At 39.3% G+C, this 68,961-nt stretch overlaps 1 non-coding gene, 2 pseudogenes and 5 gene segments (V, D, J or C); 2 read left to right on the forward strand and 6 right to left on the reverse strand.

Moving 5' to 3' along the window:
- Positions 1 to 5,388: 5,388 nt before the first annotated feature.
- Positions 5,389 to 5,921, reverse strand: LOC122894543. The segment is given in 2 exon segments: positions 5,389 to 5,723; positions 5,846 to 5,921. Coding segments are annotated over 2 exon segments (381 nt in total).
- Positions 5,922 to 12,103: 6,182 nt separating this feature from the next.
- On the reverse strand, positions 12,104 to 12,938 carry LOC122894544 (annotated as a pseudogene).
- A 498-nt stretch (positions 12,939 to 13,436) lies between these two features.
- Positions 13,437 to 13,544, forward strand: LOC122894894. Its single transcript, XR_006381897.1, has one exon. It is a non-coding gene; the product is annotated as a U6 spliceosomal RNA (small nuclear RNA).
- Positions 13,545 to 16,099: 2,555 nt separating this feature from the next.
- LOC122894545 lies at positions 16,100 to 16,636 on the reverse strand. The segment is given in 2 exon segments: positions 16,100 to 16,434; positions 16,555 to 16,636. Coding segments are annotated over 2 exon segments (381 nt in total).
- A 21,453-nt stretch (positions 16,637 to 38,089) lies between these two features.
- LOC122894546 lies at positions 38,090 to 38,980 on the reverse strand. The segment is given in 2 exon segments: positions 38,090 to 38,427; positions 38,935 to 38,980. Coding segments are annotated over 2 exon segments (384 nt in total).
- A 3,113-nt stretch (positions 38,981 to 42,093) lies between these two features.
- LOC122894547 lies at positions 42,094 to 43,348 on the forward strand (annotated as a pseudogene).
- Positions 43,349 to 46,919: 3,571 nt separating this feature from the next.
- LOC122894548 lies at positions 46,920 to 49,438 on the reverse strand. The segment is given in 3 exon segments: positions 46,920 to 46,948; positions 48,955 to 49,245; positions 49,387 to 49,438. Coding segments are annotated over 3 exon segments (372 nt in total).
- Positions 49,439 to 59,854: 10,416 nt separating this feature from the next.
- Positions 59,855 to 60,392, reverse strand: LOC122894549. The segment is given in 2 exon segments: positions 59,855 to 60,189; positions 60,311 to 60,392. Coding segments are annotated over 2 exon segments (381 nt in total).
- Positions 60,393 to 68,961: the final 8,569 nt, after the last annotated feature.

Genomic DNA, 68,961 nt, shown 5'->3' on the forward strand with positions numbered 1-68,961 from the left:
TTCTAGAGACATGGCCTCCAGATGTCTGAAGTTGATATGCAATGGCAGAACTGAAAACCTGAGAGGGTCTTTACAAAAAACCCTGTCCTCTCTCTCCCCTATCTTTGCTATCTATAAGTGAACTGGCTCACATGATTTCTGTTCTCTCTAACTATTCAACCTTCCAACCATCACAAAGTCTTTGCTTCTCCTAAGGTCTAGAGTGCCCCCTAGAGGAACAAAGCTGGTGGCAAAGACAACCGAACAAGCCATTCAGCAGACACAAATCCCCAGCCCCTTTCATTCCAATCTTCCTGGTGAAGGAAATGCAGATGGCCAGAAAAGAAGATAACTGCTTAGTTTCAATGGGGATTACAGGAAAACCAAATCCAACTTTAAAATGCAATTGCATGGAAATTGAGATCAGAAAATAATTTCATAAATTTCACCTCATGCTATTTATTTTATTTCTTTACCTGAATTCAAAAGAAATCCAGAAGTATTCATTGAGCTTTTACAAAGGGGTAATTTCCTAGATGCTTAGAATATATAAAGTGTAATAGAATATTATTCAGCCATAAAAAATGAAATTATGCCATTTGCAATGACATGGATGGAGCTAGAGAATATAACTCTGAAGGAAATAAGTCAGTCAGAGAACGACAACTACCATACGATGTCACTCTAGTGGAATTAAAGAAACAAACCAAACAAGCAAGGGGAAAAAATGAGACAAAAATAAATCAATTAAACAACTCAATTAAACAGAACTAGCTGATGGTTACCAGATGGATAGGGTTGGGAGGTGGGTTCAATAGGTGAGGGGATGAAGGAGTGCCCTGTTCCTGATGAGCACGGGTGATCTGTGGAAGTTTTGCATCACTATATATACACCTGAAACTAATATAACATTGTATGTTAACTAACTGGAAATAAAATGAAAACAATACATATACAAATAAAATATACAAAAGAGGAACACATACTAGTTTATCATCTACAGGGGAAGCCGAAAATATATATAATTATAATAGAGTCAAAGAATAGGACACTAAGTGAAATGAAAACTAAAAACTATGTGACCCCCGAGAAATATGTATAGTTTAGGTCTATGGACATAATGTTATGAAAAAGGTGGTCATCTCTCCTTTCCCCTTTTTGGTGACAAGAAGGAAGGAGAACACAGATAAGCCTTTATGATGGCTTTTATGATTCTCATTACTTTTAACAATAGGAGAAATTTGTGAATATGTGAATTATTAAAAGTAATAAAACGTTACCTGTAGAGTAAAATCCTTTTTGACTACCACTCTCAATTCTGACCCACTCATCACTTATTATCTTGTATCTTTGTTCATCTTGACAATTTGGGGTTGATGCTTCCAGATGTTTTACTAGATTTGAATCAACAGAAAATACACAGCATTTTATTTAAATTTTATTATAATATAAATATTTATTTGGGGTATACCTTTCTTGTTTATAACCTCAATAGTAAATCTTGTAGGTCTTATTATATTAACCCATATACATCCTGTGTTCCATTACATTCCATATTGTAGATATACTTCCATCTATACATCTTTTCCTCTATTGATTAAAGGCTAATATGACTTATTTAACCTAGGAAATACTACACTACAATAAACCTTGTAAGCATTCCTCACATAAACACATGTTTTTCTAGGAACAGAGACTAGGAGGAAATGAAGAACAAGTCCTGAGTCTGGCAGGTGAAAATTACTCCAGGTGGAATAAAGTCAGGGACAAGGGGCTTGAAGAAGAATGAAGAGAATTCATGTTCTCATTATTGTGCTGGAAGATTTTCATTTTCTATGTTTTCCTTAATGTGCTATTAAAACTGAGTTTATCAGCTCATTCGATAAACTCTTTCTGAAATTCTGTCCTGATATAGAGATAATGTATAGTTTGCTTCAATCAGCCACTGAGGTTTTCTAAATATAGTAAATCAGCAAGAGAAAAAGAGCACCCAAGGAGAAGCCATGGTATATACAAGGAATATTACAGAATATTACAGAATAAAATTAAACATAGAAAAAATGTACACATTTGTACGTGTACACACACTTACAGTTTGAGGATATTGTTAATGAAACAGAAAGGTACTTTACTTTTCCCAAATCAGCAGGAAAATAAAAAAGAAAATTCTATCAGTGCAACAAAAAGGAAAGAGAAGAAAGAAGTGAAAGCATATGGAGCAAAACCAAAACATTAGAAATAAGTTCAAATATATCAGCAATCAAAACATAGATAAAAAGTAATTATTGAATTGAATCAAAACTTAAAACTATTGTTCTATATACGCAATGGAATATTACAAAACCATCAAAAAATTTGAAATCTTGCCATTTGCAACAACATGTTTGGAACTAGAGGGTATTATGCTAAATGAAATAAGTCAGTCAGAGAAAGACAATTATCTTATGATCTCACTGATATGAGGAATATAAGAAACAAGGCAGAGAATCATCAGGGAAGAGAGGAAAAAATAAAACAAGATGAAGTCAGAGAGGGAGACAAACCATAAGAGACTCATAATCATAGAAAACAAACTGAGGGTTGCTGGAGGGGATTGGGGTGGAGAGATGGGGTAACTGGGTGACGGGCATCAAAGAAACCACATGATGTAATGAGCACTGGGTGTTATATAAGACTGATGAATCACTGACCTGTACCTCTGAAACTAATAATACATTATATGTTAATTAATTGAATTTGAATAGTTTTAAAATAAAATAAAATAAAATGTTGGTACTAGCCACAAATTGAAGGTGGGAGAAAAAAAGCAAATACTTTAAATGTGTGATTTTCTAGTTCCTCTTTAATGATGACTATCTCAATGTCTTTGTCTCTACATTTACAATAAATTCCCTGGTGCAATGCATACTTTAAAGTTCAAAAAAAATTAATGTTATTTTCAAAAACACAAAATGCAGGTGTGGTCGAGGATGTGAAGAGGTTGGAACACTTGTCCACTGTTGGAGGCAACGCACAATGCTGTAACCATGGAAAACAGTATAGAAGTTCCTCAAAAAGTATAAAATAGAACTACCATACGATTCAGTCATCCCACTTCTCAGTATTTACCAAAAAGAATTGAAATCAACACACAAATGTTTATAGCACCTTTATTCATAATTGCCAAAACATGAAAGTAACCAAGACATCCTTCAGTAGAAAAAAGGGTAAGTAAACTATGGTACAGCCACACAAGGGAATCTTATTCAGTGCTGAAAAGAAGTGAGATATCATGCCATGGAAAGACATGGAGGAAATGTATGTGTGTATTTTCCTCTTTTTTTTTTAAGATTTTATTTGTTTATTTGACAGAGAGAGCAAGCACAAGCAGGGGGAGCAGCAAGCAGGCAGAGGGAAGTGAGAAGCAGGCTCCCTGCTGAGAAGAGATTTCCCCGCACCCCCCACCCCAACCCGACCTGGGACTTGATCTCAGGACTCTGGGATTATGAGCTGAGCCTAAGGCAGATGGTTAATCCCCTGAGCTACCCAGGGGCCATACATGCATACTTCAAAGTGAAAGAAGCTAATCTGGAAAAGCTGCATTCTGTTTGACACCCAAGATAGGACATTCTGAAAGAGGAAAACTATGCAGACAATAAAAAGACCAGTGGTTGCCAGGGATTAGAGGCAGGAGCAGAAGAACATCTTTAAGTAAAGAAAAGTTGAGCTGGTGAGCAAAAATCAAAAAGCTTTGTAATGCACAATATTTGGGGAAAATATTTTATGTCCTCTTCTCAATTCCTCAAAGACCAAAATCCCATTTTCTGCTGGGTTTAGAAGATGATCATTGTTTCTTCTAGGGTTGTGGATGCATAGCTGTTCTGTGACTTGGAAAATTGTTTCATTGGGTCCACATATTTTACTTCCCTCCACCTCAATACCTTCAATATATGCAAACACATGTACGCACCCACCCATGCACCAACGTGGGCAACAACATCTTCCTCAATTGCCCAAAATCATGTGGTGCTTCTTTTCCCTGACACTTTCCAGAGGGCACAGCACACACTGAGGTGCTTTCCCAGTAGGCCCAGGTTCCTTTTATCTAGCCTTTCCTGCAAGTGTGCCCCTCTCCATAAAGAGCCTATTTTTTAGAAGTGGTTGATGTTACTGACTGCTGATAGCTTCTTTCTTGTTTCTCTTTGTTTTTGTGACTTTCTGCCCTTTGGAGTATCTTCACTATCTTTTTAAAACAGTTTTAGAGAAATCAAGAGATAACGGGTATTATTAATCTACAATGGTTTTTTTTCTTAGAGATTTTAAGTACTCTCAACACACAACATGGGTCTCAAATTTATGACCCTGAGATCCAGAGTCTGAGCTCTACCCACAGAGCCAGTCAGGCACCCCTAGACTACAATGTTTATCTAAAAGTCTGAGAAAAATTTCTATTTCATACCCTCTTGAATTGTTTAAAGTACATTTTCACATGCTTTTATATTTATAGAGGTGTGAAGAAAAGTTTATATTTTGAACCAATTACATAAAAAATTAATTGAAACCAAGAATATATGACTAATATATAAGGAAATTATATTAATATTCTGATCATAGCTCATTCATAAAATCTACTGATAAGGGGATTATTAAATTTAGTAATTTAATTATTAAATTAAAGACCATAGGGTGCCTGGGTGATTCAATAGGTTGATTAAATGATTGGCTCTTGGTTTCTGCTCAGGTCATGATCAGTTCATGAGATCAAGTTCCATGTAGGCTCCATGCTTTTTGAGGAATCTGCTTGAGATTCTCTCTCCCTCCTTCCATGCCCCTCTGACTGACATCCCTGACCCCGTGATCATAACGACAGACCTGAGAGGTGAGGATTGCTGTTCTTCAGATTTCCAAGGGCCACCTGAAGACTGACATATGCCTCATGAAGTCAGGAATGAAGCACATGGGTGACTTGGGGAGGATTCTGGCCAACATGCACCCATTACATAGGTTTGGGGCTGAAGCTTTCCCATCACCTCTCCTGCCATACTCTGTCAGGAAGACACTGGACATCACCACCTTCTTGGTTACACTGTGTCTCTCTAAAACTATCATAAGACACAGGAACTCCCACCAGGGTGCAATGAACAACTTGTGGGGCTGGACGTTCACTCCAGGGATGAGCACAAGACCACTTCATTATTATGTGGTTTTACCTTAAATTAGTTACACCCTGACTGAGGAACTCTTGGCATCAAACTACTTTCAGTGTCACTAAGGAACACCTGGATTTGGGGAATGTTACTTCTGGCTCCTAAGCTCTAGTTGTCTGTATGATTTTGTATCAACTCGACACTGTGGGACTAACAACCACAGACTGTGCTAGAACCAGAATGGATCAGGCAGAGATGCTTAGCATCCAGGCCCCTGTTCTGCTCAGAGTTTGTGCTCAGCTCCCCCTACAGTCCCTGTCACTGTGTTACTCAGGGCACAGTAGTACACAGCTGAATCTGAGGCTTGCACTGAGCCTTTCTCCAAGTGGAAGGCTTTCGAATCGCTGTCGTAGGTGGCTTCAAATCCTTTGTTGCTTCCTTTCTCCTTGCCCCTCAAGGCTTTCAGGAGGAGCTGTAGACCTTCACCGGGATACTGGACATACCAGAAAAGAGTAAGGGACCCTAATGCTGAATAAGTGCAGTTCACAGTCAGGGAAGCCTCTTCTAAGAGGGTCACTTGGCCTTCTGTCTGAGTCACTGAGTCTCCACGGGTTTGTTCTGAGGAAAGAGAAAGGAGATCTACGTCACCTTGGGCACAAAACTCATGGATAAATAATAGTTCAAGGTTTTGCTAACATCATAGAAGAAAGAATCCAAATTTTAAGAGGAATGGTACTTACCAAGCATTAAGAGTACCACAGTCACGAAGCCTGGAGAACACTTCATCTCTGGAGCATCACCTAAATAATGTTCTTCATTCTTACCTTGGAGAAGGTTGGAGTGACAGAAATGATCAGTGGATGCCCACATTTCACACAGGAAATGATTGTGGTAGGAAGCTGCACCCCCTGGTGGACAGGGACTAAAATGCGTGCATGTTGGTCAGAATCCTCCCCAAGTCAGCCATCTGTTTCATCCCTGATGTCATGAGGCACATGTCAGGCTTCAGGTGGCCCTTAGAAGTCTGAACAACAGCAATCCTGACTTCTTAGGTCTGTTTTGTTCTTAAGACACTGCCTGATATGGAATTATTTAATACAGCATCCTGGGGCATTTCTGTGCCTGGGAGGGTAACAAACTTCTTAAAGCATCTTACTACAGTACTTCATATTCGCATGCATCCATGTGGACCAGCCCAAAAACCACTGACTGCCAGAAATGGGATTTGAGTTGAATATGGAATAAGTAAGAGGAAGTCAAGTCATTGGTGACTGATTCTGTGTTTTGGACACTTTACCCCAATATTTAGAACTGTGACTGTCATTTTTTTTTAGTATTCTCTAAATCAAACAAAAATAATGAACAAATGACCTTTAATTGAAATACTGTATTTACCTTTGTTAAGCTATTAGCAATTGCTAGAAATACTATTTTTTAAAAGATTTTATTTATTTGACAGAGATCACAAAGAGGCAGGCAGAGAGAGAGAGGGGAAGCAGGCTCTCTGCTGAGCAGAGATCCCGATGTGGGGCTCAATCCCAGGACCCTGGGATCAGGACCCGAGCCAAAGGTAGAGGCTTTAACACACTGAGCCACCGAGGGGCCCCTAGAAATACTATTTTTAAATAAAAGTTTTCAAAAGAAGTCACACTATTTGTTAGTCACCATTTTAATAGTCAAATATAACTGATTTTCAGAATAATTAAAAAGTGAAAATAGCAAATATGGGCAGAAGAAACATCATACATGGAGTCATCAAATCCATATAGAATCATCTGAAATAAAGTTTTCAATATTTTGTTGACTCTAACATCAGGTGACTAGTGTATATGAATTAAGCCAAAAACATTAGTGCTATACTCTTGGCAGGTTTAACCTCAAGGATGCTTTCTATTACCATCCATCTGTCACATTTTGTTGCCAAACGTCAATCAAATAATTTTCCCACAATGTAAGAAATCAGTATTATCAGGAAAGAGTTCTAGAAAGGGACACATCTTCTGTAAAGTCCTGTAAATATTTACCTCTAAACACATAGATGGAACCTTAGCCCAAGCTATATCCTGGAGGCCAGTCTCCAGAGATTCAGATCAGGGAGGTTCATGAGTCCAGAACCAACATGGAAACACTTTCCCAAATGCAGAGGGAAGTAAGAAATTCTGGCCTGGATACTGTTTGGGTTCATGTGTCCCTTCGCTTCCCCTCCACCTTCCAAATCACATTGTCAGTCCTGCCACAGAAGTATACTAGAAAGGAATTTGGGACAAACCCCAAATTTATATATTCAAATTTATATATTCAGATATGCAGGGGAAATCCCTAGGAGGTTAGAATGATAATGGTTGAAAATAAACATGGGACAACAGGATGGCTCAGCTGGTAGAGCTTCAAGCTCTTGGTTATGACTAGGCTCATGATCTCAGGATCAGAGTCCTGCATGGGCCTCTGCTTTCATTCGGAGTCTGCTTTCTCTATGTCTCTCTCCAGTCTCTATCACTCTCTTTAAAATAAATAAATAAAAAAAATCTTTTTTTTAAAAAAGGAAAATAAACAATATAGTACATGGATGCAGAAACCCATCATCTGTAACTTTAGTTTTTTAAACAGTTTACTTTTTTTATTTGTCAGAGAGAGAGAGCGAAAGGGTACAAACAGGGGAGCAGGAGGCAGAGGGAGGAGCAGACTCCCCGCTGAGCAAGGAACCTCATGCAGGACTCAGTCCCTGGACCCTGGGATCATGACATGAGCCAAAAGCAGACGCTTAACCGACTGAGCCACCCAGGCATCCCTATCCATAACTTTAGAAAAAACATTCAGGCCAATGAAAACCTACAGGAGAAATATTTTGCACTCTGTGTCACACGGAGGACTTGCTCCTCATTGAGGGAAGATACTGCATAGTAAATGTGGATACTTAGTGGCTTTTATTAATGCATATTTTACATTAAATAAGCTGCACCAATTAGACAATTCTATATAATTTGACATTTGTATTTGTGAAGCACTCACCACATTCGAGATAATGAACATATGCATCATCCCAAAAGTTTCCTCATGTCTCTTTGCAACCTCTACCTCAGTCCTCACCAACCCCACTTCCATTCCAGGGAACACTTCTGTCATGCTTTAGTCTGAATAATTTATAATTTTGAATTATGGAATTATATGTACTCTTTTATCTGGTACTTCACAATATAATTATTTAAAAATTCTTCCACAGTCATAACTATCAAGAGTTTTTTTCCTTCTGTTGCTGTGTAGTATCTCGTGCACCTATAAAACAGTTGGTCTATCCACCTGTTGCTGGCCATATGGAGTACTCCCAGTGGATTCTTACAAACAAAACTGCTATGAACATTTGCATATAAGATTTTTTTTATAGACCTATCCTTTCATTTCCCCTGGCTATAGCTGGGAGGAGAATGGATGGATCACATGGTAGATGTACATTTGACTTTCTTAAACCAATTTGTTCTAGTAGTTTCTTTCATTCTGTTTTGTAGATTCCCTTGCATTTTCTGCTCAAATGTGCTTTCTGGTAATAAAGAGAAGTTCACTTCTTCCCTTCCAGACTGTATGGCTTTTGTTTTTTCTACTTGCCTTGTTACATTGGCTTGAACCTCTACTTCAATATTAAATACAAGTGGCCGAGCCAAAACATTTGCCTTACTTCTGAAACTAAGGAGAAAGAGATTAAGCTTTCACCATCAAGTGTGACATTTGATGAAGATTTTTTGTTAAACCCTTTTTTAAGGTGAGGAAATTCCTTTCAATTTTGTGTAATTTGCTGGGAGTTTTAATCAGGAATGGATCTGAATTTTGTCAATTGCCTTTTCTGTACCTATTAAGATTATCCTCCTGGGGCATCTGGGTGGCTCAATTGGTCAAGCTACTGCCTTCGGCTCAGGTCATGATCCCGGAGTCCCGGGATCGAATCCTGCATCAGGTTCCCGGGTCCATGGGGATTCTGCTTCTCCCTCTGACATTCTCTGCTCTTATGCTCTCTCTCACTCAAGTAAATAAATAAAATCTCTAAAAAAAAAAAGATTATCCTCCTAAATTGCTTATCTGCTACTTGTCAATCTCTCTGGGTATATTACTGATAAATTGTCACAACAAAATACTAATAATACTACTACTAATAAATTTACTGCTAATAATAAATTTACAGTAATAAGTATACAAACATGAAACAAAGCTCAAAAGTATCAAGAAAGTTCATGGCAAAGCTAATAGATTACAAAACAGAGCTGGGATAGCAAAAGCATGTTACTTCCTTTTGACAGTATAGATTGTCAAATTTCAGAGAAAGATAGCGGGTAGCAAAAGACTTCTTCCTAAGCCTTTGAAATATTTTAAGAGAGTCTTTTACAGGTTCTTTAGTTATGCAAATGGAACTACTAAAAACAATTCAATAATTGCAAGTTTAGATCTTTTACCAAATGAGGAAAGAAATAATGGATACTCAGACAGCTATACAGGAGCTGACCAGTGGGTAGTGGCTTCACCATTCCATCCAGACCAATTATTCATATGTGAAAGAAGCAACGCACTTAGCTAGAGTGACAAACTCCTCTAGGATTTTGTGATTCACCAATATAGTAGAGCTCCATTCATCACTAGTGATCACTCTGTTTTTCTGTTCCTTGAAACTTTTTTGTGATAATGCAGTCTAGAGTATAGTTTTTTCAAATAACCAATATAAATGTGTCAAATCTTTAAAATAGAATTACCTTATGACCCAGCATTCCACTTCTGATATGTACTCAAAAATTGAAAGAATTTGGATATTTCCATAAATATTGAGATGCTTTTGAATTCCAGTTTCTACCAAAATTTGGAAGCAACCCAAAAGTCCATCAACACATAGAAAGCATGGTTAAATAAAATGGTACATTATATACACAGAAATATTGTTCAACCTTAAAAAGTAAAGAAACTCTGACACATGATGCAAGTGGATGCATCATGGGGACAGTACATCAAATGAAATTTTGAAAAATGACCAATACGACATAATTCTTCTTCTATGAGAGCTAAAGAGCTTCAGCTCAAGGAAGGAGAATGCAGAATAGTAGTTCTGAAGGAGTGGAGGAATGGAATAAAGGGGAGTTATTGTTTAATGAGTACAAATATTCAGTTTTTTAAGATGACAAGATTCTAGAAATGAAAGGTGCTGCTGATTGAATAACAATGTAAGTGTATTTCATAACCCTGAACTATACACTCAAAATATTCTGAAGTGGTAAAAACGAATGTGAAAATGGTCAGATTCTATGATTAAAGAAACTTGAGGAGATACTTAAGATTTCTACTCTGCAAATCTGCCTTCCAAACAAATATAAGAGGGTGTTTGATGCAAGACCAATTATCAACCATCTATTACCATTCAATTTTAATGCCTTAGGTCATTGGAGTTAGAACTGGAAGGAAGAAAATGGAGGCAATGAAGATTTTGGAATGTGGAACATTGATCAAAAAGGAGGGCTGGTAAATGTGCAAACTGATTCACCTGTTGGCAAGAAAATGTGCTTTTTTGTTTTTAATTATGGATGATTTTTAATAGCTTTTTCTTACATTATGTTAGTCACCATACAGTACATCATTAGTTTTTGATTTAGTGTTCCATGATCCATTGTGTGCGTATAACACCCAGTGCTCCATGTAATATGTGCTCTCCTTAATACTCATCACTGGGCTCACCCAACCCCCAATTCATCCCCTCTGAAACCCTCAGTTGTTTTCAAGAGTCCATAGTCTCTCATGGTTCGTCTTCCTCACTGATTCCCCATCCCCTTCATTTTTCCCTTTCTTCCCCTAATGTGCTCCATGCTATTCCTTATGTTCCGCAAATAAGTCAAACCAAATGATAATTGACTTTTTCCATCTGACTTATTTCATTTACCATAATCTCCTCCAGTTCCATCCATGTCAATGCAAATGGTAGGTTTTCATCCTTTCTGATGGCTGAGTAATAATCCATTGAGTATTTAAGGACCACATCTTCTTTATCCATTTGTCTGTTGAAGGTCATCTTGGCTCCCTCCACAGTTTTCCCTTTGTGGACATTGCTGCTATGAACATTGGGGTGTGTGGCCCTTCTTTTTACTACCTCTGTATCTTTTGGGGCAAACGCCTAGTAGTGCAACTGCTGGGTCGTAAGTTAGCTCTATTTTTAATTTCTTGAGGAACATCCACAATGTTTTCCAAAGTGGCCTCACCAACTTAAATTAAACAGAAGGGGGAGGGAGATTCTATGAGCACTGGAACCAGGAAGGTGAAATAACAAAAAATGCCTTTGAAGAAAGGATGAAGTGAAGGGCAGGAGCTGACAAAGCGGCAAATTCACACTCTGTTCCTTCACAGTGTCCCCCTAGAGCCCCTAATTATGAGCATTTGTGGATAAGACTGGTGGAAAGCAGGTAGACCTCCTGTATGCAAACTGAGTACAAGTATCCTAGTGGTGTTAATAAGACAAAATGAGAAAAACTACACTATAGAGCAGACTCCTTGGAAACTAAATGGGAGTACAATTGACTCACAGCAAACAAACCTAATTAAATTGTCACTAAATGGTATAAAACAGCATGATGTGCATATCTATACACATATGTATGTATGTGTATAGATATACACATATGAATGATGTGTATACATATATATATATATATATATATATATATATATATATATATATCTCCAAGAGACATTTCATGGTCTATCTTACTCTAACAATGTCTGTAACATAATATATGCTCAATAATATTTTGAGCAATAATATAAGCTCAATAAATATTTACTGAACAAACTGATTTGAAAACTCCAACAATTAACACACACTATTGCTGACTTTGAGCCAAACGTTTCTTAGCCAATTCTTTGGCTAAATCTTACTGCAAAATGACAAATTATTTATTGTGGTTACTCTAGTCTTCAATAAATAATTTCAGCACAAATTTTCAGGGATTAGGAACTCTTTTATGCATGATAACTCTTATCTAGAGTGGTATTTTCATAGAATGAGTTTCTCCTTCTAAGCCTGCACCTGTGCCACTTCCTGTCTGGGATGACAATTGCCCCCCTTGGGCCCTACTGTAGGGAGATACAGCAACATGAGCCCTGTGGTTTGGGTATACCTCCCCCATCACGACTCTCACAGTGGCCTCTCTCAGTGCACAGAAGTACACTGCAGAGTCCTCCAGGTGTGAAGCTGAGATGACAAGTTGGATGAAATTTCTTGTCTTCTGAAAATTCAGTGAGTAGAGACCTTTAGTGGCATTTTGCTGGTTAAGAATCCTGGCAAATAAGGAGAATCGTTGCCCCACTGCTGGGCTGCTTGTACCACAAAAGACTGGTCCTCTCCTGCACTAACATTGCTGGTTGGGCTTGAGTGACCTTCTGGGCAATACTGGATCCTGAAGGGAAAATAACAGAATCAGAGACTTCTGGAAAATGTGATGTGGCACAAAGAACTTCTGTTTTACACACTGTCATCCCTCCTTCCCCAGGTACGTACAAGATCCTGCCTGGGACGCCTGGGTGGCTCAGTTGGTTGGACAACTGCCTTCGGCTCAGGTCATGATCCCAGAGTCCCGGGATCGAGTCCCGCATCAGGCTCCCAGCTCCATGGGGAGTCTGCTTCTCCCTCTGACCTTCTCGCTCATGTTCTCTCTCACTGTCTCTCTCTCAAATAAATAAATAAAATCTTAAAAAAAAAAGATCCTGCCTACATCTCTGGATTTTAAGTCAGAGAGGAGACACATTCCCACAGGGACCATCCTTACCTAGCCACATGGAAGCCATGACCACCTGGAAAAGGTTGGAGAGCAACATGTTTGAGTTCTCCCACTTCTCCCACTAGAAGGAAAATGTCTTCTTCCTCTTCAACTTTGGGGCTCAGCACTGTGAGAAGAACCTGACTGGGTGAGGGAAGGATTGCTGGTTATGTGCTGCTGTGGCCCCAGATCAGGAAACAGGGGTTTTCTGGTATAGCAAGTTGTGTGGGTCCTGTCATAATTCTCTACGTTCTAGCTGAGAGACTCACTACCCCACATCCATTTGCATTAGGCAACTTCTTATTTAAATTCAGTTAGCCAACACATAGTACATTACTAGTTTCAGATGTAGTGTTCAACAATTCATCAGTTGCATTCAGCACCCAGCAGGCATTAAGCAACTTTAACTAAAAACATTGCAACTGAAAATAAACATAAGTAAAATTTATATTGAAATGAGGATTGTGGATCGATGGTTTAGCGAACTGTGATATGTTTATTCACTGCATCTGTGATAAAAGTGGGTGGATGGCACTTACTGAAAATATGACAGGTAGGGCTCGCTTTGGCAGCACATATACTAAAATTAGAATGATACAGAGAAAAATCAGCATGACCCGTGTGCAAGAATGACATGCAAATTCCTGAAGCATTCCATAATTTTAAGAAACTGCTTGTAATTAATTGTGTAAACAACATAAAGTGTAAGAATTATGAAAAAAGGGTGTAAGAGTCATGTATGTTCACACTCTGTGATTTACTTAAGGTAGAAATAAATCACACTATGATAAGAAGGCAAAGAGTTTAGACCAATCACTGTAGCTCTTTCAATGTACCTATTGTTGTGCCTGTGTTCCTCCTCACTACCTATGTCTGTTCAGATGCCTATGTTGGAGTCAAAAGCAGAAAAATCTGATCATTCTCTGCTGAAGGGTTCAGCTGTAGCCCTCAGACAATAGATCCACTCACCAAGGTCTCCTTCTCATTGTTTTTTTTCTCCACAGCTCAGCTCAGCTCTGTTCAGAAAGTCCAGAATAGACACCAAATTTTGGTCGTAAGTTATCAGTCCTTTGAATTTATGTTTTTCCCTTACCTCAGCTGAACCACAGTAAGCTTCCAAGCATCATATGCTCAGTTCTGAGACCCAAGGTGACCACTCCATCTACTTGTATTGTTCCTTCTGCCCCAATACCCACAACACACACATACACATGTGCTCACCAGTGACACACACATGTGTGTACCAACATGGGCAATGCTGTATTCCTCAATTATCTAAAAATACGTGGTGCTCCTTTTCCCCAACCCTTTCTGGAGGGCACAGCACACACTGAGGTGCTTCTACACCAGGCCTGGGTTTCTCCTTATTTGGTCTCTAATGCAAGTTCACCCCTATCCATATATAACTCATTTTCTAAATTATTGATGGCACTGTCTGCTGATAGGTTCTTTCCTATTTTGCTTTCTGTTTTCAGCTTTCTGCCCTAAAGGATAGCTTTGCTAAAGTTCTAAAAGAGTAATAGAGGGGCTTGGGTGGCTCATTCAGTTAAGCATCTAAGTTCAGTTCAGATCATGATCTCAGTGTCGTAGGATCCAATTCCCTGTTGGACTCACTGCTCAGTAGAAAGTGTGCTTCTCCCTCCCCCTTCTTCTCCCTTTGCTTGTGCTCATGCACTCTCTCCCTCAAATAAATAAATAGTTGATTCAAAAAAAGAGTATTAGAGAAATCAAGAGGTAAACATGTATTATTAATCGACCATTATTTTTTTTTAATTTCAATTTTAAGTAATCTCTACCCAAAATGGACTCGAACTTACAACCTGGAGAACCAGAATTCCAGCTCAAATCAGAGTCAGTCATGCACCCCTAGTCTACTGTGTTTCTCAGAAGTCTAATAAAACTCTTATTATATATCCTTTGAATACTTTAAAGTACATACTCACATGCATTTACATTTACACAGGTTTAAATACAAAATATTCATTTTATTTTTTTAAGATTTTATTTATTTATTTGACAGAGAGAGATCACAAGTAGACAGAGAGGCAGGCAGAGAGAGAGAGGGAAGCAGGCTCCCCGCTGAGCAGAGAGCCCGATGCGGGACTCGATCCCAGGACCCTGAGATCATGACCTGAGCAGAAGACAGCGGCTTAACCCACTGAGCCACCCAGGCTCCCACAAAATATTCATTTTAAACCAATGAAATAAAAAATTAACTAACCAAGAATATTTAACAAATATGTAAGGGAATATATTAATATTCTGATCATAGCTCATTTGTAAACTCTGCAAATAAGGAGATAGTAATTAAAGAAGATTGAAATAATACTGGCAAAGTCTTGCACTGCAAAATAGACATTGCTTTTTCTATTATTTTTTGTACATCTTCACTTTCTCCCATACATTTTCCCAACTCTGTGATTTGAGGCTCTCTCTGAGAGGTTGCAAAACAGAAGTTAGAGAATCAATAGGATTTCCCTCCCAGTGTCACCTTTCTATCTATATCGTTAGGAAACCTCAGTGCAAGAGCATTTTTTCTCACCATATTTCCTGGACACTGAAAGCTATTTCCCCTGAGTTCTTACTATCAGAAAGTCAACTGATCTATTTAATTGCCCAGGACATAAGCCACTTCCTCCATTCTGTTTCTGCCCCCAAGCCTTCAAGTCAAGTATCATCCTGAGTCTCTCACCGATTTACTAGAAGAAAAAAGAAGGGCAGATGTCCCTGGCCTCTCTTTTCCTTGGTCAGGTACATGTGTTCCTCCTCCTTTCTTTCCTTCCCTTCTTCTCTACTAAAACCTGGTTTGGGCTGATGGTCTCCATCACCTCCACTGACATACTCTGTCAGGAAGACATTAGGCATCATCACCTTCTCAGGCACACCGTTTGTCTCTAAAAGTGTCATAGACACAGAAACACCTACCAGGGTGCCATGAACCCTGGGGCTGGATGATCACTGCAAGGATGACCACAAGACCACTTCATTGATATGTGAATCTACCTTGAAATTACTTACACTCTGGCTGAGGAACTCTTGGGATCAAACTGTTTTCAATCTCACTAAGGAACACCTGGGGCTGGGGAATGTGTTCTGGCTCCTATGCTCCAGTCATTTGTATGATTTTGTATCAACCAGACACTGAAGGACAAACAACAGATTGTACTGGAACCAGAGTGCATCAGGCAAAGACACTCAGCTTCCAGGGCCCTGTTCTGCTCAGAGTTTCTGCTCAGCTCCCCCTGCAGTCCCCGTCACTGTGTCATTCATGACACAGTAGTACACAGCTGAATCTGAGGCTTGCACTGAGCGTTTCTCCAAGTGGAAGGATTTAGATTTGCCATCGTAGGTGGCTTCAAATCCTTTGTTGCTTCCTTTCTCCTTGTCCTTCAAGGCTTTCAGGAGGAGCTCTAGACCTTCTCCTGGATACTGGACATACCAGAAAAGGGCAGGGTACCGTGAAGCTGAATAAGTACAATTCATAGTCAGGAAAGCATTTTCTGAGAGGGTCACTTGGCCTTCAGTCTGAGTCACTGAGTCCCCACGGGTTTGTCCTGAGGAAAAGAAAAGAGACCTGTGTCACCTTCGGCATGAAGCTCTTGGATAAATTATAGTTCAATTTTTACTGATACAAAAGAAGAAAGAATGCAAATTTTAAGAAGGAATTTACTTACCAAGCATTAAGAGTACCACAGTCACATAGCCCGGAGAGCACTTCATCTCTGGAGTATCACCTAAATAATGTTCTCTATTCTTACCATGAAGAAAGTTTGTAGTGACAGAGAAATGATCAATGGAAGCCCACATTTCATACAGGAAATGTGATTGCGGTAGGAAGCTGCACCCCCTAGTGGACAGGGGCTGAAATGGGTGCTTGTTGGCCAGAATCCTTAAACACTGAAAAACAAGACCGGACTGGTCATGCAACTACTACGCCAGACTTCTTTACAAAATCCAGTCCATTGAGAAGCATCATCAAATTAAGTAGCTGAACTAATGAGTATCTCTTGGATATTTCAAATTACAAAAAATCATGTGCTTGATGTTAGTGAGTATGTTTTTAAGGTAGGTCATTTCTTCCAAATACTATGAAGACAATGAGGTTTCTTAAGTTTCTAACTTTTCTTAACCCTTTCATGTATCTCCAGCATTCTACTAGAAAGGAACAGAAACTACATTAATTATTTCATGTATTCATGAATTTTTTAAAAATTTTCATCAAAACAAAGTCTCAGCTTTAAAAAGACACTAGTAGAAGCTAAGAAAAAATGCTTGAGCAGGTCATCATAAATATGAATTCCAAGATGGTCCTTATGTAAGCACTTCTTTAAAAACATAAAAACAAAACCAGGGAAAAGTTCAATCAGTTCTATCTTGATTGCAGAAAATTTGGCACTAAATTTTGTAAAGAATCACTATGAATGATTGATTTGATGATCTATAAGAACAAGATGTAGCAAAGCCAGGACAGCTGCCTAGTGCAGCCAAATGATACCAACGAACATTTGCCACAATCCACCAGAGACAACACTTCACACTGGGAATATAATGGATGCAACATTAAACCAAATACTAGTGGGGAGACTTTTTTATGATGGCAGTCAATGGGGCTTTCCATTCCTTTCTGGGAGTCAATGAAATCTCAAAAAATCTGGAAAGGTGAGATACGCTTTGAAATACTGTCCTAAGGAAACATTTGAGTATCTCCAAAGGTATCTAACACAGTTGCATTCCCTGCATGAGCTATGAGTGTGGATGGGTAATAGTGTTTTATTTTCTACGTGAATTGAACCATTCTGAAATTCTGAACCATTTCCTGAAAGCCACAGCAATCACAAGATTCAAATATCTGGGGTGCCTGGGTAGCTCAGTCCGTTGAGCATCTGCCTTCACCTCAGGTCCTGATCCCAAGGTCCTGGGATTGAGTCCTGTATCCTGCTCAGTGAGAAGCCTCCTTCTCCTACTCCCTCTGGCTGACACTCACCTGTCTGTGCTGACTCTCTCTCTCTCTCTCTCTCTATCTGTGTCAAATAAATAAATAAGTTTTTTTAAGTGTCAAATATCAATTGGATTTTGTATTTAATGCATATACCATTTCAAATACTCTCTAGAGGGCAGAGCAAATTTCTTGGGGAAAGTTAGGTAAAGATAGGACTCACATAGAAACTTCTCTTCTATCACACCCAGATCCTGTAGAAAAGTGGAAACAACAAATGCAATGCTAAACTGAAATGAGTTGCTGTAGCAGTTACTGTTGAACTGCTGTGGTCTGGTACAGCCTTAGCCTTTTTTTTTTTTTTTTAAGATTTATTTATTTATTTATTTGACAGAGAGAAATCACAAGTAGACGGAGAAGCAGGCAGAGAGAGAGAGAGAGAGGGAAGCAGGCTCCCTGCTGAGCAGAGAGCCCGATGCGGGACTCGATTCCAGGACCCCGAGATCATGACCTGAGCCAAAGGCAGCGGCTTAACCCTCTGAGCCACCCAGGCGCCCCAGCCTTAGCTTTTGTGGCCCTGTATCTTCCCTTACGAAGTCCTAGGATGTCTCACTTTGAACTGGTCACTGTAGCCCACATAACTCAGATGTCCCAAACCACACGAATTCCAGCCTTCCCAAACTATTGAATTAGATAGTAAAGCCTTGACATTCTTCCTTTACTCACAGGTACAGGCTGCTCTGTGGACATTCATTTCATCACCATTACATGACCTAAGCCTTTGGTGCCCTGAACAAAATCCCAGAAAAAAACTGTCATTGAGAATTGTGAAATAACCTTATATGTACAACTTATTACTAATTCAGCAGATAAAGTAGAGGAAATGGATCCTTGGTTACATGTTTATCAAATAAAATGACATCCTATATTCTTCACTGACAAGAATTGAAAAAGTTACTCATATTAGAGATCTTAGACTGAGGTTCTCTGGAGAAATAGCAGAAGCAGACAGTTCACAACTGTACACATAATATCCTAGGAAAAAAACATGTATGTGCACGAAAGACAGTTCCTTCGAAGATGATTAGAAAAGAATTCTCACCACCAGGCTCTTTGTTTTGTTGACGGTTTCCTTTGCTGTGCAGAAGCTTTTTATCTTGATGAAGTCCCCCAAACCAATGATGCATTGCATGGTGACTAACATAACACAATTAAAAAAAAAAGGAACTGAATAAATGCTAAGGATAAAAAAAGAAGAGAAAAATTCTCTTAGATGTTTGGAACCACCGATTTTAATATTTTCCTTTGTATCCTTTAAAGGTTATTTTTATCCTTTTAGACATATTTTCTCACTTTAATGGTAAAATGTTAGATATTTCTGGTTATCCTGAATGTTTTCTCACTAATAAAATAAATTGCATGGGTATAGCTTTTATTTGAGACAATACGCACCCTGGTGTTATAATTCAGCTCTGCACGAACAATGCTAGTGCAAAAATGTTTAAGAATTATTAGATAAGGCCAACAGACACATGAAGAACAGCTCCATATCACTCAGCATTAGGAAAATACAAATCAAAACCACAATGAGATACCACCTCACACCAGTCAGAATGGCTAAAATTAACAAGTCAGGAAATGATGGATGCTGGCGAGGATGCGGAGAAAGGGGAACCCTCCTACACTGCTGGTGGGAATGCAAGCTGGTGCAACCACTCTGGAAGACAGTATGGAGGTTCCTCAAAAAGTTGAAAATAGAGCAATTGCACCAGCAATTGCACTGTTGGGTATTGACCCTAAAGATACAAATGTAACGATCCAAAGGGGCACATGCACCCAAATGTTTATAGCAGCTGTATCCACAATAGTGAAAGTGTGGAGGGAACCTAGATGTCCACCAACAGATGAATGGATAAAGAAGAGGTGGTATATGTATATATGTGTATATATATATACATATATATATATATATATATGTATACACACACACACACACACCAGAATACTATGCAGCCATCAAAAGAAATGAAATCTTGCCATTTGCAATGACATGGATGGAACTAGAGGGTATTGTGCTGAGCAAAAGAAGTCAGTCAGAGAAAAACAATTATCATATGATCTCCCTGATACAAGGAATTTGAAAGGCAAAGTGGAAGTGTTGGGGGGGTAGGGAAGAATAAAATGAAACAAGATGGAAATCAGGAGGGAGACAAACCATAAGAGACTCTTAATCTCACAAAAAAAAACTGAGGGTTGCTGGGGTGAGGAGGGTATGCAGAGGGTAGTTGGGTTCTGGACATTGTGGGGGGTATATGCTAAGGTGAGTGCTGTGAAGTGTGTAAGCCTGACGATTCACAGACCTGTACCCCTGGGGCAAATAATACATTAGAGGACAATTAATTAATTAATTAAAAAAGGAAAAGTAAAAAAAAATTATTGGATATGTAATTCATGTCAACTCTTCGAAAAGCCAAATAATAACCATACCCTAACACTACTGCTAGAGTGAATCTTTATCAATTAAATCACCCTTAAACTGTGAGAAAGTATCTATTGATAAAAATTTAGAATGGAGTTTGTACAACTCAACTTGTGTACAGAATTTGACTCAACTTGATTATGAGAGATGATCTAACCTTCAACACCAATTCTGCATTATCAATTGCCAAATACATTTTGTAGAACTATAAATCAAGTCTCTAAAGGAATTCAAACACTTGAAATGATGAGCATCTTCCTCTGACGATAACTTAAAATTTCAAAACTTCGGAGGTAGGAAACACTGAGACTGGTGACAGAGGTGAGGTCATGTGTGTGCCTGTGGCATATGCTTCCTCCCGCCAAAACACACAGTTCTCAAAAGCTCATGTGCCGCATGCTCCAATCAATATGACATTTTTAAAACACAAAAATAAGAATAGAAAGTATTTGTCAGGATTTGGGAGTATGGAGTTGTGTAATGGTAAAAGAATAGCACAAAGGACTTTTGGAGAGTAATTAAACTATTTTGATTCATGATCTTATGATGGTTATATACAGGTGAGGATCTTTACAATGTACTAATCTTTTTTTTTTTTTTTTAGTAAAAAACAACGAAGTTTATTTTTATAGTTTTCTCTGATTTAAAGTTCCCATCTCTGGGGTTAAGGAGTCTTTTTACTTCTTAGTATAAGAAAGATATTTTTCATACAGGAGATTTGTTTCCTGCTTTGAGGGGCTTGGAGGTGGGTATGAGTGTCCTTGTACAAGTTCTTCCTTTTTTTTTAATTTTTAATTTTTTTTCTTTTTTTAAAATTTATTTTCAGCATAACAGTATTTATTGTTTTTGCACCACACCCAGAGCTCCATGCAATCCATGCCCTCTCTAATACCCACCACCTGGTTCCCCCAACCTCTCACCCCCCCTTCAAACCCCTCAGATTGTTTTTCAGAGTCCATAGTCTCTCATGGTTCACCTCCCCTTCCAATTTCCCCCAACTCCCTTCTCCTCTCTAACTCCCCTTGTCCTCCATGCTATTTGTTATGTTCCACAAATAAGTGAAACCATATGATAATTGGCTCTCTATGCTTGATTTATTTCACTCAACATAATCTCTTCCAGTCCCATCCATGTTGCTACAAAAGTAGGGTATTCATCCTTTCTGATGGAGGCATAATACTCCATAGTGTATATGGACCACATCTTCCTTATCCATTTGTCCGTTGAAGAGCATCTTGGCTCTTTCCACAGTTTGGCGACCATGGCCATTGCTGCTATAAACATTGGGGTACAGATGGCCCTTCTTTTCACTACATCTGTATCTTTGGGGTAAATACCCAGGAGTGCAATTGCAGGGTGGTAGGGAAGCTCTATTTTTAATTTCTTGAGGAATCTCCACACTGTTTTCCAAAGTGCTGCACCAACTTTCATTCCCACCAACAGTGTAACAGGGTTCCCCTTTCTCCACATCCCCTCCAACACACATTGTTTCCTGTCTTGCTAATTTTGGCCATTCTAACTGGTGCAAGGTGATATCTCAATGTGGTTTTAATTTGAATCTCCCTGATGGCTAGTGATAATGAACATTTTTTCATGTGTCTGATAGCCATTTGTATGTCTTGATTGGAGAAGTGTCTGTTTTTAAATTTTTAAATTTTTTTAATAAACATATAATGTATTATTAGCCCCAGGGGTGCAGGTCTGTGAATTGCCAGGTTTACACACTTCACAGCACTCATCATAGTGCATACCCTCCCCATAACCCCACCACCCTCTCCCTACCACCCACCCCTGGCAACCCTCAGTTTGTTTTGTGACATTTAAGAGTCTCTTATGGTTTGTCTCCCTCCCAATCCCATCATGTCTCATTTATTCTTTTCCTACTCCCCAAACCCCCCAGGTTGCATCTCCACTTCCTCATATCAGGGAGATCATATGATAGTTGTCTTTCTCTGATTGACTTATTTTACTAAGCATAATATCCTCTAGTTCCATCCACATCATCGCAAATGGCAAGATTTTATTTCTTTTGATGGTTGCATAGTTACAATGTACTAATCTTTACAAATTAGGATCTATACATTGTACTAATATTCAAAATTCACAGACCTGTGCACCAAAGATAGTCACTTTTCCATATAATTCTTTTAAAATTAAAATTTTAGGGGTACCTGGGTGGTTCAGTTGGCTAAGTGTCTGCCTTTGATTTAGGTCATAATCCCAGATCCTGGGATTGAACCCCACACTGGCTCCCTGCTCATCAGAGAGGCCACTTCTTCCTCTCCTTCTGTCCCTCATCCCAGCTCTTGTGCCCCCTCTTCTCTCAAATAAATAAATAGAGAATCTTAAAAAAAAACCACTTCAATTGATGTGTTTTAAATAAATAAATAAATTTAAACACCAACATGAAAATGGCAAAGCAGGAATTTTCTATCCTACCCCCCGCCAAAAATCTACTGAGCTTCATAATCATACACTGAACTAAAGTAAGTGCCTGTGAAAATGTCAAGCAGAAAAAACACACCACACTGTGGAGCAAAACAAATCTGATCTTGACATATAGAGGAGGGCACGACAACCAATTTGCTTTACCCTCCTCACCCCTGCCCATGTGCCACAACTCTGAGCCAAGAGACAACTTCCACCCTGTGATTTCTCCAATGGAGGGAAATGAGAACATCTGAATGAGCACAGGGCTTCTCAAGCTCCAGAGGATGCTGCCAAAGAGAATCTTCTTTCTACACCCTTTCAGAATACTGAGATGTACTGCTCACTGGTGAGTGGTGTGCGCCTAGCAGAATAGCACCCAGGGCTCTTGGAGGGTAGTAAAACAACATGGACCTTACAAATCACTGCACAGCCTCCAATAGGAATCTGTCCATGAGCAGATGTCAAGAACAGACATTTCTCCAAAGAGCCATACAAATGGCTAACAGACACATAGAAAAATGTTTGACATCATTAGCCATCAGGTAAATTCAAATAAAAACCACATTGAGATACCATCTTACATCAGTTAGAATGGCAAAAATTGACAAGGCAAGAAACAAAAAATGTTGGAGAGGATGTGGAGAAAGGGGAACCCTCTCACACTGTTGGTGGGAAGGCAAGTGGGTATAGCCACTTTGGAAAAGAGTATGGAGGTTCCTCAAAAAGTTAAAAATAGAGCTACCCTATGACCCAGCAATTGCACTACTGGGTATTTTACCCCAAAGATACAGATATAGTGAAAAGAAGGGTCACATGTCCCCCAATTTTCATAGCAGCAATGTCCACAAGCCAAACTATGGAAGGAACTGAGATGACCTTCAACAGATGAATGGATAAAGAAGATGCGGTCCATATACACAATGGACTATTACTCAGTCATCAAAAAGGATGAATACCCACCATTTCCATTGACATGGATGGAACTGGAGGGGATTATGCTAAGTGAAATAAGTCAAACAGAGAAAGACCATTGTCATATGGTTTCACTCATATGTGGAGCATAAGAAATAGCATGGAGGACTTTAGGAGAAGGAAAGGAAAAATGAAAGGGGTGGGGAATCAGAGAGGGAGATGAACCATGAGAGACTATGGACACTTGGAAACAAATGGAGGGTTTCAGATGGGAGGGGGTGGGGAAATGGGTTAGCCCAGTGATGGGCATTAAGGAGAGCAGGTACTGCATGGAACACTGGATGTTATATGCAAGCAATGACTCATGGAACACTACATCAAAAACTAATGGTGTACTGTATGGTGACTAAAATAAAATAAAATAAAATAAATTATAATGGAATCTGTCCCTGAGCAACTGGAGATGGCTTGTCTGTAGACCCCCACAAATGGTCCATGAGCACACATAACACTCAGTCTTTCACCCATACATCATCCCACCCAGTGGCCTCCCAACAGTGCACACAGGGGGGCAACAACAGTGAGCTTTTAGAGCTAGTGAGGGGGCTAGTTAGCTTGTTCAGAAAGCTGCCCCACTCTTCCAGACTGGGAGAAATCACATAAATGCAGTCAGCACCATCGTAGAGAAAGCAAACAAAAGGGAGACCCTCAGCACCGAGTCTGGCCTCACAGGATCAAGAGTAGGCCTAAAAGTTTGTCCTACCTTGTCCCAGGATATAGGAAACAAATAAGCCAACCATGCTGAAGGTTTAAAGCCTGAATGCTTCTGGATCTGAGACTCAGTGCACACTCAGGCTAAAACACGTATTTTCTTCCCCTGCATCAATTCTCACCTCAGTCTGATCAAGCATTCAAACCTGAAGGAACTGCACCCTCTCTCTTGCTTCTAATTGATTTAAGAGGAAACAAATGAATAATAAAAAAACATGCTTCCTTCTGACTCCATTATCAGGCTTGGAGGAAAGACACTGACCAGGAGTTGTCTTCCTTCTACAGCACAGGAGCTGGCGGTATAAGAAGGGAAAGAATCAAGCCCATTGACATATTGGGCTACAGTTTTAACCTCCATTGGTCAGATGTGATAAGTTGAATTTAACCTGGGAACTTCACCAGTAAGAGAAAGTCAGTTATGAAATACCTAGCAACCATAACTCAGCTAAGCGGAACCTCTGTCACCCTACCAATTACCAATTATATCCATTGTTAGTCAGGAAGAATTGGAGGGACCTTGAAAGGAGCCTACTACCCTTGAGCAGGGGTGGGAGAATGAGAGAATGAAATATTTACTCAGTTTGTTTCATTCCATTGATTTCTCTGCAGCACTAGAGAATTATTTCTTTTAAATAAGGGTTGTGGTTAATAATGTTCAATTCAGTCGAACTTGAACATGTGGAGGGAGGTTGGTAGCACGACATCTCTACATTAGCCATTAGTCCAAAAGCCTTTGTGCAATCTACTACTACTGCTTGTAAGGTGGCTGACACATGCACTGAAAAATTTTTCCATTTATCTCAGAAAGAAAGGCTCTCATTCTGATAACAAAAATTACAAATTTAAGAATAAATAGAATAATCTAACAGTAGATCATCATTAAGAAAGAGAGACATAAAAATGGAAAGAAACAGTGTGTTCTCAAACAAAAAATATTCACATATACACTTCAAGGATTTTTATTTTTCACAGATCAATTTATAAATATAATTCAAACAGAAACCTTAAATTAAAATTATGAGTCAGTAACAGAATTGTCCTTTACTTCTTTCATTCACATCTACTGATAATCAATTATGTGGAAAAGTTTTTGTAGGTACTTAAAGTATAGAAATGAGGGGCGCCTGGGTGGCTCAGTGGGTTGATACCTCTGCCTTCAGCTCGGGTCATGGTCCCAGGGTCCTGGGATGGAGCCCCACATCGGGCTCTCTGTTCAGCAGGGAGCCTGCTTCCCTTCCTCTCTCTCTGCCTGCCTCTCTGCCTACTTGTGATCTCTGTCTGTAAAATAAATAAATAAAATCTTTAAAAAAATAAAGTATAGAAATGAATGAAATACAAAATTCTGTCTCCTAAATTATATGAAGGAATTATTGTGAACAGATACAGAATTTTGTAAATGAGAATATATTTCTGAGATTTATCTGAAGCTCACATTGTCAAATAACTCCCTATCTTGATTTCCCTCAAACACACAAATAGTACATACCATCCCTGGGCTCCAAAGGGAAACCTGTGACCTAATTCCTGAACAAGAAAGTGATCAAAGCACATAGAAATGGTGGTCAAATTTTGTCTGAAAAACAGAGTAACAAAATTAAATGAAACTTTATTTAATTAAATACCTCACAGAGATATTTTAATGCACTGATTAAGTGAAAACATAAAAACTGACATTTTTAAAAAGCAGATGTTTGAGGGAAAGAATTAGTGAAGAAGGGAATGCTAAAACTGAAATACACAAGGTAAAAATTTCATGGTCCTCATTATAATAAGAATTCTAAGGGACTAAAAGAAATATTAGCAATATTATGTTATTACAAAATTATCGCTTTCATTTTTGTGTTTACCATATTTCCAAGTTTGGCATGTGATGTTTTAGAATTACAAAATTCATAAATGATACTTTTCAAATGCAATGTTTAAATGCCCATCCATAATAAGGACTGTAATACAGGTACTAAATGGATATTTATAGGAGAGAGTCAGAAGAACAAATCCAAAGTTATCTTGAAAACCTGAATTTCAAAATAAAACAGTATTAAATCACTTCAAGAATCCAAAACCAAGAATCATCCAACAAAATGTTTTCACCCTGTCTGGGTCATCTCCATCTTAATAGTCTAACATATTAACTTCCATCTACAGACATACAAGAGCACAAAAGCTATCCTTGAAGGTCTGTGTCAGAGGACAGGGGGCTGCCCCACTTCCAAGTTTGAATGCAGGCAGAAGGTGCCTGGGAAGCAATGTGTGCTTGCTGCACAGAAGTACACAGCTGAGTCTTCAGGCTGGGTGTCTCTGATGTGCAGGGAGAGATGTTTGGCCATCCTATTCAATGAATCAGTGAGTCTTTGGTCTTCTTTTGTGGCCATGCTTGAACGAATGTCTATAAGGAGCTGGGGACCTTTTCCAAGCTCTTGCTTATACCAAGGGAGGTAACTTGAGGCACGTATGAATAACTGCAGTTGATACCAGAGCTGCTTCCCTCCTGGACACTCACAGTTAGAAGGATGCTGCTCCACATCCTCTCCTTGGCTGAACTCTATGCAGAAAGAGAAGGTCAGAGAAAGGAGAGGAGATTCCAGGTTATTATGCTTCAGAATTGTCTTTTTCTACACTAAGTGGAGGAAACCTGAGTAAAGTCAGTCTTGACTTCTGAAGAATATCCACTAATATACTCTGAACGCACAGTTCAGCTGCAGCCACAAGAGCATGATTAAAACTCCCATGGATGTCTTCATGGTTCCTCCCAGTTAAGCTCAGGTTCAGAATTGCAGCCTCCAATCAACTCAGCTCCCTCTCTTATCAGGCTTTCCCTTCTTTCCTCTAACAGAGGACTTTCCCACATTGTCTAACAACCAATAAAAAAAAGACTCTGTTGCTGCCATAGTCTAGTCCATCAGATGCAATAAGATGAACCCTACACGTGTTCTGCATCAGCACAGGTACACTGCCATCTTGTGATCACATCTCTACTGAACTCCCTGGGGAAATGTTCTTCTCCTACCTGTGCCCCTGAGGGACTCACATGCATCAAGGCAGCAATCAGTTGAGCAAATTATATCTTAGATCAGCGATGAAGGACACAGTAAGAATGTGGAGATCAGGGTTTACACACCTGCACACTACTGAGTCACTGTTAGTAAGGTGGAAAGAGGTAGATGCTACTGCTGTTTATTCTAGGATGGGTCCGGTATACCTGATTGAAATCAGGGAAGAATCATGATTTACTCCCTTAAACAAAGACAACGGAAAACCTTTTCTTTCTGCCAAATCTACCATCCTCAGTTGTCTATTATGGAGAAAAACTATTTCTAAAAGGAACATGGAAGCAAGGATTAGAGTAAGAGAATGAAGATCATTTGATATTTCAAATGTCTCTTACCTCAGACTCTGCTCCTCCTACTTGCTCTTGCCCATGACTTTGCTATTTCTTCCCAGAGGACAGACAATACCAACAGTCAAAATGTGGAATCATTGTCAGTTGAGATGACTGTGACAAAAGTAAAGGATCAAATCTCAATGTTAAGGGGACAGGGGAATAACAGGGAAGCATAAATACTGTGCATGCCCCAGAATGGTACCAACCAGAAACTGGCCTTAAAAAACTGATCAGGAGAAATGGTCTGTGGGAAACCAAGACTACCTCATTTTGAAAAGGAAAAGTCCCTTTTCTGTGAAGCCTACTCTCAGATCTGCAAAAGGACAAAGAGTATAACTCATTTTCATCCTCCTCTCCAACCATGAAAGATTTAAAGACAGCTATGGTGAAGAATATCAAATCAACATATAAATATATGCATATATATGAAATGTGTTTTTATGTGTGGAAAACTTCTTGAGTCTGAGAATCTTCCATTCTCTCCCCATTCCCCATAAAATAAGAATTCTCAGATTCTTCTCTGGGCAAATTTCCCTCTGCTGGTGGGAAAGTCAATTTTTGCAATTTTTAGGTGTGACTCTCAGAACTGAATGCGACCGTTCATATGAATGGATCTCTTCCATGAACTAACTGTTGCACAGATAAGGCCAACCCTTGGGCTTATGTCCACCTCCACAATGTTTTACAGAGTATCACTTTACTTATTTTCAAGTCTTGGCCTAGAAAACATAATCTAACATCTTCCTGGTTTTTGCACTGCCGAATTCTTCCAATTCCTATGATCATTTTGCAGACAACATGTAGGTTATGCTCATTGTACTCACCCTGCCTTCAAGGGATGTCTAAGTGGCATAATAAATATATGTGCTATTTTGGGGAACATTCTTAGAAATACATGTAGATGTTCAGGTGAAACTATCACCTCTGGCTTTCTCCTACCGAAACAGTGAGTGATGGATAAGTTTGCTGGTAGAAACACAGTGGCTCAGCCCAAGTCTCCTTTCCAGCCCATGGTCTTAGACATTTACACAAATTGGAACTCTCCATTCAGGCATTCAAATAGATTGAACCACATCTTTCTCAGACTCAAAGTGCAGAGATCTAAGTGGCTGGGCTTGCATTAGATATGTCCTCTTTACCCAGCAGAATGGTCCTACAACAAGGAGGCAGGAGCAAGAGTGTCAAAGAGGAAGTGAGGAAACCCACTTTCTCTTTCCTCCAGCTCATTCCCTACCTAATTGTTTTTTACAGCCAACTTGATTATAGTCTCTGATGTATAACATTAAATTGGACTAAAGGATTTCTAAAGGTGCTTCCAGATCTAAATTTCATTCATACTATATAAAAAGCAAGCTTTTACTAAGAACTGGTTGTGTGCAATGTGGACTGGTGTCAGAGTGGGGTGAAACTGCCTGCATCATGGATCCCAAGACCATTTGCACAACCACATGTGATCTAGTGGTTCTGAGGTTGTTCCTACCCAATGGCTGAAGCCTCTTCAGAAACAGAGACATAGGATGAGATTCTATCAGGTTTTCATTTCTCCTATGACATCAATAATGTATCAAGGAGAAAGTAAATTGATATTAACATGGGAAAAAATGGGACTTTATTCACTGACTGAAATTCCTTTACAGGCAGTGAGACCGAGGGAGGGGTACCATGGCTCAACCATGGGCAAGGAGGATGCTCTTCTGGAGACATATTTCTTATATATTTTCATTTCATACAATTTACATATTATATGAAGAAAAAAAACTCCTCAATTGAGACACCCTAGAGGAGGTGGATGTGCTTACTAATATGAAAACAAGGAGTACTCTCTCTAAAGCAGCCTAATTGTTTTCTGGATTTTGGGTTTCTCCTTGAAATTTTAATTTAGAGGCTCAGAATTCCCAGCCAAGGATGCATATACAATTTTTAAGATAATTTCAAAATGAAAATTAGAGATCATTATGCAAAAAAGCAGCGAAAATACATCATTAGGTAATATTTCTAGGGGAATCATATATGTAAAATGTTTTAACTCTTCATACATTTTAGTTTCATGTCTCTGATTTTAATGTTTTAAATACTTTCTTCTTTTCAACCATCTCAACCAGGTTCAAAGAAAAATGAGGCAGATGTACTGAGGCTTCCAATGTACCTCCTGCACCTACACAGGTATAGCCTTTCCCATTATCAACCTCCCCGCGACCCTTTCACAATGGATGAGCCTACACTGCCACATCATGCCACCCATATCTAGGGTTCCTTCTTGCTGTTGTACATTCTGTGGGTGTGAATGAATGTATAAGACATGTATCCACCAGTATACTATCGGAGAGTATAGGCTCACTACACTAAGTATTCTCTGTGGCCCTCATCCCTGCTTTTCCCCTGAATCCTTGGCAACCACAATCTTTTACTCCCTCCATAGTTTTGCCTTTTCCAGAAAGTCATAGGATCAGAATCATACACTACGTAGCTTTTTCAGATAGGTTATTTTCACTTGGTAAAATGAGTATAAGATTCCCCTATCTCTTCATGACTTGATAGTTCTGATCATTTTGGCACCAAATCATATTCCATTGCTTGGATGTAACACCATTTATTTATTCATTTATCTGTTGAAGGACCTGCTGCTACTTCCAAGCTTTGGTAATTATATATGAACAGCTATAAAACACCTGTGAAGAGACTTGTGTGTGGACAAGAGTTTTCAACCACTTCAGTGAAAATACTCAGGAAGGCCATAGTTCCATAAGAAATGGTCAAATTGTTTTATTGAAATGTCCAGGTATATACTTTAATTTTGTAGTAATTTCCTGATAGTATTTACTACACCCTTTGCTGCATGTCAAAGCCCCAGCTAGTCCAAAGCAGGCACAGATAGCACAGGTGTCCCCGCCAAGTGCTCAGCTCACACACAGCCTGCTGTGACCCAGAACCTGATCCTGCACGTGTTCCTGCCTGAGTCCTGCTGCCCCAGGTATCTCTCTGCTCAGGCACTTGTTCCCTCACTTTTATAGGACTCACTTTTAAAAGACAGGTACAACAATAAAACTAATATTAGTTTCAAGAGTGATAGCACAGCAATAAATGCTAAAGCACTAATAATAATTACAAACTAAAGTATAATTAAAGCATTATTTTGTCAAGCCTTTTTCATTTGAGTAATATACATATACGTTTTATGCTACCCGCCAGAAGATCTGTTTTTCCAGGGCACTGGATAGGAACATCTCTGTCACTTGATCCAGTAGCTCCTTCGAAGAAATTTTTACCTGCAAAGGGCATTCTGGGAAGAAGAAGGGCAAGAAAAGCAAGTGAAAGGACAGCCCTGATGGGTCTAATTTTAGGAGGAAAAACATGCCCTAAGGTAAATCTGAAAGTCTGAACATGTGCAAAGTCTGCTGTGGGGCAAATGCCCGCCCCGGGGAAGGGCGGGGGCTGCAGGTGCTGCGCAGTTTGGGTGCAGGCTGCAGATCACCAGGGAGCACTGTGCCTGGGCTGCACACAGGTACGTGGCTGAGTCTTGCAGTCGGGAGGCCCTGATGTGGAGGGTGCTGGACCGATCCTTAATATTCACTCTGCAGTTTAGCCTCCCACTCTGCTTCATCCCTGAAGCGATGTAAAATAGCCGGGTGAGACCGCTGCCCCCAGGGTGCTGTCGGAACCACTGCACATTGTTCGCATTTTGGGAAAAATTGCATTGGAGAGTAAAGCTGGCTCCCTCCTGGTGGCTCAGGGCTGAAGGGCTCTGCTCCACAGTCATCCCTCTCACCCCTGTGTGGAAAGAGAAAAACAAACACAAGTGATGTCACCAGGAGGTCACTAATGCAGTTTTCAAATTTGCAAAATATCCTAAGACACACGCTGAGGTTGTAGGACCCTCTTGGAGTTCCTCCCACCACTGTGGGCTGTGGGCTGTGGACTCCACCCAAGTACCCATGAGGAACATCCCCACTCACTGCAAATCTGGATGCACAGGAGAGCTCCCCAATGTCTCCTCATGATTCCTTGTCTACTTGATGAGGTACTTCTGCCTACCATGCAGAGCAGAGTCTTGGAATCAGAGAAACTGTGTCTTCAGCCAATCCCTTTCAACAGAACCACCGGGAACCAATCACACCTCAATCCTGTCATTCACAGGACTCCAGACTCCACCCACAGAGACCCAGGACAGTGCACAATCATGTCTTCAAAACTGTGCTGGCCAACAGTGCAGGGGCAATACTTCTAATATGGAAGGTAAATGATGGTTTTTCTTTCTTAAAATACTTTATGGAAGAAGAATGCCTGGGTGGCTCAGTGAGTTAAAGCCTCTGTCTTCAGCTTAGGTCATAATCCCAGGGTCCTTGGATCGAGCCCCATGTCCAGCTCTCTGCTCAGCCAGGAGTCTGCTTCTCCCTCTTTCTCTGCCTGTCTCTCTGCCTACTTGTGATCTCTGTCTGTTGAATAAATAAATAAAATCTTAAAAAAATACTTTATGTAAGAGATTTGTGAGTTAGTGTGTGAGGAAAGGTGAATGATATTTCAAGAAGAGTCATTGCCTAGGGGGTTACCTAGAATTTCAAAGCATCGTAAGGAAGAGTGACACCATTCTCCTAATATCATAGTCTGACAGACAATGTGAGAATTCAATTATATAAAAATACAGATAAGGGAAATCTATCTGATAGCATGCATTGTGTATTGCAGAAGTAAATACACATTCTTGAAATTAAGAGAGCTCCAGAAACAAAACAGACAGTCACCATCTGCATAGAACATTATTCCAACCATAATTTCTTGGTGAAAAATAAGATGTAAGATATTGTCCTCTCGGAGATAGAGGACATCACATCTCATATCTCCCACCTCTCCTGTGCAATTCATGGACTCTGCACATCCACACAGCTGAGTCTGACTGGGCCAGTTGTTGCTGTTCAAAGTCAATGTTGTTCTCTCCCTTTCCTTCTCTTTGTGTTCCTTATGCTTCTTCTCTTCTTCTCTTCATTCTTATTCTCTCCACTTTCAGCAGAGATACATGAAAAGGTAGTGTGTCCGGGATATTGAGATACTTCCAAGGCCAGTAAGTTGGGAGTTTTTATTCATAACAATTGACAACAGTAATGGGATTTTTCTGTTGAGTTTCCAGGCTCACAATACCCAGAAATAATCCTATCCTGGTACCTGTGAAGAAATATCTGTATGATAGATTTCTAGAGACATGTCCTCCAGATGTCTGAAGTTGACCTGAAATGGCAGAACTGAAAACCTGAGGTGAACTTTACACAGACTCTGTCCCCTGTCCTCCCTACCTTTGCTATCTATAATTGGATGGGGTCACACGATTTCTGTTCTCTCTTTAACTGTTCAAGTTTGGACCATCAGAAAGTCTTGTTTCTTTTAAGGTCTAGAGTGCCTTCTAGAGTACTGACGAGGTTAACAAAAACACTTCAGATCAAGACATTCAGGAGAAACAATGCCCAGCCCCATTCATTCCAGGCTTCCTGATGAAGGAAAAGCAGATAATCAGAAAAGAAGATAAATGCTTAGACTGAATGGGGATTACAAGTGAACCAAATCCTACTTTTAAAATGGAATTGCATGGAAATTAATATCAGAAAATAATTTAGTAAGTCTCATCTTGTGCTACTTATTTAATTTCTTGACCTTAGTCAAAAGATAAAGTATTCCTTGAGCTTTCAGTTTCAATGGGGTAATTTACTAGATGTTTAGGATTTATAAAAGTGTAATGGAATATTATTCAGCCCATAAAAAGAGTGGAATCTTGCCATTTGCAATGACATGAATGGAGCTAGAGAATATAATGCTGAGGGAAGTAAGTCATTCAGAGAAAGAACAATACTATATAATGTTAACTCATACAGAATTTAAGAAACAAACCAAACAAGCAAAGGGAAAAATATAAGACAGAGAGAGATAAATCAAGAAACAGACTCTTAATTAGAGAGATCAAAGTGATGGTCACCAAAAGGGAGAGGTTGGGGTATGGGTTCAATAGCTGAGGGGATGAAGCAGTGCTTTTGTCCTGATGAACACTGGGTGTTCTGTGGAAGTATTGAATCACTATATTGTACACCTGACACTAATATAACACTGTATATTAATTAACTGGAATTTAAATAAAAACTGTGAGTTAAGTGAGATACCACCTCACACCAGTGAGAATGACTAAAATTAACCAGTCAGGAAAAGACAGATGTTGGTGAGGATGCAGAGAAAGGGGAACCCTCCTACATTGCTGGTGGAAATGCAAGCTGGTGCAGCCCCTCTGGAAAACAGTAAGGAGGTTCCTCAAAAAGTTGAAAATAGAGCTACCCTATGACCCAGCAACTGCACTACTGTGTATTTACCCTAAAGGTACAAATGTAGGGATCCAAAGGGGCATGTGCACCCCAATGACTATGGGAGCAATGTCCACAATGGCCAAACTGTGGAAAGAAACTAGACACATATAAACAGATGAATGGATAAAGAAGGTATGGTATATATATATACAATGGAATACTATGAAGCCATCAAAAGAAATGAAATATTGCCATTTGCAATGATGTGCATGGAACTAGAGGGTATCATATTGAGTGAAATAGGTAATCAGAGAAAGACAAATATCATATAATCACACTGATATAAGGAATTTGAGAAACAAGACAGGATCATAGGGAAAGGGAGAGACAAATATGAAACAAGACAAAACCAGAGAGGGAGACAAACCATAAGAGAATCTTAATCTCAGGAAACAAACTGAGGGTTGCTGGAGAGGAAGGGGGTGGGAGGGATGGGATAAAAGGGGGTGTATATTGGGGAGGGTATGTGCTATGGTGAGTGCTGTGAATTGTGTAAGACTGATGAGTCACAGAACTGTACTCCTGACACAAATAGTACATTATATGTTAATTTTTTAAAAAGTCTGGAGAAGCAGTAACATTAGGCCAAGAAATAACAATAAGTGCATTTAATTACCCGAACTTAGATGGACAGAATGTAATAAGAGTTGGTGGTGAGATTTTCACAAAGGACAAAGGACTATTTCCTGGAACAGACAGTTCACAAGCAAAAGAAATGCACTCTTTTGACTATTGCATTAAGAGCTGATTCAGAAGGTAATGGTAAATGAGTCTAAAACCAGTTAAAATGAATCTTTTCTGAAAGTGAAAAAAACTGTGAATGAATGAAAGAATGAATGAATAAATTTTTAAAAGAATATATAAAAGAAAATAACACACTAGTTTACAATCTATGGGTAAAAACAAAACTATACATAATTCTAATAGGGTCAAGGAGCAGGACTCAGAGGAGTGAAAACTAAAAACTTCCTCATCCCAGAGGAGGGAGAAATGCTTGTACTTCAGGTTCCTGGTCAAAATGTTATATAGAAGTTGAGCATTCTCTCCTTTCCCCTTTTTGGTGACAAGAATAGAAGGGAATATGCATAAACCTTTATGAAGGGTTTCATGACTTGTTATTACTTTTAACAAAAGTGGGAATTTGTGAATATATGAATTATTAAAGTCATTATTACCTATAGTCTAAAATCCCTTTTGACTAACAACCCCAGTTCTGACCCTTTGTCACTTACTACCCTAAGTCGTTCCTCATCTTGATTATTTGGAGTTGACGTTTCAAGGTGTTTTACTAGATTTTGATCACTAGGAAATGGACAGTATTTATTTAGACATTGTTATAACACAAATAAACATTTTGGGTATACCTTTCTGTAAGTCCTCCTAAAATAAATAAGTCATTAAAAATACTTAAAAAACAAAGAAGATTACAACCATATTGGCAAAGTGATGCAGTACAATACAGACATTGCTTTTTTCTATTAAGTTTTTTCTTATGTTCAGTTAGCCAACATATAGTACAACATTAGTTTTTGATGTGCTCTTCAAAGATTCATTACTTGCATATAACACCCAGTGCTCATCGCAACACATGCCCTCCTTAATGCCCATCACCTAGTTACCCCGCCCCCTCCATTCTGTATCACTTGGTTTGTTTCCCTGAGTCCAGAGTCTCTCATGGTTTATCTTTCTCTCGGGTTTCTTCCCATCCAAATTTTCCTCATTTCCCCTGTGGTCCTCCAGGCTACTCCATATGCTCCACATATGAGTGAAACCATATGATAATTGTCTTTCTCAGCTTGACTTATTTCACTTAGCATAATCCCTTCCAGTTCCATCCATGTCAGTGCAAATGGTAAGTATTCATCTTTTCTGATGGCTGAGTAATATTCCATTATATATATGAACCATATCTTCTTTATCCATTCATCTGTTGAAGGATATCTAAGCTCCTTCCACAGTTTGGCTATTGTAGACATTAATGCTATGAACATTGGGGTGCCTGTGCCCCTTATTTCACTATACCTTTATCTTCAGGATAAATACCTAGTAGTGCAAGTGCTGGGTTGTAGGTTAGCTCTACTTTTAATGTCTTGAGGAACCTCTATACTGTTTTCCAGAGTTGCTGTACCAGCTTGCATTCCCAACAGTGTAAGAGGACTCCCCTTTCTCCATATCATCACCAACACTTGTTCTTTCTTGTCTTGTTAGTTTTTGTCATTCTGACTGATGTAAGATAGTATCTCACTGTGGTTTTGATTGGTATTTCAATGATGGCTAGTGATATTGAACATTTTTTCATGTGTCTGTTAGCCATTTGTATGTCTTCTGGGAGAAATGTCTGTTATGTCCTCTGCTCATTTTTTGACTGGGTTATTATTTTTTGCATGTTGAGTTTGAAAAGTGCTTTATAGATCTTGAATACAAACCCTTTCTCTGAAATGTCATTTGCAAATATCTTCTCCCATTCCGTGGGTTGCCTCTTACTTTTGTTGACTGTTTCCTTTGCTGTGCAGAAGCTTTTAATCTTGATGAAGTACCAAAAGATCATTTTTGCTTTTGTTTCCCTTATCTTTAGAGACTTATCTTGAAAGAAGTTGCTGTGGCCAATGTTGAAGAAGTTACTCTGCCAATGTTCTCCTCTAGGATTTTGATGGATTCCTACCTCACATGTATGTCTCTCATCCATTTTGATGAAAGTTTATCTTTGTGTATGGTGTAACAGAGTGGGCCAGGTTCATTCTTCTGCATGTGACTGTCCAGTTTTCCCAGCACCATTGATTGAAGAGATTTCTTCCATTGGACATTCTTTCCTGCTTTGTCAAAGATTAGTCGACCATAGAGTTGAGGGTACATACTGGGGTCTTTATTACTTTTTGCACAACATTCCTGAATCCTTTGCATTTCCTCAATTCCCTGACTTGTGGCTCTCTGTGAGACATTGCAAAAGTCTAGAGTTAGTCTCTAGTTAGAGAAATCTATAGGATTTTCCTCCCGTATCACCTATCAATCTGTATTGTTAGAAAACATCAGTGTAAGAGCATTTTCTCTCACCGTATTTCCAGGGCGCTGAGAATGATCTCCCTTGAGTTCTTACCATCAGAAAGCGAACTGAGCTATTTATCTGGCCAAAACATGAACCTCTTCCTCCATTCTGTTTCTTTCCCCAGCCCTTATGTTGAATATCAGTCTGTGTCTATCACCTGATTTACTAGAAAAGAAACCACGGCAGAGATGGCTGGCCCTCTTTTCCTTGCTCAGGTACATCTGTTCCTCCTTCTTTCTTCTGTTTCATTCTTTCTCTAATAAAATCTGCTCTGCACCAAAGCTCTCTCATCACCTCTCCTGCTTATACTCAGTCAGGAAGATATTTGGAAGAGGCCAACTTCTCAGGGACACTGTGTGTATCTACAAGTGTCATAGACAAAGCAACACACACCACGGTGGCCTGAACAACTTCTCAGCCTGGAATTTCACCACAAAGAAGAACAAGAGACCAATTCATCCATAACTGTTTATTTTAAAGATTTACTTATTTTGGAGAGAAAGAGAGAGATGGAGTCAATGGGGGGGAGGGGGCAGAAGGACAGGGAGAAATAGAGAGAAGCAGAATTCCAACCCAGCATGCAGGGAGTCTGATGTTGGGGCTCAGTCAAACAAACCTGAGATCATAACCTGAGCAGATCAAGAGTCAGACACTTAACCTAGTGGACACTCCAAGACCACTTCATTGTTGTGTAATTCTACCTTGAAATTAGTTACACCCTGGCTGAGGAACTCTTGGCATTGAACTGTTTTCAATGTCACTAAGGACCACCTGGGGTTGGGGAATGTTACTGTTGGTTCCTACACTCTAGTCGCTTGTAGATTTTGTATCAACCAGACACTGATGGACAAAAACCAGATTGTGCTGGAACTAGACTGCATCAGGAAAAGACACGCAGCTTCCAGGCCCCTGTTCTGCTCAGCTCAGTTTGTGCTCATCTCCTCCTGCAGTACCTGTCACTGTGTCACTCAGGGCACAGTAGCACACAGCTGAATCTGAAGCTTGCACTGAGCCTTTCTCCAAGTGGAAGGCTTTCGATTTGCTGTGAAAGGTGGCTTCAAATCCTTTGTTGCTTTTCTTCTCCTTGTCCCTCAAGGTTTTCAGGAAGAGCTGTAGACCTTCACCGGGATACTGGACACACCAGAAAAGAGTAAGGTATCCAGATGTTGAATAAGTGCAGTTCACAGTCAGGGAAGCCTCTTCTAAGAGGGTCACCTGGCCTTCAGTCTGAGTCACTAAGTCTCCATGGGTTTGTTCTGAGGAAAGAGAAAGGAGATCTGTGTCACCTTGGGCATAAAACTCATGGATAAATAATAGTTAAAGGTTTTGCTGACACCATGGAAGAAAGAATCCAAATTTGAAGAAGAATGGTAATTCCCAAGCATCAAGAGTACCACAGTCATGAAGCCTGGAGAACACTTCATCTCTGGAGCATCACCTAAATAATGTTCTTCATTCTTACTATGGAGAAGGTTGAAGTGAAAGAAATGATCAGTAGAAACCCAGATTTCATACAGGAAATGTCACTTCGGTAGGAAGCTGCACTCCCTGGTAGACACGGACTAAAATGCATGCATATTGGTCAGAATCCTCCCCAAGTCAGCCATCTGTTTCATCCCTGATGTCATGAGGCACATGTCAGGCTTCAGGTGGCCCTTGGAAGTCTGAACAACAGCAATCCTGACTTCTCAGGTCTGTTTTGTTCTTAAGCCACTACCTGATGTGGAACTTCTTTAACACAGCACCCCAAGGCATTTCTGTACCTGGGAGGGTAACAATCTTCAGAAGCATTTTATTACAGTACTTCATATTCTCATGTGTCCATGTGGGCTGGCCTATTACCTACTGACTGCCAGAAAAGGAGCTGGAGTTTAATACAGAAATAGTAAGAGGAAGTCAAGTCATTGCTGACTGATTCTGTGTTTTTGGCACTTTATGCAATATTTATTTATTTATTTATTTATTTTAGATTTTTTTTTATTTATTTGATAGAGAGAGATCACAAGCAGGCAGAGAGAGAGAGAGAAGGAAGCAGGCTCCCGGGTGAGCAGAGAGCCCGATGCGGGGCTCGATCCCAGGACCCTGGGATCATGACCTGAGCCGAAGGCAGCGGCTTAACACACTGAGCCACCCAGCCGCCCCACTTTATGCAATATTTAGAACAGTGACTCATTTTTAAAGTACTCAATAAATATTTTTAAATTAAACAAATATAATGAACAACTAGCATTTATTTGAAATACCATATTTACTTATTCCTAAACTACTAGCAATTGCAATAAATACTATTTTTAATAAAAAGTTTCAGAAGTCACACTATCTAATAGTCAAATATTCCTGACTTTTAGAATAAATAAAAAGTGAAAAATAGGAATTTCAGACAAAATAAATTCATACATGGAGTCATCAAATCCCTATAGAATGATTTGAGAGTTTATGTTCTCACAGTTTTATTGACTCCAACATAAGGTGACTACTGTATGTGAATTCAGGAACAAATACTAATCCTATCTTCTTAACAGGTTTAATCTCAAGGATGCTTTCTATTATCATCCATCTGACACTTTTTGTTGCCAAACATTAATCAAATAATTTTTCCCAAAAGGTAAGAAATCGGGATTATCAGAAAAATATTTCTAGAAGTGGACACATCTTCTATAAAGCCCTGTAAACATATACTCTAGACACATTAGGAAGCTTAGTTCAGCTGTTTCCTGGAGGCGATTCTCCACACATTCAGGTGGAGGAATATCAGAGTCCAGAGCCAACATGGGATCGGTTTCCCATATATATAGTGAAGTAAGAAATTCAGGCCTGGATACTGTTTCCATTCCTGTATCCGTTCCCTTCCCCTTTCCCTTCCAAATCACATTGTCAGAACCTGCCTCAAAATTATGCTAGAAAGCAATTTTAGACAAGCCACTACAAACGTCTCTTCAGATATGCAGGGTCAGGGGGCGTGGGTGGCTCTGTTGTTGCGCATCTGCCTTCCGCTGGGGTCATGATCCTATGGTCTTGGGATCAAGCCCCACATCAGGCTCCATGCTCAGCAGGAAGCCTGCTTCTCCCTTTTCCTCTCCCCTGCTTATCTCCCTTTCTCGCTGTATCTTTCTCTGTCAAATAAATAAAAATCTTAAGAAAAAAAAATCTCTGGAACAATGCTAAACAGGTTGGGATGATGCTGGTTGAAAATAAACAGTATAACACTTGGATGCAGAAAATCATTAGGCATAAATTAAAAATATATATACTTTCAGGCCAATGAAAGCCTACAGGAGAAATATTTTCTATTTTACGTGACACAAGAAGACTGGCACTGCAATGAGGGAAAATAGTGCATAGAATGATATTGAATGGCTGTATTAGTACATAATTTACATAACAATAAAGTGCAGCAAATTCAAAAATTCTATAGGATTTGATGTATGTATGTATTTCTGAAGCCATCACTACAGTTGAGAAAATGAACACATACATCACCCCAAAACTTTCTTCACGTCACTTTGTAATCCTCCTCTCAACCCTCCTCATCCCCATTCCCAGGTAACTTTCCTGTCATGAATTAGTTTGCATATTTTATAATTTTGCATAAATGGAAATATATGCTTCTTCTCAGCATAAATATTTTTTTAAAATTTTTTTTATTAATTTATTTATTTTCAGAAAAACAGTATTCATTATTTTTTCACCACACCCAGTGCTTCATGCAATCCGTGCCCTCTCTAATACCCACCACCTGGCACCCCAACCTCCTGCCCCCCCACCACTTAAAACCCCTCAGATTGTTTTACAGAGTCCATAGTCTCTCATGATTCACCTCCCCTTCCAATTTCCCCCAACTCCCTTCTCCTCTCTAACACCCCTTGTCCTCCATGATATTTGTTATGCTCCACAAATAGTGAAACCATATGATAACTGACTCTCTCTGCTTGACTGATTTCACTCAGCATAATCTCTTCCAGTCCCGTCCATGTTGCTACAAAAGTAGGGTATTCATCCTTTCTGATGGAGGCATAATACTCCATAGTGTATATGGACCACATCTTCCTTATCCATTCGTCCGTTGAAGGGCATCTTGGTTCTTTCCATAGTTTGGCGACTGTGGCAATTGCTTCAGCATAAATATTTTGAGATTCTTCTGTAGTCATGTTTATCAAGACTTTGCTTCTTTCTGTTGTTGTGTACTACCCCATCATATGCCTATAAAACAACTTGTCTCTTCACCTGTTGCTGACCATCTCAATTAATCTCAATGGGGCTCTTATAAATAAAGCTGCTATGAACATTTGTGTATAAGATGTTTTGGGGCACCTGGGTGGCTCAGTGGGTTAAACCTCTGGCTTTGGCTCAGGTCATGATCCTAGAGTCCTGGGATCAAGCCCCACATAGGGCCTTCTGCTCCTCAGGGAGCCTGCTTCCCTCTCCCTCTTCCTACCTCTTTGCCTCCTTGTGATCTCTCTCTCTCTCTGTGTCAAATAAATAAAAATCTTAAAAAAAAGATGTTTTATAGACATATGCTTTCATTTCTTTTGGATCAATTTCTGGTAGTACAACAGGTGGGTCATATGGTAGGCATACATTTGACATCTTAAACCAATTTGTTCTAGTAGCTATTTTGTAGATTTTCTTGAGTTTTCTGCTCAGACAGTTATGTTGGTTGTCAAAAGATAAGTTCACTTCCCCCTTTCCAGACTGTGTGGTGTTTGTTTCTTCTCCATGCTGTATTGCATTGGCTGGAACCTCTACTTCAATATGAAATACAAGTGGTGAGAGCCAAAACTCTCGCCTTATTTCTGAAACTAAGGAGAAAGCATTTAGGTTTTCACCACCAACTATGACATCTAATGCAGGTTTTTGGTTGAGCCCTTTTTCATTAAGGAAATTTCCTTCAGTTCCTCATTCCCTGGGAATTTCTCTCAGGAATGAATCTGGATTTGTCAAACACTTCTTCTGTATGTATTGAGGTACGTACCTTCCTAAATCGCTCATCTTCTATGTGCCAGTCTCTTCGGATATATTACTGACACATTGTCACAACAAAATATTAAAGAAGATATCATTCTCCCAAATTTACAAATAATAAAACAAGCTCAAGGGGCACCTGGGTGATTCAGACAGTTAAGCAGCTGCCTTCTGCTCAGGTCATGATCCCAGGGTCCTAGGATCAAGTCCCACATCTGGCTACTTGCTCAGCAGGGAGCCTGCAGCTCCCTCTGCTTCTGCTCTGTATCTCTCTCTTTCAATTAAATAAGTAAAATATTTAAAAATAAATAAAAATAAAAATGAATAAAGCAAGCTCAAAAGTATCAAGAACCTGATGGCAGAGCTAATACTTCTGAACACAGAGATAGATGATAGAAAAAAGCCTGTTCCCTGATTTTCAGGTCAGCAAGTTGAGGGAGGCCATCATAGCAACTTGCTCCTGCTAGACCTGTGGTTCATAGCAGGGGCGCCCTGTACTTTCATGGGCCAAGAGTTGAGGACTGTTTGCTTCCTTCTGGCTCTTGCCTGGGCTCTGAATCCAGGCAGCACTGGGGGCCAGTGGTCCCTCTCCTCTGAGGATAGAAGTTAAGCCATTCTTCTAAAATATTCAAACCAAAGAAGAATATGCCTGAGGGTTCTCATCAGCTCTTAAAACAGGCAGAAGCACCTCTAAGAAGTGGAAATCTGAGACAAGCTCTTATGTTGCCAGAGAGAGAGGACTTCAGTGAATGGATTGCAGTTAACACTGTAGATTTCTTCAACCAGATCAACATGCTGTATGGAACTATTACAGAATTCTGCACTGAAGCAAGCTGTCCAGTCAGGTCTGCAGGTCCAAGATATGAATATCATTGGGAAAATGGTACTAATACCAAAAAGCCAATCAAATGTTTGGGTTCAGGATCAGCTTGATGATGAAAGGCTTTTGCTTTCTAAGTTTGGTGTCCCCTTTCCAAAAAACTTTATGTCTATGGCAAAGCCCCTTCAAAGGATTTTTCTGGGTTTATGCATATTCATCACCAGCAGTTTGATTCTGTGATGCAGCTGTGAGAGGAGGTCCACCTCAACACCTCCCTTAAGTCCTTTATTTTCTTTGTTCAGGAGTTTAATCTGATTGATAGGCATGAGTTGGCACCTCTTCAGGAATTGAGAAGCTTGTATCAAAGACAGATAAATGCTTCTTCTAGAACATAGTTCCCTTCCTGCTTTATCTGCTAGAGCTATCTCATTGTTATCTGTTAAAGACTAGTGATATGGACTTTAAGAAAACAGAATAAAAAGACACTTATTGTTGCTGTCTACTGATAAAATTGTTCCAAAGATAGATTGACCCAATCCTTCAGTGAGAAATTCAAGACGCAGCCAACTCTGAGGCACTTTGTGGCCACTCCTGTTATTGTCAGAGTTAAACTGGTTGTAACATGTGGTAACTGACATGTAGTCTATTCGTTTACTTACTCCTTTACTGAAGAAAATGATTGAGTGCTTCAGGTGACAGCATAATGAAGAATAAGAATTCCCACCAATACTTTATTAACAAGTTTCCAGAATAAATTACCTAATAAGGTGATCAGATCAGCTTTATTCTGTTTTTTTATTTACAAATATAAGAGGTATTTTAAAGTTTCCTTAAGATTTAGAAAATTTGGGGGGTACCTGGGTGGCTCAATTGTTCAGCATCTGCCTTTGGCTCAGGTCATGATCCCGAGGTCCTGGGATGGAGCCCCACATCAGTCTCCCTGCTCCACGGGGAGCTTGTTTCTCCCTCTCCCACTCTCTCTGCTATGTTTTCTCTTTTGCTGTGTCTCTCTCTGTTAAGTAAATAAATAAAATCTTTAAAAATATTTAGAACATTGTGTGTTACTTTGCATAAACTTTTAGTTTGAAGTTTGTATACTACTGTTTTATAGGTAAGATTATATATATAAAGAATATACATATATATGTATATATATATATTCAAAATCCATGATTGCTGTTTAAATCCTCATATGATCTGTGTGGTATGGTAGTAAACAGAGTTATTTCTAAAATGACTATTTTTTCATCTTTACTTGATATGCTATTCATATAAACCAATCCTAAGTTTTAGGAATATGTATATAAGAAATAACTTCCCTGAGGTATGCAAGGACAGTCTTGTACATTTTTATTAATTTTTGTTAGAAGATTTTGTATTTTTTTCACTGGTATATTTTATCAAATCAATCTGACAGAATGACAGATTCCTATGTCATTGTATGAGTGATGTGAATAATCATGTGAAATGTTTTGAGATAGATGCTATATTTGTGAATATACTTGTATGACTTTTTTCATTTAGTAGAAACCTTTCCATCAGTATGGAAAGCAAAGGAAATTGCTTTCCACCATATAATCTGCCCATCATCGAAGATTGAAGCTTATTTTTCTGATAATAAAACTTATTCAATAATGTACTATTCTTTAAAATGAAAAACAAAACAAAACAGACAAACAAACAAACAAACGAACAAAAAAACCATTTCCTGTATTTGCCACTAAAGATGTTGACAGAGAAAAAATGGAAGAGAGACTGGAGGGTAGCAAGACGACTTCTTCCAAAGCCTTTGAAATATTTTAAGACACTCGTTAACAGGCTCTTTATTATATAATTGGAACTAAGAAAGAAATTCAAACATGTGCAGGTCTGGCCCCTTTACCAAAACTTAAAAGGAAATACATTATAATGGATGCCCAAACTGCTATTCAGGAGCTGACTCCTGAGTTGAGGCTTCATCATTCCATTCAGACCAATTATTGACACCTGATCTATGCAATGGACTGTAGCAAAAGGGACAACCCAATCTAGGATTTTGTGATTCAGTGATATTGGAGCTCCACTCATGACTAGTGATCACTCTATTCCTTGACAATTGCTTGTGGTGACCCAGTCTAGAGCGTAGTTGTTCCATTTAACAAGTATAAACCTTTCTCAAAAACTTAGAAACAGAATTGCCTTCAGCAACCCACTTCTGGTGTATACTCAAAAATGGGAAGAATTTGTCTATATATCAAAAATATTGAGATGTTTCTGAATTCCTACTTCTACCAAAAAGTGGAAACAACCCCAAAGTCCATCAACAGATAGGAATGGATAAACAAAATGGGACATGACATACACTGGAAGATTATTCAACCTTGAAAAGGAAAGAAATTCAAGCTGCAATATAGATGAATCCTGAGGAGATAATTTTAAATGAAATGTCACAGAATGACCCATACTGCAGAATCGACTTCTATGAGATATCTAAACTAGTCAAACTCAGCAAAAGAGAAATCAGAGTGGTAGTTCCCAAGGACTGGAGGGATGGAGTAATGGAGAGTTATTGTTTAATGAGTATAAATATTTTGTTTTTCAAGATGAAAAGAATTCTAGAAATCAATGGTGTTGCTGTTGACCAACAACGTAAATGTATTTCATATCAGTAAATTCTACACTTAAAAACTGTTAAAATGGTAAATTGTATGTTAAAATGGTAAAATTTTATAATTAAAAACATTTTAAGAGAGTCTTTTTAAGATTTCTACTCTACACATCAGCCTTCAAATCAAATATGAGAGTATTAGAATGCAAGACCAATTATCAACCATCCATTACCATCCAGAATTTAAGGCACTCCAGAAATGGGGTTAGAGGTGGAAGGAGTGAAAAGGAGAGAATGAGGATTTTGGAGTGTGGAACATTAAGCAAACAAAGAGTTCTGGGAAGTGTGCAAACTGAGCCAGGTGTTGGCAAAAAGTGATTTTGAAGGAGTGTTGAAGTCAAGGACAGAAACGAAGTGGAAAATTCACACTCTGCTCCTTCACAATGTTCCCCTAAGAGCTCCTAATTATGAGCATTTGTGGGTAAGACTGGTGGGAAGCAAGTAAACTTCCAGTGTGGAAACTGAGCACACCTATGCTAGAGGTGTTAATAAGAAGGAACAAATACTAGTACAAACTTCCTCATAGAGTAGACCTTCAGAAAGTAAATATGAGTATGGAACACCCACAACAACCAAGCTGAATTAGACTAAACCCTAAACACAACACCCAGCCCCTCTCCCATACATCATCCCATCCTGTGGCCTCCCACCAGTGCAGACAGGATGACAACAGCAGTGAGCTTTTGTAAGGGGCTAGTGAGCATGCGCAGAGAGTAGATCCACTCTCCCGGATTGGGAGAAATCACACAAGTTCAGTCAGCACCGTCCTAGAGAAAGCAAACAAAAGGGAGACTCTCAGCACCTAGTTCGGCTTCACAGGATCAAGAAAAGGCTTAAAAATTTGTACTACCTTGTCTCAGGACGTAAGAAATAAATACACCAAACATGATGAAGGTTTAAACTTAAATGTGTCTGGATCTGAGACTCAGTGCACGCTCGTGCTAAAATACTTCTTTTCTTCCACTGCATCAATTCTCACCTCAGTATGAGCAAGCATTCAAACCTGAAGGAACTGCACCCTCTCTCTTGCTTCTAACTGGACTTAAGAGGAAACGAATGAATTATATAGAAGCATGCTTCCTTCTGACTCCATTATCGGGCTTGGAGGAAAGGCACCCGCCAGGAGTCATCTTCCTTCTACTGCACAGGACCTGGCGGTATAAGGAGGGAAAGAATCAAGCCCATTGACGTGTTGGGCTACAGTTCTAACCTCCTTTGGTCAGATGTGATAAGCTGAATTTAATTTGATGTGTTTCCCAATAAGAAAAAGCCAGTGAGCAAATAACGCACAACTGTAACTCCGCCTAGAGAAACCACTCTCACCATGACAGTTGCCAGTTATAGCCATCCTTAGTGAGGAAGACCTGGGGGAACACTGTAAGGAGCTTACCCTTGAGCAGAGGTGGGAGAATGAGAGAAATAAATATTTACACAACTTCATTAGCTCCACTGATGTCTCCACAATACTAGAGAAATAGCTTCTTTTTAAAAAAGAAGGTTGTGATTAACAATGTTTAATTCTGTGAAATGTGAATATATGTGTCAGGGAGGTTTGTAACAGGTCATCCCTACATTAGCCATTATTCCAAATGCCTTTGTGCAATCTACTACTAATAATAAGGGGGCTGAGCTGCACCTGGGTGGTTCAGTGGGTTAAGCCTCTGCCTTCTGCTCAGATCATGACCCCAGGGTCCTGGGATTGAGTCCCACATGATGCTCCTTGCTTAGCAGGAAACCTGCTTCTCCCCTGCCTGCTGCTCTCCCTGCTTGGGCTCTCTCTCTATGACAAATAAATAAAAAACTTTAAGGGCACCTGGGTGGCTCAGTGGGTTAAAACCCTTATCTTCATCTCAGGTCATGATCCCAGGGTCCTGGTATTGAGCCCTGCATCAGGTTCTCTGCTCAGCAGGGAGCCTGCTTCCCCCCTCTCTCTTTGCCTGCATGTCTGCCTACTTGTGATCTCTCTCTCTGTCAAATAAATAAATAAAATCTTTTTAAAAATAGTAAGGTGGCTGATACATACATATAAATATTTTCCCATGTATGTCAGAAAGAAAAGTTTTCATTATAATGATAACAAAAAATTACAAGTCCAGGAAAAATTGAATTATCTTTGAACCACTGAGCACTATTAAAAAAGAGACATATATAAATGGAAAGAAACAGTATGTTGTAAAACAATCAAATAATCAAATAATTACAATAAAATAAAATACAATACAAAAATAAAAACAATCAAATAATCAGACACTTCAAGGACTTTTATTTGTCACAAATAAATTTACAAATTCAATCCAATCATAAAGCTTAAATTAAATTATGAGTAGCAGAATTCTTCTATCCTTCTTTCATTAACATCTACTGATAATGAATTATGTGAAAAAATTTGTTGTACCTACTGAAAATATAACAATGAAGGAAATACAAAATTCTGTCTCCTAAATTCTATGAAAATGTTTTTGTGAACAGATACAGAATTTTGTAAATGAGAATAGATTTCTGAGTTTTAGCTGAAGCTCACATTGTCAAACCACTCCCTGCTTAATTTCCCTCAAACACACAAATAGTACATACCATCCCTGGGCTCTAAAGGAAAACCCGTGACAAAATTTCTGAACATGAAAGCAATCAAAGCACATAGCAATGGCTCTCAAATTTTGCTTGAAATACAGAGGAACAAAATTAATATGAAAATGTAATTAAGTAAAATATCTCACAGAGCTATTTTAAAACACAAGCTAAATGACTAAATTAAAAAATAAAATAAAATAAAGCAGATCTTTGAGGAAAAAACTGATGAAAGGGTCATGCTCAAATCAAAATATATAAAGTAAAAAATCATGATCATAATTATAATAAGGAATTTTAGAGTCTAAAAACAATAATAGCAACATTATGTGATCACAGAATTTTCATTTTCATATTTGTACTTTCAATATTTCTAAATGTCCAATTATGTTTCAGAATCAGAAATATCATAAATGCTACCTTTGAAACAGTGTTTGAGTCTATCCATAGTAAGGACTGTTCACTGGTACTACGGAGTTATTTATAGAAAAGGAGCCTGAATAACAAAAGTAAATTCATCTTTAAAACCCAGATTTCAAAATAAAACATTACTAACTACCTTCAAGAATCCATTAGGCAAGAGTCATCTAACAAAATGTTCTAGCTCTGTCCAGGTCACCATTGGCTTACTCTTCCTCTTATATGCTTTTAATGTCTAATATGTTAGCTTCCACTTGTGGATAAGCAACAGCACAAAAGCTATCCTTGAAGGTCTGTGTCAAAGGACAGGGGGCTGCCCCAGTCCCAGGTTTGAGTGCAGGCAGCAAGTGCCTGGGAAGCAATGTGTGCTTGCTGCGCAGAAGTACACAGCTGAGTCTTCAGGCTGGGTGTCTCTGATGTGCAGGGAGAAACGTTTGGCCGTCTCATTCAATGAGACAGTGAGTCTTTGGTCTTCTTTTGTAGCCATGCTTGAACGAATGTATATAAGGAGCTGGGGACCTTTTCCAAGTTCTTGCTTATACCAGGGGAAGTAGTCTGAGCCACCATCGGAATAACTGCAGTTGATAACAGAGCTGCCTCCCTCCTGGACACTCAGGGTAGAAGGATGCTGCTCCACATTCTTTCCTTGGCTGAACCCTGTGCAGAAAGAAAATGTCAGAGAAAGGAAAAGAGATTCCAGGTTATTGTGCTGCAGAATGCTCTTTTTCTATACCAACTGACCTGAGTAAAGCCAGTCTTGACTTCTGAAGAATATCCACTAATATACTCTGAACTCACAGTTCAGCTGCAGCCACAAGAACATCATTAAAGCTCCCATGGATGTCTTCATGGTTCCTCCCAGTTAAGCTCAGGTTCAGAATTGCAGCCTCCAGCCAGCTCAGCTCCCTCTCTTATCAGACCGTCCCTTCTTTCCTCTAACAGAGTAGTTTCCCGCATTGTCTACCAGCCAATAAGAAAAAGACTTTGTTGCTGCCATAGTCTAGTCCATCAGATGCACTAAAATGAACCCTCCACGTGTTCTGCATCAGCACAGGTGCACTGCCATCTTGTGGTCACATCTCTAGGGAACTCGCTGGGGAAATGCTTTTCTCTTAGCCTGTGTCTCTGAGGAACAAATCTGCATAGAGAAATCTGACTTGCTTTGAGAAATCTATTTGAATGCTATGTGTCTTATATAATGCAAAATATTAAAAGACAGAGTAGAAATTCTGATAAATCGTCAAGCTGCAAACTCAGAAAATATAACTATGTGAGTTTATTTTTTAAGTGCTTTCATTTTCCCAAATCAAAATAGATGGCATGTCCCCCAATGCAATGCTGCCTCATAGCCTCAGAAGAGTTTTCTCTAAAGAACCCACTATCCATCCTGTCATGCTTCCCACTTCCTGGTCAACACTGCTTCACATTTCATACTCCATCATATTTCTCCTAAATGCCATGAGAGTGTTCTTTCCCCAAGACTCATTGATGAAGGTCTCTAATCCTGTGAGTTTCCAGAATTATCTCTCTCTTCCCACACCCCTTTCTCATCCACATGAATTTCTTGGAATCTTCTGATGACTTCTGTGAGAAAAAATCCAGAGAAGCATAAACATTGTGTGTGCTCAGGGAATGGTACCAAAAAGAAACTGGTCCTAACGAACTGATCTAGAGAAATAGTCCCTGGGAAAACAAGACTACCTCACCTCCAAGACCAAGACTTTCCTAATTTCTGTGAAGCCTACTCTTAGATCCACAAAAGGACAAAGAATAAAACTCATGTGCATCCTCCTCTCCCACCATGAAAGATTTAAAGACAGCTATAGTGAAGAATATCAACTCAAAATATAAATATATGCATATATATGAAATGTGTTTTTATGTGTGGAAAACTTTTTAATTCTGAGAATCTTCCATTCCGTCCTCCACTCCCCATAAAGTAAGAATTCTCAAATTCTTCTCTGGGCAAAATTCCCTCTACTGGTGGGAAGGTCAATTTTTGCAATTTTTAGGTGTGACCTTCAGAACTCAATGTGATCATTCATATGAATGACTCTCTTCCATGGATTAACTATTGCACAGATAAGGTTATCCCTTGTGTAAAATTCCATCTCCATCATGTTTTCAGAGAATATTGTTTTCCTTATGGCATAGGAAAACTTCATCTACCATCTTCATGAACTGCCAGCTGCAGGAACCCTAAATACCCAGTGATCATTTTACAGACAGTGTGTGACTTATGCTCATTATACTCACTCTGCCTTCAAGAGATGTGCACCTGGGATAATAAATACTTGTTATTTTGCGAAAGTCCTTAGAAATACATGTTGGTGTTCACATGACACCATCACCTCTGGCTTCCTCCTACAGAAACAGTGAGTGATATGATATATGAGTTTGCTGGTAGAATCATAGTCACTCAGCCTGAGTCTCCCTTCCTGCCCAAGGTCTCAGACATTTACACAAATTAGAACTCTCCATTCAGGCATTCTAACCAAATGGGCCACAATTTTCTCAGAGCAATGCTGCAGTTATATGACTGGGCTTGCATTAGACACTTTTTCTTTACCCATCACAATGGCCCTACAGCAAGGAGGCAGGGGAAAGAATGCTAAACCGGAAGTGAGGAAACCCACTTTCTTTCTTGCCCAGCTTATTCACTACCTAATTGTTCCAGACTGTCATCTTGGACAAAGTCTCTGATGTGAAAAATTAAGTTGAACTAAAGGATTTCTAAGAGCTCTTCCAACTCTAAATTTCTTTTATACTATATAACAATGCAAATATGTATTGAGGACTGGTACACACTGTGGACTGGTGTCAGAGTGGGTGAAATTGCCTGCATCATGGAATCCCAAGACCATTTTCACAAGCACATATGATCTTGTGGGTTTGAGGTTGATCCTAGCCAACCCTGAGGACTCGTTGGAAGCAGAGACATGGTTCTTAGAATGAGATCCTATCTGGTCTTTCATTATTTCTATGAGATCAATAATGTGTCAAGGAGAACTTTATCAATATTAACATGAACTAAAATGGGACTTTATTCACTGACTGAAAACTCCTCACAGGCAGTGGGACCTGGGGACTCCATGGCTGAGCCATGAGTAGGTAGGATATTCTTTTGGAGACATATTTCTCATATATATTTATTACATATAACTTATCTATTGTAGGAAGAAAAGAAAGAATCTCCAGAATTGAGACAAACTAGAGGAGGTGGATGAGCTTACTAACATGGAAAGCAAGAAGCACTTTTTAAAATATCCCAATTGCTTTCTGGATTCTGGCTTTTTCCTAAAACTTAGTTTGGAGTTTCAAAATTTCCAGCCAGGGATGTGTATACAATTTTTTAGATCATTTCAAAATGGAAATTTGGGGACTTTAATCAAAAAACAAGGAAAAGCTGTCATTAGGTAATGTTTCTAGGGGATATATTTCTAAAATTTTTTAATTTGGGACACCTGGGTGGCTCAGTGGGTTAAGCTTCTGCCTTTGGCTCAGGTCGTGATCTCAGGGTCCTGGGATTGAGCGCCACCTCAGGCTCCTTGCTCAGTGATTATCCTGCTTCTCTCTCTTCCTGTGCCTACCCTCTGCCTACTTGTGTGTGTGTGCTCTCTCTCTTTCTGTCAAATAAACAAGTAAAAAAATCTAAAAAAAATTAATTAAAAAAATAACATAAATGCTTTAACTCTTCATACATATTAGTTTCATGTCACTGATTTTAATTTTTTTAAGACTTTTTACTTATTTATTTGACAGAGATCACAAGCAGGTAGAGAGGTAGGCAGAGAGAGAGGAGGAAGCAAGATCTCTGCTGAGCAGAGAGCCCGATGAGGGACACGATCCCAGGACCCTGAGATCATGACCTGAGCAAAAGACAGAGGCTTTAACCCACTGAGCCACACAGGCGCTCCTGATATTAATGTTTTAAAGACTTATTTTCTTTTCAACTATCTCAATCAGGTTCAAAGAATAATGAGGCCAATGTACTGAGGTTTTCAGTCCACCTCATACCTCCACACAGGTATGGGCTTCCAACTATCACCTTCCCCATGACTATTTCACAACAGATGAGCCTACACTGCTACACCATGTCACCCAAAGCCCACAGTTTTTCTAGGGTTCACTCCTGCTGTTGGACATTCTGTGGGTGTGAACAAGTGTATAAGGCATGTATCCACCATTATAGTATAGAGACTAGGTTCACTACATTAAGTATTCTCTGTGTTCTATTGATCCCTGCTGCTCTCCTCAACCCTTGGAAGCCACAGTTTTTTACTTTCTCCATAGTATTGCCTTTTCCAGAAAGTCAGAGGATCAGAATCATACCCTACGTAGCCTTTTTAGATGGGTTGTATTCACTTAAGAAAATGCTTTTAAGGTTCCCCTATCTCTTCACTCCTTCATGGCTCGTTTCTTTTTAGCAGCAAATCATATTCCATTGTTTGGATGTAACACCATTTATTTATTCATTTGCTTATTAAAGAACATGCTGTTTACTTCATAGTTTTGGCAAATGGGAATAAACTGCCCAAAAACACCTTTGTAAGGTTTTTGTGTGGATGTAAGTTTTCAACCCTATGGGTAAAAGGACTCAGGAAGGCCATTGCTAGATCATAGGATAAGAGGGATAAGAGTCTTGTGTAAGAAACTACCAAACTACTTAATTGAAATGTCCAGGTAAACACTTTGCATTTATAGTAATTTCCTGTAGGTATTTACTACACCCTTTGCTGCATGTCAAAGCCCCAGCTAGTCCAAAGCAGGCACAGACACCACAGGTGGCCCAGCCAACTGCTCAGCTCTCACACAGCCTGCTGTGACCCAGAACCTGAGTCTGCATGTGTTCCTGCCTGAGTCCTGCTGCCCACCTCTCTCTCTGCTCAGGCACTTGTTCCCCCACTTATGGGACTCACTTATAAAAGACAGGTACAAAGCTAAAACTAGTATTAATTTCAAGACAGTGAGGGCACAGCATTAAACCAAAGGCAGGGTTCCTTGAGAGAGTGGAGGGCTGTGTAACTGCATAGTTTCCATGCTCAGGAAGCTAACTTTCCTCCCAGCTTCAGGGAGTCTACCCATCTATCTCAATCTGAATTTTCAGGGGTACAGGCCTTCCTATCAGTGCCCTTTTCTCAACATAAAAACTAGTGCAGGCTGGAACTCAGTATGTGCTGGAATCTTCCACATGCAAGTTTCAACTTTGGGTTTGGGGTCAACAGTCTTTGTCTCTGGCTACAACAGAGAAGGGGATCATTTAGGGTTTTTGACTCCCGTTTCCAAATTGGGAATGATTTTACATAATCATGAAAAAGGATTCATTCAAAATGGAAGGAAGAACAATGGATTTTCATGGAACATAATGAAAACTTCCATGAGCTGTTCTCCACAAGAAATGGATACCTCTGTCAGTGATATATGTCAACACATCATACAAACTGATCAAGGAAATCATTGAGATTTTGTGATTCTACAGTCTTCTAGATGAGGTACTCACAGGATAACCTCTCCTGTCACCTCAGATTCACTAACATTGGATTCCACCAAGTCACTTATGCTCTAAAATCTTCCCTTTATTTGTGAATAAAATGAACATACCTATTTACAGTGTATTTCCTCACTGAAATAGAAAATATATGTAATGAGACAAGTAGAGTGTCTGGCCCTCAAAAAATTATTTTATTATATTTGTATTTCCCATAGTGAAAAAGCTAAACACAAACTTAAAAAAATGTTACATACATTCTCCTTACTATTCTTTAAAAATTAAAAATCTACAGTAACTAAAAAATTCAGTCAGATCCCTCTGTTTGTTCAAGATCTTCTTATTCTTCAAGACACTTCTATTTGACTAGTTACAAATAATTTATATTCTAGCTGCCAGGACATCTGTCTTCCCAGGGTACTGGATATGGGCATCTCTGTCACTTGCTCCAATGCTGCCATGGTAGAGCTCTTTACCTGCCAAGGGTTTCTGGGGGAAGAGACGGGCAAGAAATGTGAAATGACACTCCAGATGGGTCTAATTTTAGGAGGAAAAACATGCCCTAAGATAAATCTGAAAGTCTGAACATGTGCAAAACCTGCTGTGGGGTAAATGCCAGCCTCAGGGAAGGGTGGGGGCTGCAGGTGCAGCTGCAGTTTGGGTGCAGGCTGCAGATCACCAGGGAGCACCGTGGCTCCTGCACACAGGTAGGTGGCTGAGTCTTCCAGTTGGGAGGCCCCGATGTGAAGGGTGCTGGACTGTTCCCTAGTATTCACTGTGCAGTTTAACCTCCCGCTGAGCTGCATCCCTGAAGTTATGTAAAATAGGCTGGTGAGACCGCTGCCCCTGGGATGCTGTCGGAACCACTGCACACTGCCTAGAGTGCTAGAAAAAGTGCACTTCAGAGTACAGCTGCCTCCTTCCTGGAGGCTCAGCGTTGAAGGGGTCTGCTGCACTGTCATCCCTCTCACCCCTGTGTGGAAAGAGAAACACAAACACAAGTGATGTCACCAGGAGGTCACTGATGCAGTTTCCAAACTTGCAAAATATCCTAAGACACACCGCTAAGGTTGTAGGACCCACTTGGAGTTCCCCCCACCACTGTGGGCTGTGGGCTGTGGACTCCACCCAAGTACCCATGAGGAACGTCCCCACTCACAGCAAACCTGGATGCACAGGAGCCCCAGGAGAACTCCCCAATGTCTCCTCATGATTTCTTGTCTACTTGATGAGGTACTTCTGCCCACTGTGCAGAGTAATGAGTCTTGGATTCAGAGAAACTGTGTCTCACAGTCAATCCCTTTCAACAGAACCACCGAGCACCAATCACACCTTAGCCCTGTCATTCACAGAACTCCAGACTCCACCCACAGGGGCCCAGGACAGGGCACAGTCATGTCTCCAAAACTGTGCTGGCCAACAGTGCAGGGAGGTAGGGGCAATACTTGTAATATAGGAGGAAATTTTTTTTTTCTTAAAACACTTTATGTAAGGGATTTGTGAGTGTGTGAGGAAAGGTGAATGATATTTCTAAAAGATTCAAGGTCTAATGGGGATTCCACAAAACCTTGAAGAATTATAGTGAAAAGTGTCTCCATTCCCCAATTTGCATAGTTTATTAGACTACGTGAGAATTCAACTATATGAAAATATGATAAATAGGAAACCATCTGATAACATGTGTTATATATATTGCTGAAGTAACCATAATTTCTGAAATTACAACAGTTCTAGACCAAGACAGACAGTCACAATCTGTATTGATTATTATTGCAATCAGAATTTACCTGATGAAAAAGAAAAGGTCTGCACAATGTTCTCTCTAACTTTCACATCTCCATCGCTGCTGTGCAGTTCATGGACCTGCTCATCCATACAGCTAAGTCTGACTGGAACGCTTGTTGCTGTTCAAAGTCAATGTTGTCCTCTCCCTTTCTTTCTCTTTGTGTTCCTTATTGTTTCCAGTCTTCTTTTCTTCATTCTTGCTCCCTCCACTCTCAGCAGAGATATGTATAGTGGATTTCTAGAAATATGGCTTCAGATGTCTGAGGTTGATATGAAATGGCAGAACGTTAAACCCGAGATGAAATTTACACAAACCCTGTCCCCCTTCTTCCCCACCTTTGCTATCTATAATTGGACTGGCTCACATGATTTCTGTTCTCTCTTAACTGTTCAACTTTGGACTATCAGAGAAATCTTTATTTCTGGTAAAGCCTAGAGTGCCCCCTAGAGTAATGAAGCTGTCAGCAAAGACACCTCGGAGGAAGCAGCTCTGCAGACACAACCCCCAGCCCCATTCATTCCAAGGTTCCTGATGAAGGAAATGCCCATAGTCAGAAAATAAAATAACTGCTTGGATTGAATGAGGACTAAAAGAGAACCAAATTCTACTTTTAAAAGGGAATTTCATGGAAATGGATATAAAAGATAGTTTGGTAAGTCTCATCTTGCTCTACTTATTTGATTTCATTACCTTAGATCAAAAGAAATCCATAAATAGTTATTAAGCCTTTAGTTGCAATGCGGTAATTTACTAGAGCTAAGAATATATAAAAGAGTAATGGAATATTATTCAGCAGTTTAAAAGAATGAAATCTTGCCATGTGCAACAACATGGATGGAGCTGGAGAGCATAATATTAAGGGAAATAAGTCAGTCAGAGAAAGACAAATACCATATGATTTCACTCATGTGGAATTTAAGAAACAATCCAAGTAAGGAAAAGGAAAAAAATAAGACAGAAAAAGATAAATCAAGAAACAGACTCGTCATTAAACAGAACAAAATGATGGTTACCCAAGGGAGAGGTTGGGATTGGTTAAATAGGTGAGGAGATGAAGCAGTGCCCTTGTCCCAATGAGCAAACACCAGGACTTCTGTGGAAGTGTTGAGCCACTATATCATACAGCTGAAACTAATATAACACTGTATTTTAGGTAACTGGAATTTAAATAAAATCTGTGGGTGAGTGAATGAATGAATGAACCTTCTAAGATAATACATAAAAGTGTATTAGTTTACAGTATACAGGGGAAAGAAAAAGGTAAATAGCTATAATAGAATCAATGAGTGGGACCCTAGGAGGAATGAAAAGGAAAAACTATCTGATCTCAGAGGAGGGGGAAATGCTTATACTTTGGGTCAGTGTGCAAAATCTTATGAAGAATATGATCACGTTCTCCTTTCCCCTTTTTGGTGAAAGAACAGATGAGAACTCCCATAAACCTTTATGATGGCTTTGGTGATTGAGGAGATTGAAAAATGCACACTGTTGGTGGGAATGCAAAATGGTGTAACCAAGGAAAACAATATAGAGGTTCTTATACTGTATAAGAGGTTCTTTGAAAAGTTGAAAATAGTGTCCTGAGATGGAGCCCCATGGTGGGCTCTGTGCTGAGCGTGGAGCCTGCTTAAGAGTCTCTCTCTTCCTCTGACCCTCCCCACCCCCAACTCTCTCTCTCTTTCAAAAAAAAAAAAAAAAGAGGAACACCAAGGTGGCTCATCAGTTAAGTGTTTGCCTTTGGCTAGGGTCATGATCTCAGTGTCCTGGAATTGAGCCCTACATCAGGCTCCCTGCTCAACAGGGAATCTGCTTCTGCCTCTCTCTCTGCTGCTCCCTGTTTATGTTTTCTCTGTGTATGTATCAAATGGATGAATAAAATCTTTAAAAAAAATTGAAATCAGGATCTTGAAAAGATATTAAGCACTCCTATGTTCATTACACCACTGTTCACAATAGCCAATTAGGGAAACAACTTGAATGTCCAAAAACAGTTGTACAGATAAAGAAAGTGTGCTCAATACATAAATGGAGTACTATTCAGCCTTAAAGAGAACAAAAAAAAAATGAAACCCTGCAATATGCAAACATGTGGATGAATCTTGAGGCCATTACGCTAACTGAAATAAACCAGTCACAGTAAGACAAATAATGCATGATTCCACTTAAATGTGGTATTGATGATAGTCAAACTCAAAGAATCAAAGAGTGAATCAAAAAAGAGTTTGCCATGGGCTCTGGGGACAGGATAATGGGGAGTTACTGATCAATGAGCAAGATGAAAGAATAGAGAGTTGCTCTACAGCATTGTACCCATTCCAACAATCATGTATTGTAAACTTAAAAATTCCAGAGGTTCTGTGTCATGGTAAGCGTTCTTTATATTTTACAGATTGAATTTTAAAAAAATAAGACCCTACAGGTCTCACCTATTACAATGGCCAAAATCTAAAACACTAATACCACCAAATGCTGGTATCAAAAACTTAGGAATATCCCAGATCAATCCAGTGAACCTCACCAAAGTGGTAATTAATAAAAGTGTCATGTGCACACACTAAAAAGACAGTTCATGAACTGGGAGCAATCACACTAGGGTATGGAAAGAGGCTCAGGAGTATATAGTTAAAAAGCATCTTATATCGTGAGGAGACTGAGAGTGTCTGCTCTGTTTTAAAGAATTCAAGAGGTAAATGTGTATTATTAATGTGTGTTAATAATGGAGTTTTATTAAAGATTATATTTTTAAGCAACCTCAACCCTCACCATGGGGCTCAAATTTACAATGATGAGATCTGGAGTCACAGTTCTACTGAAAGATCCATTCAGCACCCCCCTAGTTTACCACGTTTATCCAAATATCTGAGGACAACTCTTATTATATACCCTTTTGCATTGTTTAAAGTATAGTTTCACATGCGTTTATATTTATACAGGTTTGAAAATAAAATTTATGTTTTAAATCAATTTAACAAAAAATTACATTATACTAAGAATATATAACTAATACAATAGAAGTATATTAATATTCTGATCATAGCTCATTCAAAGCATCTGCAGATAAGGAGACGATAATTTTAAAAGATTGCCACAATATTGGCAAACTCTGTCAGTGCAACATAGACATTGCTTTTCTATTATTCTTTACACATCTGTACTGACTCCCATACATTCTCCCAATTGCATGATTTGTGGTCCTCTGTGAAAGGCTGCAAAACAGGAGTTAGAGAAATCAATGAGATTTCCCTCCCCATGTCACCTAACTATCAATATTGTTAGGAAACATCAGTGAAAGAGCATTTTCTCTCACCATATTTTCTGGGCACTGAGAACAATCCCACTTGGGTTCTTACTGTCAGAAAGCCAGCTGATCTGTTTAACAGGTCAGGACATGAACCTTATCTTCCCTTCTGTTTCTGCTCCCAAGCCTTCATGCTGAATATCAGCTTGAGCCTGCCACCTTGTTCACTAGAAAAGAAAGCAGGGCCAAGGTTCCTGGTCTCTCTTTTCCTTGCTCGGGTACATGTGTTTCTCTTCCTTTCTTCCCTTCCCTTTCTCTACTAACAGCTGGTTTAGAGCTGAAGCTCTCGCATCACCTCTCCTGCCACACTTTGTCAGGAAGACACTGGGCAGAGGCCACCTTCTCAGGCACACTGTGTGTCTCTAAAAGTGTCATAGACACAGCAACACCCACCAGGGTGCCATGAACAACTTGTGTGGCTGGACATTCACCACAAGGATTAGCAAGAGACCACTTCATTGTTATGTGGCTTTACCTTGAAATTACCTATGCTCTGGCTGAGGAACTCTTGGCATGAAACTGGTCTCAGTGTCACTAAGAAACAGCTGGGGTTGAGGAATGTCACTTCTGGTTCCTATGTTCTAGTCATTTGTATGATTTTTGTATCAACCAGACACTGAGGGACAAACAACAGATTGTGCTGGAACCAGAGTGGATCAGGCAGAGACACTCAGCATCCAGGCCCCTCTTCCGCTCAGAGTTTGTGCTCAGCTCCCCCTGCAGTCCCTGTCACTGTGTCGTACATGACACAGTAGTACACAGCTGAATCTGAGGCTTGCACTGAGCCTTTCTCCAAGTGGAAGGATTTGGAATCTTTGTTGTAGGTGGCTTCAAATCCTTTGTTGCTTCCCTTCTCCTTGTCCCTCGAGGCTTTCAGGAGGAGCTCTAGACCTTTTCCTGGATACTGGACATACCAGAAAAGAGTGGGGTAAACTGTTGTTGTATAAGTACAGTTGATAATCAGGGAAGCCTCTTCTGAGAGGGTCACTTGGCTCTCCACCTGAGTCACTGAGTCTCCATGGGTTTTTCCTGAGGGAAAATAAAAGAGACCTGTGTCACCTTATGTATAAGCTCTTGGAGAAATTACAGTTAAGCATTTTGCTAACACAATGGAAGAAAGAATCCAAATTTTAAGAGATATTTTACTTACCAAGCATTAAGAGTACCACAGTCACAAAGACTGGAGAACACTTCATCTTTGGAGTGTCACCTAAATAATGTTCTTCATTCTTACCATGGAGAAGGTTGGAGTGACAGAAATGATCAGTGGACGCCCACATTTCACACAGGAAATGTGATTGTGGTAGGAAGCTGCACCCCCTGGTGGACAGGGACTGAAATGCGTGCATGTTGGCCAGAATCCTCCCCAAGTCAGCCATCTGTTTCATTCCTGACTTCATGAGGCACATGTCAGTCTTCAGGTGGCTCTTGGAGCACCAGCAACAGCAAAATAGACCGCTGTTCTTGATACCCTACCTGATATGGAAGTTCTTTAACACACATCCCGGGGAATTTCTGTAGCTGAGAAGACACCCATGTTCTTGAGCATTTTAGAACAGTTTTTTTTTTTTAATTTTTCATATATCCATTCAGAGCCAGCCAATAATCCAATAGAATGTCATAAAAGGGTTTTAACTTGAAATCAAAGGAGGTAATAAGAAGTCACATCATTATTCTTCACTTTTCAGACATGCACCCCACATGTGGAACAAGGACTGTCATTCATTACACGCTCACTCTATATTTGCTAAATTAAACAAAAATAACGAATGAACAGGTTTTGATTGAGGAACCACTATTACTAGAATACAATATTTCCTCAGTCCTAAATCATACCAATTGTAAGGGATGCAATATTTTTAATCAAAGCTTTTTAGGAGGAAAAACCTCACATTATCTTGGCAATAGTCAAATATCTCTGCATTTCAAAATCATTTGAAAAGTGAAAAATATTAACCCTAGCCAGAAAAACACCATAATTACAGTTATCTAATCCCTATAGAAATTATTAAGGTAGGAATACCTTATTCCATTATTCCAATGATTCTAATATAACATAACTAGTATATGTGAATCATGCAACAAGTATTAATCATATACTTAGTAGATATCTAGCCTTGAGGATGCTTTTCACTGTTGCTGTGTGTATCATTATGTTGCTATACTTTAATCAAATAATTTTCCTCCACAGGGTAGGGAACCTTGAAGATGTGGATTTGTATCAAATGCCTGTAGTATGATGTAGGATTCCCTTCTCCCCAGCTTTTCAAATTGTTAAAGACATAACAGCTTATATTCACACAGTAGCTGATAGTAAAACCAATGTACCAGTGATTTAAAATTACACATATTATGATCCCATCACTAACTCCAGGGATCATATTTTGCAGGATTGAGACCCACAAGTTTATAATTTTTTAAACTTTTTTTTTCAATTTATTTATTTTCAGAAAAACATTATTCATTATTTTTTCACCACACCCAGTGCTCCATGCAAGCCGTGACCTCTATAATACCCACCACCTGGTACCCCAACCTCCCACGCCCCCCCGCCACTTCAAACCCCTCAGATTGTTTTTCAGAGTCCATAGTCTCTCATGGTTCACCTCCCCTTCCAATTTACCCAAATTCCCTACTCCTCTCTAACGCCCCTTGTCCTCCATGCTATTTGTTATGCTCCACAAATAAGTGAAACCATATGATAATTGACTCTCTCTGCTTGACTTATTTCACTCAGCATAATCTCTTCCAGTCCCGTCCATGTTGCTACAAAAGTAGGGTATTCATCCTTTCTGATGGAGGCATAATACTCCATAGTGTATATGGACCACATCTTCCTTATCCATTCATCCGTTGAAGGGCATCTTGGTTCTTGCCATAGTTTGGCGACTGTGGCCATTGCTGCTATAAACATTGGGGTACAGATGGCCCTTCTTTTCACAACATCTGTATCTTTGGGGTAAATACCCAGGAGTGCAATGGCAGGGTCATAGGAAAGCTCTATTTTTAATTTCTTGAGGAATCTCCACACTGTTCTCCAAAGAGGCTGCACCAACTTGCATTCCCACCAACAGTGTAAGAGGGTTCCCCTTTCTCCACATCCTCTCCAACACATGTTGTTTCCTGTTTTGTTAATTTTGGCCATTCTATCTGGTGTAAGGTGATATCTCTCCACCATGGTTTTGTCATAGCCGATGCCACACCGGTTTGTGAGATTTCATTTGTGATAACTGCCCTCTAGCCAAGATGGTCATCAAATATCAGGGGTAAATGTCCAGAGTCTGCATGGGAAAATGTCCCTGTGACTAAACAAATTTTTTTAAAAACTGGTCTTTTTCTACAATACACCAAAGACAAAAACAAGCACTTCCTTAGCTCCCATTTTATGATTATTTATTTTTAAAAACTAAACAAAATAAAACACTTCTAAGGATTATCAAGATAAAGTTCTGGAGAGGGACCCATCTTCGGTAAAGCCCTATAAACATTCATCTCCAGACACGTAGAGGAAGCTTAGCTCAGGCTGTTTCCTGCAGGTGGAAACACGCCTCCTTCCCACAATATCCACAAAGCTGCCTCTCTCCTTGTTTTAGATCATAGAGGAGACACATTTCCCCAGGGCCTCTTCCTACCTAGCCATATGGAAGCTATGACCACCTTCAGAAGCCTGGAGAGCAACATGTTCGAGTTCTCCCATGAGATGGAAAATTTCTTCTTCTTCTTCTTCAATATAAGGACTTGGCATTGTGAGGGGAGCCTGACAGGGTGAGGGAAGGATTGCTGGGTATCTGCTGTTGTGGCCCCAGAATAAGAAACAGGGGTTTCCTGGTGTAGCAAGTGTGTGGGTCGTGTCATAATTCTCATGTCCCAGTCAGAGTCCCGCTACCCTACATCCTTTTGATTCAACAACCCTTAACTTGGAAACAATTATATCTGAAAATGAATTAGTAAAATTTTATATTGAAATGAGGATTGATGGTTTAACTATGCTGTGTTCAATCATTGCATCTGTGATGAATATGGGTGGGTGTCACTTACTTAAAAATACTCCATGTGGGGCACCTGGGTGGCTCAGTGGGTTAAAGCCTCTACTTTTAACTCAGGTCATGATCCCAGGGTCCTGTGATTGAATCCTGCATCAGTCTCTCTGTTCAACAAGGAGCCTCCTTCCTCCCCCACACCCTGCTTCTGCCTACTTGTGATCTCGGTCAAATAAATAAATAAAACCTTCAAAAAAATACTCCATGTAATGGACTACGAAAGCAACATATGATTGAGAATCATATTTCCTCACATTACATGTGCTGCTCTTTCACCTAAGGTAGAAATGAATCACGTTGTGATAAGAAGGCAAAGTGTTTAGACATTCATTGTAGCTCTTTCAAGGTACCTGTTGTTCTGCCAGTGTTCCTCCTCACTACTCATATCTGTTCAGATGCCTATGTTGAGGCCAAAAGTAGAAAAGTCCAATAACTCTTTGCTGAAGAGTTCAGGTTGCAGCCCTTAGACAATAGACCTGCCACCAAGTCTTCTCCTTACTGTTCAATTTCTACAGCTCAGCTCTGTTCAGAAAGGCCAGAATAGACACCAGAGTTTTGTCATTAGGTTATCAAGCCTTTGAATGTATGTTTTTCCCTTGCCTTAGCTGAACCACAGTAAGCTTCCATGTTTGTATTTTCAGTTCTAAAGGGAATATACTGTAGGTGACCCTATGCACCTCCACAGAACTTTTGATCATATAATAATTGATTGTATTAGAACTTTCCCTGTGTAAGTATGTTAAAAGTAAGGCTGTGCGCTAATTATATTGCTCCACATCATAGCAAACAGCAAAGATCCATTGCCTATCATTGTCTGTCTCTTGATACAGTAGCCAAGGCTTAACATCCTTGCCTCAACATCACTGTAGCCTCAGCTAAATTGGTTGAACCACCTTCAGAAATTGCATTGTATATGTCTGCATGAAACACGATGGAACCACATAACATACACACTGGCCTCCTCTCTAAGGGATAGACTATATCTAAAAACGCCCAGCTTGCTGAGTAAATGGAAATATTATTAATTTCTCCTCCTATCATTCAACTTTAATATATTTCTTAATGAAAGGAATCTCATAATTGTGCTTCTGTCATTCAAGAAGTGCTCATGTGCTGGACAGATCTTTTGGACATCCCACATCAAATTTCGAATTAATAGATTCTTAAAAAAATAATTTTATATTAAACATTGAAGAAAACAATATCAGCCTGGTCATGAAATTAGTACTCTAGACCCCTTTAGCAGAAGCAGTGCTAATTCTAGTAGCTGAACTAGTGGATATCTCTCAGGCACACCATTTAAAAAAAATTATGTAGTCGGTGTCAGGTAATATGTTTTTAATGTAGGAAACAGCTTCCAAATACTATAAAGATAATGAAGTTTCTTAACATTTTAGCTTTCTTTAATCTTCTCATGCATTTTATTAGAAAGACACAGAAAATACATGAATTTTTTTGAAGTCTTCATGCTACTCAAAATATTTTTTGCCATAAAGACAAAGTCTCACAATACAAAGGACCCTGTAAAGAAGGGAAACATGAGGAGGTTATTGTATAAACACACCTTTCTAATCAAGGATCCTGTGCAAGAGCCTCTTATAGAACATAAAGACAAGTCCATGGAAAAGTTTAACAATTGCATCTTAGGTGTAGAAAATTTGGCCCCAATTTTGTAAAGAATCACTAAAAATAACTGATTTCTTTGATCCACGAGAACAAGATATATCAAAGTCAGTATAGCATCCTGATAGAGGTAAATGATCACCAATGAACACTTACTAAAATCTGTCAGAGACAACACATCGCAGAAGTGGCATACTGGACGCAACTTTAAATGAACACTGGTGGGGAAACTTTTCTAGGATAGCAGATGATGGGGTCTTCATTCCTCTCTTGGAACTGATAAAATCCCATAAAATCTGGAACCATGGAATATCGTCTGGAAATCTGTCCCAAGGAAGTATTTGAGTATCTCTAAAAGGATGTTACACGGTTTCATTCCCTTCATCATCTATGTGTATGTAATAATAATAGTATTTTATTTACTGCATGGATTGAAGCCCTCTCCCATCTGAAAATAACACCAATCACAAAAGTTAAAAATCAACTAGATTTTGGAGTACCTGGTTGGCTCAGTCAGTTAAGTGTTTACGTTTGGCTTAGGTCATGATCTCAGGGTCTAGAATTGAGCCCCTCATGGGGCTCTCTGCTCAGTGGGGAGCCCGCTTCTCCTTTTCCCTCTGCGGCTCCCCTTTCTTGTGCTCTCTCTCACTCTCTCTTTGCTTTCTCTCTCTCCTCTCTGTCAAATAAATAAATAAAATCTTTTAAAAAGTAATCAACTGAATTTTGTGTTTACTACCAGTGCCATTTCAATTAATCTCTGTGTGGAAAACATTTCTCTGGGACAGTTTGGTCAGTTAGCCCTCACATAGAAACATCACTTTTCCTATCACCCTCATCCTCAATCCTCTCTTATAATGGAAACAAAAAATAGAATGTGAAAACTGAAATGAGTTACTGTAGCAGATACACTTGGACTACTGTGGCCCACTACATGTTAGCTTTAGCCACATCCTTTCATCAAGAAGTCCTGCATTGTCTTACCATAAACTGTTCCTGTAGCCCACATAACTCAGAATGTCCCAACCCAACCCTTCACAAACTGCCTAGATAAATAAACTCTTGATACTTTTCCTTCCATCCCAGGCAGCAATTACTCTCCTGGCCTTTCATTTAATCAGCTCTAAACAAAATCTCAGAGAAAGACTGAGATTGAGACGTGTGAGATAACCTTATTAGGCACTTTTTGTTACCAGTTTAGCAGATAAACGACCAGAAATGGAATCTTGGTTACGTGTGTACTAACTAGTATGGCATCCTGCAGCCTTCATTGACAGGAATGGGAAATGTTGCTCATATTAGAGCAAGCTTGCTATCTTTTCTTTTCTTCCTTCCTTCCTTTCCTTTTTCTTTTTTTAGTAGGCTTCATGCCCAGTGTAGAACTCCACACAAGGTTTGAACTCACCAACCTGAGATCAAGACCTAATGAGATCAAGAGTCAGAGGCCTAACCAACAGCCGCCAAGGTGCCCCTCATGTTAGAGATCTTAAACTGAGGTTTCAAGAGAATCGGCAGAAGCAGACAGTTCATGAAAGTGAGTGCTGACCCAAGAAATTGAAACAAACATCTACAGCATGAAGCAGATAGCTCCATCCAAGGACATTAAAAGAGATAGCAGATATTTGGCAATACTGATTATCATAATTTTCTGTAGATCCTTTTGTTTCTTTGTCCTTTTAGGAATATATTCCCATTTTAACAATACTTACATATGTCTGAATTACCTGATTTTGTTCTTTTACTAATACAATAACTTGAGTATAGCCTTTATTAGAGACAATACCCATCCTAATGCTGTAGTTCTTCTTTACTAAGCCATTGGTAGTGCAACAAAAGTAAAATATTATTGGACATGTTATTTTGTGCCAATGCCTGGAAAAGTCAAATAATTAACCAGACCCCAATTAGAATGACTAAAGGAAATTTTGATCAATAAATTTGTCTGAAAATGTTAGAAAAATTTAGAATAGAGTTGGTATAATGAGACTTATATGAAGAACATGTCTCAATCTGAATATGTTATTTCTCATATAGAGTGCTGGTCCAACACTCCATTGAACCACTCAGTCATTGACTGCTACAGTGTTTCTTTTCTAGAACTATAAATTAAATCTTTAAAGCCATCCAAACACTTGAAGTGATAGCTTATTTCTATAAAATAACATAAAGTTTCAAAAAATCAGGACTAGGAAACACTGAGAGTGACAGCAGGGGTGGAGGTTATACCTGTGCCCAAGGCACGTGCTTCCTATCCCTAAGATTCAGATTGATTAGGTATAGTGCTCCATTCATATGACATGTTTAAAGGAGAAAAATATGAAAGAACAAGCAAGATGTATAAAAAGTTATGGATGGGAGAGAGGATGACTACAAAGTTATAAAACAGGGGACTTGTGTGGAGCAATGAAGTTGTTCTCTATCATGATTGTATCATGGTTATTTGAATCTATACCAGATATTAAATTTTAATATTCACAGGTACAACTGTACATGAAAATAGTCCATTTTTCTATATAGTTTCTTTAACAAACATTTCAGACATTGAGAATATAAAACAACTAATGTGGTTTCTATTTTTATGACTCAACACTGCCATATATATATATGATTTTCTCATTTTGGAAAAGAAAACATCAGCCATGCCTCAGTGATAAGCAAAATGGTAATCACAACAACAACAACAGAAATTGGGTGAAAATGGAGGAAAAAAAAACAAAAATAATTACAAATATGATTAAGTTAAGGATCCTCAGATGGGTAGATAATATGGGCTCAAACTCAATCACATGTATACTTAAGAGAGAAGCCGAGGGAGGCTTGATGACAAGAAAAAAGAGAAATCAGTGAAACCATGGAGGCAGAGATTGGGTGGTGTGGTCACAAGCTAAAAAATGCCAGCAGCAACCAGAGCCAAAGAGGCAAGGAACAGTTTCTCCCCACAGCCTCTGGAGTGGGTACAGATCTGTTGACATCATGATATCAGCCCTATGAAAATAATTTCAACTTCTGGTCTTCAGAACAATGGTAGAAAGAATTTCTGTCGCTTTAAGACAACAAGCCTGTGATAAATTGCCCAGAGACAGTAGGAAACAAATCCACTAACAATGATAAATTCTTAAAGCCTGAATGTGTCTGTATCTAAGCTATCTATTGACTCTGCACACTCTGACTAAGCATTTTCTTTTCTTCTGTTGAATACATTCTCACCTAAGTATGATCAAGCAGTTAAGCTAACAATAACTGTACCCGCTTTCTCTTCCATCTTGGTTTAAGAAGAAATAAAGCAGTAGAATATAAGCTGTGCTTCCCTCTGACTCCTTTTTCAGGCTTGAAGGAAATGGACCTATCAACAGTCACCTTGCTTCTACTAGACAGGAGGTAGTGGTGTTATCAAATAATCAAAGCTTGTTGAGGTGTTGGGCTACAGTACTGACCTTTTTTATTCAGATATTTTAAAAAAATTATTTATATATTTGACAGAGAAAGAAAGATTTCAAGAGAGTGAATACGAGCAGGGGAGTGGGAGAGGGAGAAGCAGGTATCCCGCTGAGCGTGGAGCCGGATGCCAGGCTAGGAGGGGTTACGGGGGGTGGTGTTGGGAAAGCTCCATGCTTGGCTTGATCCCAGGACCATGGGAACATGACCTGAGGTGAATGCAGATGCTTAACAACTGAGCCACCTTGGTTCCCTTCTTATTCAGATATTTTAAACTGAATTAAACCTAACGACTTTCCCTAGAAGAACAAACCAGGTAGCTCATAACCATCAACCATAACTCAGCTAAGAGAGATCATTCTCATCATACCAAATCACCAGTTACATCCATCCATAGGAAAAATACGAGATATCTAGAAAATAGCCTACCCCTGAGCAGGGGTTGGAGAATTAGGGAATCAATTATTTATGCAAATTCTTTCCTTACATTAATTTAATCTTCAGCACTAAAAAATTACTCTTTAAAAACGGAAGAAGTACTATTTAATTCAGTCAAAACATGAAAATAAGACAGGAAAATTTGTAATAAATTATATCTACAATAAATATTAATCTCAATATCTTCTGCAGTCCACTAGCAAGACATGAGTAAGGTGCATGATAAAAGTGTATAAAATTTTTCCCACATATACCAAGAAGAAATACT

The sequence above is a fragment of the Neovison vison genome, chromosome 13 (assembly GCF_020171115.1).
Source record: "Neovison vison isolate M4711 chromosome 13, ASM_NN_V1, whole genome shotgun sequence".
Lineage (NCBI taxonomy): Eukaryota > Metazoa > Chordata > Mammalia > Carnivora > Mustelidae > Neogale > Neogale vison.